The sequence below is a fragment of the Arvicanthis niloticus genome, chromosome 13 (assembly GCF_011762505.2).
Source record: "Arvicanthis niloticus isolate mArvNil1 chromosome 13, mArvNil1.pat.X, whole genome shotgun sequence".
NCBI lineage: Eukaryota > Metazoa > Chordata > Mammalia > Rodentia > Muridae > Arvicanthis > Arvicanthis niloticus.
This window is the reverse complement of record NC_047670.1, coordinates 17489152-17560680: the sequence shown is the minus strand read 5'-3', so window position 1 is coordinate 17560680 and position 71529 is coordinate 17489152. Positions and strand designations below refer to the sequence as shown.

The 71529-nt window shown below is 47.5% G+C and overlaps 3 long non-coding RNA genes across 4 annotated transcripts; 1 reads left to right on the top strand and 2 right to left on the bottom strand.

Annotated features, from left to right (window-relative positions):
* Nucleotides 1-15591: 15591 nt before the first annotated feature.
* LOC143434060 (uncharacterized) lies at nucleotides 15592-26308 on the bottom strand. Its single transcript, XR_013103242.1, has 3 exons — nucleotides 26042-26308; nucleotides 22379-22711; nucleotides 15592-17103 (listed from the first exon to the last, which is right to left on the bottom strand). It is a non-coding gene; the product is annotated as an uncharacterized LOC143434060 (long non-coding RNA).
* Nucleotides 26309-39886: 13578 nt separating this feature from the next.
* Nucleotides 39887-53709, bottom strand: LOC143434059 (uncharacterized). 2 transcript variants are annotated; one of them, XR_013103240.1, is made up of 4 exons: nucleotides 53630-53709; nucleotides 53390-53510; nucleotides 46640-46690; nucleotides 39887-45985 (listed from the first exon to the last, which is right to left on the bottom strand). It is a non-coding gene; the product is annotated as an uncharacterized LOC143434059 (long non-coding RNA). The 2 variants fall into 2 exon arrangements; XR_013103241.1 differs by lacking the exon at nucleotides 46640-46690.
* Nucleotides 53710-56922: 3213 nt separating this feature from the next.
* On the top strand, nucleotides 56923-65938 carry LOC143434058 (uncharacterized). Its single transcript, XR_013103239.1, has 3 exons — nucleotides 56923-59279; nucleotides 63056-64338; nucleotides 65261-65938. It is a non-coding gene; the product is annotated as an uncharacterized LOC143434058 (long non-coding RNA).
* Nucleotides 65939-71529: the final 5591 nt, after the last annotated feature.

Here is a 71529-nt window from a genome sequence, read left to right as displayed (position 1 = left end):
AGGCCTTTCATTTTAAATTTTATTTATTTATTTTTATGTGTATGGGTATTTTGCCTGCATATATGTCTGAACCATGTGTGTGTATCTGATGCCTGCAGAAGTCAGAAGAGTGCATCAGATCCACTGGAACTGGAGTGTAAGCTGCCATGGGGCTGCTGGGAATTGAACCTGAGGCCTATGGAAGAGCAGCAGGTGTTTCTAACTAGAGCCATCTCTCTAGCCCCAGGACAAACCTTCCTTGGGCACCAGCTTTGGGCCAGTAGATAAAACCTTCAATAGCCAGCTCCTGAGAGCTTAAGTAGACAAGATGCAGCTCCTCCCCGTACTGGTCAGCTATGGTGCCCCTCACAAGTCCTCAGCCTGGGCCATCGACAGAAAAGAAACACTGTTCGGCAGGTCTGTGGGCAGTAGTCTGTAGGGTCGTTTGCTCCTGAGGGCTGTGTGTGAGGATCTGGTCAATGCCCTTCTCCAGTTCCTGGTGCTTTAGGCTTTGTCGTTCCTTGGCTTATGGAAGCATCACCTGACCTCAGCTCCACTTCACAAGGTGTCTTCCTGCCGGAATGTTTCTTTCCTTTCCTTCCTTCTTTCCTTTCTTTCTTGGGTGTGTTTGTTTTTGTTTTCTGAGATAAAGTTTCTCTGTGTAGCCTTGGCTCTCCTGGAACTCACATTGTAGACAAGGCTGGACTTGAACTTGGAGATCCAATTACTTCTGCCTCCTGAGTTCTGGGATTAAACTGAACACCTACACCTCTCAGTTTTTCTTTTTTAGAAGGACTCGGCCATTGCATCAAAGCACCTGCTGGGGCCTCAGCCTAATCTGATCATTTACAGGACTGTTTCCCTGAGAGGATGTCTTCTGGAGTTAGAGGGTTAGAATTCCAGCATGCCATTTTAGGGGTGAACATAGTACCTTCTCTGGGAAAGCCTAAGCTAATGTGGAGGAGCGCATTGTCCCCAGGACGCTTCAGTTTCTGACCAGGTCTTTGGTGACCGAATCTAACTGGTGAAACCCGGTCACATGTCCGCTCCTCGCTGTCTTACTAGCTAGGAATTTAGTGCTGACTCCCACCTGGGGGAGGCATGGAAAGACTGTGGGCTTTCCCCCAGTGCAGGAAGAACATTCCACCAACCCATCCAAACAAGGCAACAGAAATCCACCGCAAGGACTTGCAGGTTTCTTCCCAAGGAGTCCCTGAGCAGGGGTGGGATGGGGGTGGGGGGACAGCCGCTTCATCTTGTCTCCTCGTGCTGCCCACGCTAGAGAACCAGCACCTCACCTTTAAGAAACACTTCCTATATGCCAGACGATGTTCTGCCTTTATTACCCATTGGCTATTTGTGTGTAGTGCGCATGTGGGGCTGCTTCTCCTCCTCGTCATCCGTTTCAAGGCTCAAACTCAAGTAGTTGCTCTTGGCGGCAATTGCCTGTACTCTCTGAGCCATGTCACTGGACCAGGTTCTAATCTTCTGCGTTGCCTTTTTTTTTTTTTTTAAATCCTTACAACAGCTCTTGAGATGGGATGTCTCTCACGTCCCTTCCACAGATGAGAAGACTGAGGAACAGGGAGGACCAAGAACTTAACCTAGCAGGTAGGAGAGACACAAACTGAACTTACTCATGATGTTTATGGGCAGACGAAATGAGAGATAGAGGCAGAGCCTTCCTAGCCACTGTCCGTGGAGAGCAGTGACCAGTGTAAGCTGCTGCCCACCTGGCAGCTCTGGAGAGCTGCCCCTGACTGGCATGTCCACTGTGCATCCCTGAGCCAAGGCACCGCAGCAGCTTTGCCTGTTAGAGGCATTCTGTCTAAGTGCTTGAGAACCCTGAAAGGAACCCTGAAAGGGGGGAGAAGGCACTGGAGGGGAGGGCGGTGGAGGCCATCCTGGAGCCTCTGTCTGCGTAGGTGGCTGAGGAGAGACTACGTCAGAGGGTTGGCTCCTGAACTTCTGACCCTGCTGGGTGTTCACAGATGGCTCCCTGCAAAGGCAGGGAGGGCCTCACGCTGGTCCCTTGCCAGGGTGCTGCTCCACACAGGGCCAGGCTGTTCCCAAGCTCTTCCCTGGAGACCTGGGAGGGGCCATGTGGCTGAGACAGCAGACCTTTCTGGCTGAGCTGCTTTGGGAGCGTGGTTCAGGCCCCTGAGGCAGAGACCTGGGGACTCTGGTCTGTAGAGTTGGGTTTTAAGCCTCACTACGCAAAGAACAGAGAAGCTGTCATGACTCTGTTTACACGAGGGACAGCTGTCATTCCAGGGCATACTTAACTCGCACTAGCACTTGACTTTCCAAAGGAAGCAGGGCGCATGTTAGCATCTTGAGGGGTGGTGTTTGTAAGTTGTAGTAGCACATGCCACTCCTGTGTGTGGATCCCCCACTGAGCTCCTGCTCCCAGACTCTAGGCTTTAAATCAAGGAGGGGACAGAAAAGCAAATAAAGGGCCAGGCGTGATAGCAAGTCCGCTAGTTCTGTTTGGGTTTTCCAGCATGAGATTACATGAGCCCAGAAGTTTGGGCCTTGCCTGGGCAACATAGCTTTCCTTCAACCTGATTCAAATCAGGTGAGAGTAGAATGCCTTTCTATGCACTAGCAGTACATTCCAGGAAAAACACACAGAAATAAGAAAGAGAAGAAAAAGGGAGTTATCCACTGGACATCTTTATTATAAACTGTGAAATATGAAGTTAATAAAAAGTTGCAGAAATGTTTCCAAAAATCAGTAATGGTCCAGAGCTTTAAAACTGGATTAATTTCATAATAACAGGAGAATATTAATGTGTGTTGTAGGCTTTTATTCCTAAGTGTCTCCCCATGAATAAACAGAAAAGAGGGACATTTATAGAATTTAAAAACAAAATGAGGGACCTGCCTGAATTTCCAGGCACTCTATTAAATTTGAATTCTTGATAAGTACCAACCCCCTTTTAAACATATGTCTCAAATATTGCTTGGGATATGTACTGATACTAAAATGTTATTTATCTGATGCTCAAATTTACCCAGGTACCCTGTATTTCTGTTTGCTCCAACAGGCCACCTTAGGTCTGTTCTTGACTCCATCTGAAGCAGGGTGCGCAAAGAAGTGAGAAATGGAGCAGCCTCTGGGTAGTCCCTAGGGACTCCAGGCCCCTGAGGCTGGCCCCTGGGCTGCCACTTTGGGGCCCTGAGAGCTGTCCTACTTCCTCTCAAAGCAGCATCTCAGTGGAGGAAGTAGGCTGGCTCCACAGCTGCAGCAGGGGGGCTGTAAAACACCTTCAAACAAGCCAGAAGAGAGGACTAGGTGAGCCCAGAAATGGCACAGTTGACAGTCCCCACAGGAGAGGCCCGGCTACATGTCTAAGTATACCAGGCCTGATCACAGGTGCCTGGCTCCCTGGGACATGGTGGGCCAGCCTTGCCACCTGGGAGGTTAGTGACACTAAGCTACATCTCCAGTGGCCCAGTAACTCCAAAGCCTGCTCTGACCTTCCCTTCAAGCCCAGCTGTTCAGCCCATCCCCCTACTAAATTCCCCCACATTCTCCAGAGCTGAGGTCATGGAAAACTCCCCCCTGCCTCCCCCCTCTCACGGGGGGGGGGTGAGTGGGGGGGGGAGAGTGATGCCAGGCTGAAGTACTAATGTAGGGAGATTAGCTGGGCAACTGCGAAGGGTTATGGGTTACGGGTGCAGGAAGAGAGTCATCTAGGCTCCCTAGAAGCTAGGAAGAGAGTCTCCCCAAAACAGGAACGAGGCTTCTCTGAGGACTCCTCTACTCCAGCGCTGTGGGGCAGACACCCTGGGCCTTCCTGCTCCTGCTGCACTGTGGGAGTTGCTCCAGGTCCTTTCTGATGAGCAACAGCCAGGGGAGAGTGAGAGCCAGGGCCAGACCTGCCTGGGAGGCTTCCCTGGGGCCCTGAGAGGCAAAAAAGGAAGGATGGCTTGGTAGGGATGCTTTTAGACCCATTTTAAAGATGACAAAACCAAGACACAGAAGTAGGGGGCTTTCTGAGATTAACAAGTGGTGAGAAATCTCGCTCAGGTCACCCCAACACTAGAAGCTTGCTTGGCCTGTGCCATTACTCTTTGCTCCTCAGGAAAACCCTGGCTTCCCTCAGAAGGAAACACCTCCTGTCAGCTCTGTCAGGTTATATAGTCATGCCACCCCACTCCCACTTCCACGGGTTGGTCTGTAGCTGTGAAATTTCTACTAGAAAATAATGCTGAAGGGAACCGGCCATACTTGTGTGTGCTTGTCAGTAACTCTGTCCCCTGGGCCCTCAACCCTCCTCCCACAGAGCTTGGTATACCGTGTGAGCTAGTCTCCAGGGCTTTGTGTGTTGATGACTGCCCCTCCTCTCTGCCCTTGGGGAGTCTCATTTGAGAAATCCTGGCACCCTGATGATCAATCCGTAGTCTCAGTTATGTAATCGGCTGGGTTTGATAACATGAGGAGATATTTGCCTTGTGCCCTCTTCAGTCCTTCATAGAAGGGTCAAGCTTCACCCATCTTTCTTGCATTGGGATTGTCTCAGTCTCTGACACCCCTGTCACCTCTGCTGGCTATGCCTTCTCTAAATTATCCCCCACAGTCAATGGCAAGAAATTTCCAGTAGTTCTGTGTGATGGAGAAAGAATGAGACAAAGAGCTGGGGGAGGCTCACCCAGAGAGAGGTGAGGGGGTAGGGAGCAGGCTGGGGGAGGAGGCTCACTGAGAAGATGCCTCCATCAGAATGCCAGTCCAATGTGGGAAGGCCCAGCCTACGGGGGCAGTGCCACTCCAGGGCCCATGTCCTGAGTGTCATAAGAAAGCAAGCAGAGCGAGTGATGGAGCAACCCTGTGAGCAGGGTTCCTCCCCAGGCTCTGCTTTAGTTCCTGTTCAAGCTCCTGGCCCGACTTCCCTTCATGACGACATGCTGTCAGGTGAAATGAGCCCAATGCTTTGGGTCATGGCATTTTATGACAGCCATGGGGAGCAAACTGAGAGAGTTATAACACAGAGTGGCGGGAACGACAAACACCTAGTTCTGGAGGTCAGGAGTAGAAGCTCAGGACCCCGGAGGTCAGGTTAGTGGAGACCTCTCCAGGGCGTGCTCTCCAGTAGCCTTCCGATGCTGCAGGAAGCTGATTTGCCATTTTTTTTTTTCAGTTTTGTCTTTTCTTTGAGTCAGGGTCTAGGTCTCATTCTGTAGCCCAGGTTTGGCTTCTATTACATTCTTCCTGCTTCTACCATGACACACTTGCTACTGTTCGTATAGCAGTCAGAGGGCAACTTGAGGGTCCTCTCTTTCCACTGCATGGTTTTGTGGGTGGGGGGCGGGGACTCAAGGCATCAGGCTTGAGAGAAAGCACCTTTACCTGATGAGCCACCTCCTTATGGGACTTGATTTAATTTACGTCATTAGTGTGTGTGTGTGCATGTATGTGTGGTGGATGGTGTGTGTGTGATATGTGTATAGTGTATGTGTCATGTGTTGTGGTGTATATAGTGTGTTTGGTGTATGGGATGTGTGTGGTGTGTGGGTGTGGTGTGTGTGTTATGGTGTGTGTGTGGTGTATAGTGTGTATGTGTGTGTGTGGTGTGTGTAGTGTTTTGGTGTATGGAATGTGTGTGTGTAATATATCTATGTGTGTGGTGTGTGTATGGTGTGTGTTGCTGAGTGTGGTGTGTAATGTGTGTGTCATGCATATAATGTGTTTAAGGTGTGTGTATATGGTGTGTGTATTGTATATGTTAGTATGTGTGTATATGTGTGGTATATGTATTATGTCTGTGTGTGTGGTATGTGTATGGTCTCTGTATGTGTGTGGTATATGGTGTGTGTGTGTGTGTGTGTAGGGGATGTATGTGTATGGTGTATGTGTCATGTGTGTGTGGTATATGTAGTGTGTTTGGTGTATGGTCTGTGTGTGTGGTGTGGTGTTTGTAATATATCTTTGTGTGTAGTGTGTTTGGTGTGTATGTAATATGTCTCTCCGTGTGTCGTGTGTATGGTGTGCTGTGTGTGGGTACAGGCACATAAGGCCCACTGCACACATGTGGAGGTCTGCGGAGGGCTTTCAGGAGTCGGTTCTCTCCTTTCACAGTGCGTGTGGTATCTAACTCAGGCCATCAGGTTATTAGGTAAACAGCTTTCTTCACTGAGCCATCACACTGGGCCAGCTGTGGCTCCATCCTGGAAAAGTTCTCTGTGGTGGGAAGGAGGTCTCAATAGCAATCAGTGGTCACCACTCCATCTGACCCATCCCAGCTGAGCACAGCAGTTTCTTGCCTTATAATCAAAGCACGGAAGTGCTGAGGCAGAAGGATTTCTCCAACCAATCAGCCTCAAGTCTCAGGTCCCCAAAACACAATGGACAGCTCCTCAGGCACAGTACTTGAAGTTAACCTCTGGTCTACACACACACACACACACACACACACACACACACACACACACACACGCACGCACTCCAGCACACATATTAACATGCACACACACAAATGTACAATCTCAGACTGTCTCCAGACTCATGGGAATGTGACTGCTTTGTAACCTGCTTCCAGGTGATCCTGGCGCATGGCTGAGGAGCGTGACTGGCCTTGAGCTCACCTAGGCCTGGCACTGAATGCATCTGTAAGTACTATATGCACTCTACAGTGGTACATGCACTCTACAGTGGTTAAGAGCACTCTCTGCTCTGTCAGAGGATCTGAATTAAGTTTCCAGCTCCCATCCCAGGTAGCTTCACAACTTCCTGTAACTCTAGCTCCAGAGGATTCCACACCCTCTTCCAGCCTCAGAGGACACATACACATGCGTGCACACTTGCACACACACACACACACACACACACACACACATACATACATACATGCACACATATACATACATACATACATACATACATACACATGCATACATACATACACACATACACAACACACATACATGTACATTTGGATACACATACACACAACACATACACATATATACATGAACACATAGCACATACATGGACACACAGACGTACACCTTATACTTATACACATATACACAAAGCGATAGAGACAGAGATAGAGATACAGAGAGAATTAGTTGGTTTTTTTTTAAGACTCCTTTCATATAGCTCTGAGTTGGTTGGCTTACAACCACCTGTAACTTCAACTCTAGATAATTAGATGCCCTCTTTTGTCCTCAGGGAACACACACACACACACACACACACACACACACACACACGCACACTAATGATGATAATTTGTTTTTTAAGGAGTCAGTGAGCTAGCTGAGTCCAGTAATCATTGCTCTTTGCTTCCTGGCTGTGGACACACCTGCTACCATCTGGTCTTGTCACCATGCCTTCTCTGCCATGCTGGGTTGTGTCCCCCAAAGCTTGAACCAGGACAAACCCTTTCTTCTTTAAGTTGCTTTTTCCAGGTGTTTGCTGCAGAAACCAGACAAGTGACTCATGCCTCTTCCAAGGCTCCTGGAGGGCTGAACTCAAAGGGACGAGCTCTGGGAAATGACCAGTCCAGGGCTGAGGCAGGGGGCTACTCCAGCCATGCTAGAATCACACGATGATCTGACCTCTGCCTGTCTAGACCAAGATTCCCCAGCGTGCAGGTTCTCAGTGTGAGCACAGGGGAACTCTGCCTCACACTCAGCTCTGATGCAGGGTGTTACATGATACTCAGGGTGACGTCAGTGCAGTAACGGCAGGTTCTGGACACGCAGTAGACAGATGCTATGCATGGGAGACAGGGCTGCAGCGTGGCACCATGAGTCACTCCAGTGTCTACAAGAGCCTTAGATCCTCACAAGATTCTAGGTTCATCAAGGTGCAAGGACAGAGATGAGACTCTCCGTCCAGGGGCTTCTGCCGCTCCACAGGGTATCTGGGTCCTCCACCTCTCCATTGTACCCTAAATCTAAGGTTCCCCACTGCCTGCAGGCACCATTCCCTCACTTGTCCACTCACCCAAACCTCAGTACTCAGGGGTGACACCTAGAACCCTTCAGTTGTTGTGGTAAGATGCATATGAGGGGCTGGAGGGATGGCTCAATGGTTAGTAGAACTTGAACGTATCACTTAGCAGAGGACCCTGGTTCAGTTCCCAGCACTCACATCAGATGGCTCACAGTGCCTGTAACTCCAGCCTCAAGGGGCCCAAAGCTCCCTTCTTACCTTCATGGGCATCTGCACATGCATGCACATAGATACACACATAAATAAAACTAAATAAATCTTTTTTAAAAACATAAGAAAGATACATATAGCATTAAATCTACAACCATAGCCATTCTTACAGTTAGCAATAGGGTGACATTTAGTTCATTTACAATGTTATATGACCATCACCACTGTCTAGTTCCAGAATATTCTTCAACAATCTCCAAAGGAGATGTTGTGTCTGCAAAATAGCTATTCCCCACAGTCCCTTCCTCCAAGCCTTGTCAATCACTAATTTATGTCTCTATGGATTTGCCTATTCTGGCATTCTTATTTATCAAGCAACACATGGCTTCTCTCACTTTTTTTTTAAAAAGATTTATTTATTTTATGTATATGAGTACACTGTGTATAAGAGTACACGGTTGCTATTTTCAGACACACCAGAAGAGGGCATCGGGTCCCATTACAGATGGTTGTGAGCCATCATGTGGTTGCTGGGATTTGAACTCAGGACCTCTGGAAGAGCAGAGGCACTGAGCCATCTCTCCAGCCCATGGCTTCTCTCACTTAACAGCATCTCTTTCATGGCATCTATCTGCACTTTACCCTGTATGACCGAGTACTGTTTCACTAGATATACCATATTATGTCTGCCCATCCAGAAACTTGGAGTGTTTATCCTTGGGCTATTATGAATAATGTTTCTAGGATATTTTAAAAAGCATGACAGTAGCCAGGCGGTGGTGGCACACGCCTTTAATCCCAGCACTTGGGAGGCAGAGGCAGGCGGATTTCTGAGTTCAAGGCCAGCCTGGTTACATGGACTTATTTATGCATTAGCAAATGTTTATTGTTTCTTTACCTTTTATTTTATATGTGTGTGATATATGTGTGCAAGTGTGGGCGAGGGCCTGTCACGGTGCATGTAAGGAGGTCAGAAGTCAGAGACAGCTCTCGGGAGCTGGTTCTCTCCTTCTGCTGTGAGTTCCTGGGATTGGACTCAAATTATCTGGCTTGTGCATTAAGCACTTTTATACACTATGTTTTGTGTGCAGTTTTTGCTTGAACGCCCAGTGCCATTCCTCCCGTTTTGCACTTAGCGGGGGCTTACTGGGTGTCATGTGCTAACTGTACATTTAATGTATTGAGAAATTGCCACACTGTTTTCTAAAGCAGCTGAAGCATTTAATCCCAGGAGCAAAGTATACGGTCCCAGTTGCCCACACCCTCACTGACATCTGCTGCTTCTTGGTGTTGTTTGTCGTCCTTGGGATCAGAGCCAGGGCCCTGTACCTGCTAAGCAATCCATGCTTCTAAGCTTCACTGCACCATAAAAAATATTATATTCACCTGTATTAGTTAACGTAGTCGGAACAAAACAATGTCACTTTGTGTGCTGGCCATCATGCCAGTCGCTGGTAGGTTGCAGAGAACACAGCAAGGGTCCTGCTTTCATAGAAGCTCTGTTCCAGTAGGGATGACATAGGAGAGTGGAGGTAGGACACTAGACATGGGACATGGGACACTGGGTGCCACTGGCCTGGAGCCGGGTATGTGCAGCCAGCTGTTCTCCACAGGGGAACATGACGATCCAAGGCTATTTGGGCATGGCTTCCGTGTGTGTGTGTGTGTGTGTGTGTGTGTGTATGTTCCAGTGATGAATACAGAAACACTTGATCAGTGGCTTCTACACTAGTGCTTCTTCCTTTCCTATCAACTGTTAACCGTGTATAAATCCCTAGGGAGCAGTGGGTCCCCTCTCACTTCTTTTGCAGGATGTTGGCGGACCAGACTCATGAAGGTCTCGTGCAGGATACCACAACTATGAGTTCGAGAGTGCAATAGCCATGCCATGTCTTGAGATCCATGTTCCACACCCCACTCACCTCCTTTGCCCCTCGTTCTTTCTCCTGAGATGGTGCTCAAGCCTTGGAGAGGATGACACAGACCCATTTATGGCTGGACATCAGTAGTTATTTACTCTCAGTTCTTTGTCAAGTTATGAGTCTTCGTGGTCACCGCTGACCACTGTGAAATCTCTCTGACCAAAGCAGCCAGCAGCTCTAGTCTATGTGCGTATATAGAGTGATATAGAAGGCAGTCTGACAGACACATGTCCAGTTAAGTTAGGATAACAGTATTTTCCCCACTAGAACTATGATCTCTCCAGCCACAGAAGTTTGACTGAGTTTACATCAATCCAGTCAGGTTGGGCGCCCCTCTCTGACACCACTGTTGCACCAGCAAGCCATCTCACCTCACTTCTTTTGGTTGCATTTTAATGACATCCACTGGGGGACTGGCCACTAGATTGTGGTCCAAATCAAATCTTGCTTCTTCCTTCCACGGTACCAGAATTTTGAGTATGAGCCTAAAAATCTGCCCCTCTCGCTTCCCACTTCCCTTCTTTTCAGGCGGGCAACTGCACACCAGAGCCTAGGAACTACCAGAACCAGAAGGTAAACAGCTTGTCACCACTGGATGGCAGAGCTGGTAGGATCTTGTTACCTGTTTGTGCTGGCTGAGTATCCCTTGGCCTGGTCCCAGTTTCTCAGGGCAAACAGACTTGTGGAGCAGGCACCCCTGTGTGCCAGGGACAAGGTGGGGTGGACAGTACCCCGCCCCTGCCTTGCTCTACTCTATGGTCCACGTGATGAGACATCTGGCCTAGTGGCTTTTACCCTAGTGGGCAATGGACTGCGTTCTCATGCTTGTTGCTGCCCGGTGAATGCTGTCTGGACAGAACCCTGGGCTGGGAAACTGGCCTAAACAGATTCAAGTTCTATCAAAAGGTTTTCAGACAGCCTGGGTACTGACAAACGGTGTTAGGCAATATGTTTGCAGGTCTCTGGATTTGTTGTCACAGCTGTGGTTAAAACTAGTAGGTCTTACAGGGCAGTAGTGGTGTATGCCTTTAATCCCAGCATTCAGGAAGCAGAAGGCAGGAAGCAGAGGCAGGATGATCTAAGAGTTCGAGGCCAGCCTGGTCTACAGAGTAAGTTCCAGGACAGTCAGGGTAACACAGAGAAAACCCAGTCTCTGAAACCTAAAACCTAAAACCAACCAACCAAAACTAGTAAGTTTCTGTTGGAGGCATAAGCTCTGAGAAATACAGGTATCTTTCCAGCAATAATGACTCCCTTCCTGGGTTCATTTGAAGTCCCCCACAAATACTCCACTTGGTTCACAAGGCGGCTCATAACACCCCGTGACATTAGTTCCAACCCAGTCCTCAGGATTCAAAGACTGTAGACAGATGACTTTCCCTCATGCTCTCTGCCAGCCCTCACAGGACTGAGTCTATGGGAGGAGAAAAGAATCAGACAGAGAAAAGTGAACATCACAAGTGTTCATCTTTATAGAGATAGTCATCAAAGCAATCCGTCTTGGGCCAGCAATGTGGCTCAGTGGTTAGGACACTTGCCACAAAGCTTGATGACCTGGGTTCAATCCCCTTGGCTCACAGGATAGAAGGAGAGACCTAACTTCCACATGCGCTCTGAGGCCTGCGCATGTGTGGATTGTGTGTACATAGAAGCACACAAAATAAATATCTTTTTGGGTTGAAAGGATGGCTTAGCAGGTAAGAGTGGTTTCTGCTCTGCCAGAGAGCTTGGTTCCATCCACATTGGGCCTCTCATAACCACCCATAACACCCTTTTCTGGTCTCCGCAGGCACTGGCACATATTTGGCATAGACTTATATAGACATAGACACTCACATAAATAAAAATAAAGGCCTAATGTCAGGGCTCACACCTTTAATCCCAGCACTCAGATGCAGAGGCAAGTGGATCTCTGTGAGTTCAAGACCAGTCTGATCTAGATAGTGACTTCTAGGGCTACACAGTGAAACACTGTCTCAAAAAAATTAATAAAATAAAGACATAGATATAAAATTGTTTTAAAAAAACCAGCTGGGCATGGTGGCTCACACTTTTAATCCCAGTACTCAGTAGATAGTATGTTATCCTGGTCTACAGAGAGGGTTCCAGGACAGCCAGGGCCACACAAGGAAACCCTGTCTCAAAAACCCCAAACTAAACCAAAACACAAAAAACCAACATCAACAGATCCATTTACCCACAAGCCCCCAAACACGTTACAGCTTAGGAAAGAGCCGTGGTTAGTTTCCCCAACAGAGAATAACAAGGAACAAATTAATAAGTTGTGTTTCTGTGTACGTTTCTAGGCCTAAAGGGTCCATTTAAGTGAACTCTTCTACCCAGATTACTCTGAACAAATAATCTCAGCTGGTAGGAACCATGGTGAACGTGACATATAACGTCTATACAGGCTACAGTGATCCTAATGCACGTAATCAAACGTAATCAAGCAGTGGAGACCCAGAGGCTGCTGTCTGTGGAGCAGGCACAGTGCTAAATACTTTGCTTGGATTGTTTCACTTAAACTTCATAACCTTAGGCGAGTTCATCTTTAGAACTACTCAACAGGGAAGTAACACTCCTACAGGTGGAGACACTGAGCCTGAGGGGTTGGAGGAGCTGGAGGGTGTTCATGACTTCCATTTTTGGCTCTCTGATTGCTCCTCTCAACTGCCCTAGAGAAGGTACTGTCACAATCTGATGTGTGATGGGGGAGGTGTGGGAGATTAAGTAAAGCCAGCATCTGATGGCCATTTGGTAGGGAAGACTAGATGTGTTTCTGTAAAGGCAGGGTCCCATGTAGATCAGACTGTGTGTGGATTTACTGAGGTCACTAAGTGTCAATTTCCAACTCTTGATCCTCCTGTGTCCACCTCCCAAATGCCGGGGTTTATGTGTGCACCACTGAACCCCGTGAGAAGATAGGACTTAAACCCAGAGAGATGTGGCTTCAGAAGCACCCTTCAGCCTTCAGCTATGCTTAGGGATATTGTCCCAGTGAAGCCCAGCTCAGACAGACTCACATGCATATATATGTATGTGTATATGTATATACATACATATTTTTTCATGGTGTCACTGTTGATACGGAGGCAAATGATAACACCACCTATACATCCATCATAGGCAGTCACACAGGCTGGGATGCATGCTTTCTAGTAGGTACAAGCAGATATTAAAACCAACAAGCTGGATTTAATATTTGCTGGTATGGAAAAACATACATGAAATAGTAAGACAGAGTACAGTACTCTTTTTTTTTTGTTTTGTTTTTTTTGTTTTTTTGTTTTTTCGAGACAGGGTTTCTCTGTATAGCCCTGGCTGTCCTGGAACTCACTCTGTAGACCAGGCTGACCTCGAACTCAGAAATCCACCTGCCTCTGCCTCCCAAGTGCTGGGATTTAAGGCGTGCGCCACCACCGCCCGGCTAACAGTACTCTTTAGAAGTACAAATCCACCATTTGCCCAGTGTGGGCATGACCTTGTGTCTAATCCCCAGCACCATAAAGAAAACAAGCAAAACCATGAGTGTGCATTGTGCCCATGGTACACTTGGGTTAGGTGATCTGTTTTTGTTTTGTTTCTTTTGAGATAGAGTTCCTCTGTGTAGTCTTTGCTGTCCTGGAACTCTCTCTAGAGATCAGGCTAGCCTCACATTCATAGAGATCTGTAGGCTTAGATTTTTCAAAATCTAATTGAATAAGAGTTCTTAAATGCTTCAACCTCCCTTATAGCCCACTGACCAAAGGCAGGGGAGAAAGATGGTTAACAGGACAAGGGGGTGTGGACCTGTTTAGAAGTAGTTCTCTGGGGGCGATTCCAAACACGAATCGGCAGTGGCAGCCCAGTCCAATCGGCAAACACCAAACATGAATCAGTACCAGCAGCTTGTTCCAGGAGAAACAGCGAGGCTCCGCCAAATTGGCACAAGTTCGAGGAAGTGGCAAGAAACAGCCAGAATACCACGAGAAGCTTTTTGATGTGTTTCTGTCTATGAAGTCACCAGAGGTGAAGGCCAGTGAAGACCAATGAAGCATTGCTAGGCAGACCAATGCAAGAGCCTCCTTCACTGTCTCTTGGGTTCTACTTACACTCTTTCCAAACATCATGTGTCCCCTCAAATGTCTGCCTCACCAAAACATGCTCTTATAAGAGTTTCCAGAAAAATATCACATGACACAACTCCTGCCTCTGCCTCCTGAGTGCTTGGGATTAAAGGCACTTGTTACCACCACTAGGTGTGGACTGGGTAAATTGAGGAAAATTTAATAAAAGACATATTTATAAATTTTGTGTTGAATAGAGGAAACACACAAGTCCAGTGTGGTACCCATGAGGCTCCACTGCCAGAGCCCAGGGACAGGGAGAGCTGCACAGAGGAACATCCTCAAAGGTGTTGAAACTCTCAGTAGAGAGCTGCACTTGGACAGCCAGCAAAGGGATGGAAGACTCACCTGCCTCCTTCTCTTTCCCTCCTTCCCTTCCACCCTGCCTTGACCTCTCCATTTGCAAACTCAGCCTAGAGGCTAAGGAGCCAAGATGATGCAAGTCAGTCTCTTGGGGCACAGGATGGCTGGGGTGAGTGTGGTCCTAGAAGCAAGTAGAAGATGTCCAGCCCGTTTACTCTTAAATACGTGCTTGTAAGGCTTGGCGAAGGCCCTGAGCAGCTCGGTGTGCTGTGGAGAGAGCAGTGTGAGAGAGAGAGTCTGGTGCTCTGCTTGTTTTCTCTGTTGTGTGAATCACAACAGAAAAGAAGCACAGCTTGGGATGATGCCATGCCAGGCTGGTTTCTTTCTTGCTTCTGAATCACAACACCATGGGGGAGCTGTGGGTAGACATGTTCCCTGTAGGGGATGGTTCTGATGCTAAGGTCCTGCTCCCCAATTGGTTCTTGATCGTTCAGATCGTAACGATACCAGCAACCAATGACTGAGGACAGGGCGGGACATTTGCAGGGTGGGGGCTGGGCAGGAAGAATCTAGAGAACTGGGAAAGCCGAAGAAGAGAATAGCAGTAGGAGACAAAGTCCTGCAGTCATGTGAGTTATCAGATGGAGTGGCCAATGGCCACTCTATCCGATTATGTCTGGGGTGACAGGGGAGGTTTAGGAGTGCCCAGCCATTGAGTTTGGAAAGGCATTTTAAGAATAACTGGCCTGCGTATATTTGTTTCATCCAAGGGAATCTGGGTGGGGGCTGGTAGCCCAGTCTGCCTGAAACATAAAGGAGGGTAGCAAAAACTACATGCTACAGATGGTGTGCAACGTGAAAGGTGAGACTCTACTATTAATTTAGAAATTCTCATATGGTATACACACACAATGATATAGTTTGATAGGGGGAGAACTGGTTTCTTGGTGGAGCAGAGCAAGTCACGTGGCTCCAGTGTGCAACACTTGAACAAAGGAACACAGGGAGAGCCTCAGCTCAGAGACTGGGAACTTCTGCTGTGTAAAGAGACAGACCAGCTGCTCTGAGGCAGTGGGAAATAAACAATAAAAGCTGCCTGCTTCCTACATGCAGGCAATCAAAGGATGAACTTAAAATTTGATTTGTTTTTAAGGATACAAGGGAATACAGATTTTGCCCAAGCCTTGTGGGGATTTCCCCCTGTGATTCAGAACTGATACCAAGAGCTTGAGAGGCAGAGAGCCAGCTGATAGACACAGAAAATATTAAGGTCCACAGAAGAGAGAAATTAGGGAGGGTGAATGAACATGTGCCTTAAAGGTATGTAAAAGTGTTGACAGGATAATTTCTTTGAACATGGTCTACTCATGTCATGGAATTTCTGAGATTTTTTTTTTTTTTTTTGGCCTGGTACAACATAAATAGAGCCTAAAAATGGGCTTATACAGTAAGCAGAAAGGAATTTAATTAAAGTTAATTAACAGAGAAATAAAAAATATTAAGGCATGTGATTTTAAACAATTAGATCTAAGGCCAGGGGTAGGTTGCCTAGTCTATCTCAGACAGTAGAAATTTAGGCCTTGAGAAGTATATAAAGAGAGCCTGGAAATAGGCTCATACTGTAAGTATACAGAGATAGTAAGCTCCACAGAAGGAAGAAGTTAGAGAGATTGAATGAAAAATGCTTTAGAGAAGATTTGAAAAGGTCTTGCCAGGACAATTTCTCGGGATCTTTGAACATGGTTTACCCATAGGATTTCTGGGATTTCTTTGTTTGGTATGACAAATAGACCCTGGAAATATGCTTATACAGTAAGTAGACATAGATAAAAATATTTGAGTGTGGTGGTTATATTAAAATTCCTCTGGGAGAAATGTCAAATTAAGTGTTTGATGATTTTTGGTTACTGGGCCAAGGACTTGTTAGTTTGGAAGAGAGGCTCTGTGTTTGTGTTGACAGGAAAAGAAAAGAGGCTTTGTACTCCATCCAGAGTGATATGGATCAGATATGACAGGGGGAGACCCCCTGAAGAACTAGAAAAATTCAAGAGATTCAAACAGGACAGGTAAAGATTCATCATGCCGGGCTGGAGAGATGGTTCAGTAGGTAAGAACACTGACTGTTCTTCCAGAGATCCTGAGTTCAATTCCCAGCAACCACATGGTGGCCCACAACCACCTGTAATGGGATCCGATGCCCTCTTCTGGTGTGTCTGAAGAGAGCAATGGTAGTGTACTCATATAAATAAAATAAATAAATAAGTCTTTAAAAAATTTATCATGTCATCCTTCATATGGCATGAATGAAAACTTATTACAATTGGTTATTAATAAAATTAACTCATAAAAAGACAGCTTGTTTGAGACAGCTCAAACAAGGAGCAGAATTTCATCCTTAACTGATCTGTGTACCCTGCACAATCCATATGAAAATCTTAATGCTACTAAGATTTTGGTTGTGAGAGTCATGTATTACAGAATGTACAGCTCTGACAGGGCTTGTCTGCTGGGAGGCTGAACCGACCTGCTGTTCCAGCCCCTGGCTTCCGGATGCTATCAAGATGCTGTCCACAGACTTGCTTCCAGAACAGCTTTAGCAATGCTGCTGATTCCATGTCATCTCTTTTCATCCAACCTTTCAGACGGATCTGGTCAGAACTTCCATCAGGCTCTGAACCTTCCAAATATACAGAGACAGCCTTCGTGAGGCTAACCAGTTCTTCTAATTTTCCTACCCCTCTTCACCCCTTTAGAAAATTTCTCATCGCCCATATTCAGCAGGAAGAAGCTATGGAGACTCATCAACCCAATTCCCTACGTTTGGGTGTCTGGTAATGGTTATTTTACAAATTATAGGTAGGTCGTCATTTTAAAGGATAATTTGGAAATGGTCATAATTTTGAACAAGGAGGAAATAGGTGGACTGGTTATTACATTTTATCCTTAAAGAAAACATTGTGTAGCTATAATCTTTTTTTCCTTCTAAATATTTATTTATTATTTTTTTAATAATTAGATATTTTCTTTATTTACATTTCAAATGTTATCTCCTTTCCCGCCCCCCCCCCCCAGAATCCCCCTAGCCCAGCCTCCCTCTCCCTGCTTCTATGAGGTTATTTCCCCACCCATCCATTCCTGCCTCCCCACCCTGGCATTCCCCTACATTGGGGCATCAAGCCTTCACAGGACCAAGGGCCTCTCCTCCCACTGATGCCTGACAAGGCCACCCTCTGCTACATATGCAGCTAGAGCCATGAGTCCCTCCATGTGTACTCCATCGAATGGCTGAGAAGCACTTAAAGAAGTGTTCAACATCCTTAGTCATCAGGGAAATACAAATCAAAACAACCCTGAGATTCCACCTCACACCAGTCAGAATGGCTAAGATAAAAAACTCAGGTGACAGCAGATGCTGGTGAGGATGTAGAGAAAGAGGAACACTCCTCCATTGTTGGTGGGATTGCAAGCTGGTACAACCACTCTGGAAATCAGTATGGTGGTTTCTCAGAAAATTGGACATAGTATTACTTGAAGACACAGCTATACTTCTCCTGAGCATGTACTCAAAAGATGCCCCAACATATAACAAGGACACATGCTCCACTTATTTATAATAGCCAGAAGCTGGAAAGAACCCAGATGTCCTTCAACAGAAGAATGTGGTACACAATGGAGTACTACTCAGCTATAAAAATAATGACCTCACAAAATTCTTAGGCAAATGGATGGAACTAGAAAATATCATCCTGAGTGATATAAAGCTAGCCAGAAGAACACACATGGTATGCACTCACTGATAAGTGGCTATTAACCCAAAAGCCCGGAGTACCCAAGATACAATTCACAGATCACTTGAAGCTCAAGAAGAAGAAAGACCAAAGTGTAGATGCTTTGCCCTTCTTAGAAGGGGGAACAAAATACTCATGGGAGGAAATACAGAAACAAAGTGTGGAGCAAAAACTGAAGGAAAGGCCATCCAGAGACTGCCCCACCAGGGGATCCATCCCATATACAGTCACCAAACCCAGACACTATTGTAGATGCCAAGAAGTGCATGCTGACAGGAGCCCGATATAGCTGTCTCCTGAGAGGCTCTACCAGAGCCTGACAAATACAGGGAGGATACTTGCAGCCAACCATTGGACTGAGCATGGGGTCGCCAATGAAGGAATTAGAGAAAAGATTGAAGGAGCTGAAGGGGTTTGCAACCCCATAGGAAGAACTATAATAAAATCAACCAGACCCTCAGAGCTCCCAGGGACTAAACCACCAACCAAAGTGTAATAATAATCTGAATTGAAAAAAGTCTTTATAATTGATACAAATTGAAGTTATAATTTCTTACATTGGTATAGAAGTTATACTGATACAGATTTAATGTTTTCATTGGTGTGAATTTCTTATATTGATACAAATTTTGAGATTAATATTGTTACTGTTAGATAGGCATTGTGCCTATCATCATTTAAGAATATGAGGTTTAGACCCAGTCCTTCTGATAGCTGCTATTACAAACTGTTTAAGATGATTAAGTAACACAAGGCCCAGATAGTAAACTCATGGTTATATTATATTCTGATTTAATTATAATAAAGTATCTTCAATTTACTCAAATAAAAATGGCTAAGAGTAGGTAAGGCTTAACAGTTCAAGATACTTTACCTAGTCTTCAAAAGCATCAGAAATCCACAGAATGTGACATTTAATGTTATTTAATCATGTGACAATGAGATGTGTCTGTTCCAGACAGTTTCCCCACTTTTCTTCAAAGAAGCACTGAGTATCTTCACCTCCAAGCGAGGTTACTGTGGCAAGGTAGCCAAGGGGCAGAAATTGCCTATTTCATCTGCAGAGAAAATACTTTCTGGGAAAAGGACACAGTGTGCAGAATAGTCAACTGATAGGTCTGCCAAGACAGAGTAAATAGTCCTTCATAATCCTGCTTTGCAAAGATCTGTCAGATGATCCTGGGCCAAAAAGCTAAAGGCAGACATTCTAACACTATAAGAAATTAGGGGCTGTCTATGTAGTCAGCTGTCTCTACAATTGTTTGAGTTTGAGAAGCTGTGTTTGGTGCTTCCTATATACCCAGGTAATGTTGAAGTTGTTCTCAGATTTCTGAAGGGGTTGAAGACTCGTTATAGTCTCATAATCAAATTCAAGTTGTTTAACATTGAGAAAGAAGTTATGAAAGATATAGTTTTCACATGGCATTACAGGCTAAAATCTAAACATAATCCAGAGATAAAATCATAATTCTTTAAGTTAGAAATGATGGTAGAGTACTTTATCTAATTGACAAATATGATAGACTAGATGTTATTCATACTTTGTAATTTACATGATTTTTATGGTTTTGTTCAATTTCTATCTGGGAGAAGAGGGTTTATTATCATTACTATTTTATTAAACAAAAAAGGTGACATGTAGGGGGTGGTGCTGATGCTAAGGTCCTGTTCCCCAATTGGTTCTTGAGCTGTCAGTATAAATGCCAGGGCCAATTGCTGGGTGGAAGTAAAGGCAGTGCTTCCGGGTCCCCACAGCAGGAGGAGAGGAGATGCAAAAAGAGGAAAGGTGTTTTCATCATGCTTTGCATGGAGAAAAGGCAACCAGCCATGTGAGATCTCGGGCAGAGTGGCCTTAAGCTGCTTCTCCAGGCTGGAGATTAGGGTGTTGAGTTGGGACTAAAGGTAACTGAGCAGCTGAAGCTGAGGGCAGATTGAGAGGTACTGAGCTAAGAGTATTGGGAAGGGCAAGCTAGTCACAGGAGATTGGAAGTGTCCAACAATTGAGCCAAGAAGGCAGGTTGAAAATATACTAATGAGTGTGTGTCTTTCATCCATGGTTCTGAGGGAACCTGGGTGGGGCTGGTAGCACGGTCCACTCAGAGCTTAAAGTGGGGTAGCAAAAACTAAGAGCTACAGCTCCCCAAAGTGGGCCACACCAAGATACCTCCAGTTTGTATGCTCACTCTGTGGAGCAGTGTTGACATTCTACAGATGGCTGGGGTTTGACCCATTATTTTATTTGTGTTAGTCCTCTCTCTATCACTAAAACAAAACACCTGAGACAACTTCTAAAGAGTGTTGTGGTTTGAATAGGAATGGTCCCCATAGACTCATGTGTTTGAATGATTGACCCATAGAGAGTGACACTCTTAGGAAAGGTATGGCCTTGTTGGAGGAAGTATGTCACTATGGGGTGGGCTTTGATGTCTTAGAAGCTCAAACTAGTTCACTTCCTACGTTCTGTGGATCAAGATGTAGAACTCTCAGCTACTTCTCCAGCACCATGTCTGCCTGCATGCCACCATGCTTCCTTCTGTGACCATAATGGACTAAATCTCTAAACTGTAAGCCAGCCCCAGTTAAATTCTTTCCTTTGTAAGTGTTGTTGTGGTCACTCCCTACAGATCTGTAGCAAATGTACAGCTTGGTCTTCATGTGGGTTACTGAACAAGAGGAGTGGGGGTCTCTGTTGCCTATCATTGGATCTTCTTCCCCCTACCTAGACTGTCTGTCTGGGCCTCAGTGGGAGAAGATGTGCCTAGCCCTGCAGGGACTAGATGTCCCAGGGCAGGGTGGTACCCAAGGAAGCTTCCCCTTCTCTGATGAAGGGGAGGAGGAAATAGGGGGAGGGATTTGAAAGGATGGGGCTGGGAGGAGAAGAGGGAGGGGGCTGTGATTGTGATGTAAAGTGAATTAGGTATATGGATGGATGGATAGACAGACAGACAGACAGACAGACAGACAGACATGTGAGAACATAGCATAGCTGTGGTCATGGTTTCTCTTCACAGCAATAGAAACCCTAACTAAGACAAAGAGAAAAGGGTTATTTCGGATTCATGGTTTTGGCCTCTGGGTACCACATGGTGATGATGGTAAGTGTATGGTACAAAAACTTGCTCACTTTATGGTCTGGAAGCCAACATGAAAGAAAAGTCTTACAAGACTGGGACAGTGCAGTGGCTCAAGGTGCCTGGCATCAAGCTTCTCAGAATCCCCATGGTGGAAGGGGAGAGCCAACTCCTGGGTCCTCTGATGCCCACATATGAATCGTGGCATTCGAGCAGTCCCCTGTACATGCACAAGAATTCTAAAAATGTAAATTAAAAAAGTGCTGTGTAACCAAGCACACGGGACTGAAACTGAACCAGTGCCTAGGGCATGACTACCACACTAATGTGTCTAATACCTGGCCATGCACTAGGAGACATAGCCTCAGGGGGCATGGCATGCACTGCCTTTCTGTGTGAGCAGCATGGCAAGGCCTACAAGATGTACTTACTGCTATGCATCCACCTTTACAAGCACAGTGAGGTCAAGCCTCGCCTTTGTACCTCATGCCTCTGTGCTGTCAATGAGACCGTGGGCCTGTACCATCTCACCCCCATCCACACGGACCACCCCCCTGTCCTGCTGCCTCTGTAGCTACAAAGCCAAGCAGAAAGCCCAGGTAGTCAGGCATGGTGCAGGCAACCTCTGACCAAGCCAACCCCATCCAGGGTGTGAGCAAAGACCTGACCACTCCCTCAGTGCACCTGCCTGATGTGCTCTCTCGTTTCTGTCACTCATCATGGCAGACCTGAGGACCGAGTACATACCCACCTCCAATGGGAAAAATGCATGTGCAAAAATGGGGCCTCGGAGCTTAGGGGAGGACTGGTTTTGGGATGTCTGTATGACAAGGCTCCTCCCACCCCCACTCTAGGGTTCTGGCCATAGTTATTGGAAATGAACACTTATATAAGAGACAGACATGGACCCAAGCAACAGCAAGAAGAGAAAAGGAATCTCACAATTCCGTTAAGGGGAATGCCCTACAGTGACCCAAGGACCTTCCATCAGGCCTCATTTTCTATGAACAGCAGCCTGAGACCCAGTCTCTAACACATGGGAGACATTCACAACCTATCGTGTCTCTGAGGCTGCGTGAGCCTATGAAATTACCTCCATCAATCAAGTGTTATGCTGCAGAGGTTCTGTGTGACATCTGAGACAGATGGTAGCAGGTAAAATGGCTTCTGTCTGCCTCTCTGCATGTGTACCTTCGGAGCTCAAGCCAGTGAGGAAGAAGGCTGGGTGTCCAAAGTGTCTGTGCAGAGGAGATCACATGGAGAAGCTACACAGTAATTAGAGAGACGCCAGGAGTCTCTGTGGTGTCGGTCCCCACAAGGCTGTACCTGATCATGCTCTGGGGCAGGGGGTGGGGAGCTGCAGTCCCAGGGTAAACTCCCAGCTGCTATCAAACTCTCCAGCAGACCCCTATGTAGGTTTTGCAACCTGTGAGAAACAATAAATAATATTCTATTTTTCAGTATTTAAATATAGCATCATACCATGATTAATTTCCAGCAGGTATCCTGAAGTTTTATGGCTACTGCCATCTTATTTATTTCTATATTGTTTTTAGATTTTACTTTTTTTGGCCTAAAACTTGCTGTTTCCACTGTTCACCTTGACCTCAAATGGTCTTCCAGGTATATGTAGCCTTCCCAGCACTGACACTGTGGTGCTGTAGGCCGCCTTGCCCAGTCACGCTGTCATTTTAGCAAGCAGAGTAAGGCAGTGATCCCCTCTGGGGTCTTGCTCAACCTGGAAATCCCCCACGCTCGCCTGTCGGCAGCCTGACCTCAGTCATGTCAGTGTCCTCTCTGACTATGTCCTATGAGAAGAACCCAGTCCTCCCTCGGCCTTTCTGCCCCTAACCACACATTCTCCTGTGTTCTGGGAGACCTGGACATAGAGGTCCTGCTCACCCCAGTTAGTCTGTGGCTCTAAGGACATGAGGGACCCACACAGACCTCTACCCACCTCTTCAGGCACTGGCACCTCCTGCCACCCCTGCCAAGAGTTTGAATGGAACCCGCCATCTTGAAGGTCTTTCCCCTTTGCACAATAGTCTGTCTAGGGGTAGGCACTGACTAGGCAGGCTACCCAGAGTCCTCTTCTGGAGATAGCTTCCCTATGAAGCACAGATAGTGGAGTTTGTTTTTCATGGAGTTTTAAAGTAGACTTTGGAGCTGTCGGAAGCCAGGTTTCCTGTTACAAGTGGGAGGTGAGAGCAAACCCACTCACAAAATAGAGTAAGGAAAGACTGAGACCGGAGGCGCCCCATCTCCTGGCTGCTGAGGCATGCCTGCATCTGCCTTTCTGTGACTTGTTGTGGACAACTGGGTTCTTTTGTCACTTCCATTGAAAGAGGCTTGAGTAGTGCAAACCTTGTTTGGGTGTCTCTGGTTTGAAGTGTTCCCCAACATCCATCCATCCGGAAAACAGGACATCACCAAGCCATTCATGTGTATCCTAGACAATGTCTCTCAGACTTTAGCCCACAGCTTGGGCATCTGCCACTCACCCCTGGACTATCCTGCTCCTATGCATAAGGGTACAGTCCATGTGGCTCGTCATCCTTCTCTCTGGCCAGAAGACTGTGTACAGGCTTAGTCCCTATGCTCTGGAAACCAGACCCCCCCCTTCTTGAATGTTGGCTTGGGCAACAGCACCTGCCCCTTGCTTGGGTCTCTGTACCCTCAGGAAGCCAGACGTGAGAGTAATTTAACAGAGAGTAAGCAGAAAATAGTTTCAGAATGTTTCAGTTTCTTTCTAACTCTGGCTGTTGGCTTGGTTGCTTGGCCTCTATTAAATTACTATGACTGACCACAGCTGAGTAACTGAATTAGGAGAACAAAGACCTTCTGGAAAGAGAAACAATGAGAGGAAATCCAACCCAATGGATATTTGCCGGGGAGCCCACTAACGCACAGAAACACAGAATGAAGAGGAACTGACTGGCACCCCTGGGGACAGTGGCTGGCAATGACCTTCAGGGCAGCTTCCTGCCAACCTATGGCCCACCTCCAAGCCCTTCAGCCTTCCAGGAAGGGCTTGGAATAGTCTTCTAGGCATGGGGTATCCTGGGAAGGATACTGGGAAAGGGCAAGCAAAAATAAAGGACAAATGTCAAGGCTAGACTGGCAGTTCCAGGAGAAAGGCCGGACAAACTGCACCAAACTCAGATGGGCGAGGGCTTCAGGCCAGTTGCAGGTGTGGATCGAATTTGAAGGAATAAGCTGACATTGAACTTCTGAATCAAAAGGCAGAGAGGGGATGGGGACTACCATGCCTGGAAACATGGGCCGGTTCCTTTCTTGCCACATACCATAACCCTTGAGCCAGGAAGGTCAGAAGACAAACTTACTAGCCAGGCAAAGTTGCACGTGCCTGTAATCCAAACACTGAAAAGGCAGAGTCAGGAGGATCGATGCACAGTTGAAGGCATCTTGGTCTATACGGAGTTCTAGGCCAGCCAGGGCCACTACATAAGATCTGGTCTCAAAACAGGAAAGTGAACAAACCCTGTTAGCCAATGCCCAAGTGTGTGTGTGTGTGTGTGTGTGTGTGTGTGTGTGTGTGTGTGTAAGGGATGGGGGCTAAGTGGCTTTCTAAGTGCCATGCCTGTCCATTTTTAGAAAAATGTGTTCATTTTTTAATCCACAAGAGAGGCACATGGCTCCAGACTGAATGGATATCAAATGCACATTGCAAAGTACATCTCTGTCCTGTCCCTGTCCCCAAGCTCCATACCAGTCCTCCTATATGCCCCAATGCCCCCTATGTCACCTGCCTATGCTCAGGTAATCTCAAAGGATTTGTACTGATTCCGTGTTGATCACACACACAAATGAGTTGATGCTTTTCAGAATGTAGTCCCTTGGTTCCTCTCAGAAATACCCTAGTTACTGCTGAGGTCCAGGCTGCAGCATGGCAAGATGAGAAGGGGTGGGGGCAGGCAGAACAGAAGCAGGTCCTGTCCAAGGAGGGATGAGTCCCATATGGTTAAGAGAGTCCATCCAGCTAAAATGACTCAGGCAAGTCAGTGTGTCCCCAGCGCAATGTGGTCTCTGACTGGGTGCGGAGCTCAAGAGGAACTCCTGTGTTGGACACTTTGCCATGCTTAGCCATTGCTAAGACGGTGGCTGTGACAATCACTGAGCTAGCTCTAGACATCCCTAGAGTCCATGTTGGTATGCAGATGTGTACTTGGGTCAGTGGGCATTCTGGCTAGGGTTTGAAACTTACAGGCCATTTACACGCGCGCATATGTGTGTGTGTGTGTTTCCCACCACTGCCTGATTGTAAGCAAGTCACTGGGCATCGTGGGCCTCAGTTTCCTTTCATCTGTGAGATGTCAAGATTGGCCTTTATCATCTTAAGGTCTCGATCTTTGCCTCAGGAAGGTAAGCTGGGTAAATGTCTTCTTAGCTGTGGCCTTAGGGGAAGGAAAGTGTGTCAGCAGGAGCCTGGAGCCACCTCTGCTTCCTGCAGTGACAGCAATGGGCTCTAGCTCTGCCTCTCTCAGCATCTCCCTTCTTCACAATTCCTCTCAATACTCCTTTTTCCTTGCTCACAGTGGCTGCCAAGGACAGGGCTGCTACCCTGAGGCCCTTGCTTGGCCCAGGCAAGGTCCTCAGAGGGGAGGGAAGGACTGCTCTGAAGGAGGCCCAGTTGGGAGAGGCATGGTTTGTAGATCAGATCAGCCCGGCTCCTGAGGGACAGATGGCAGTTCTGGGGGATGGGACAAAATCTACTTCAGCAAATCACCACCCATACCTGTCACCCTGGAGCTTGGCTCCAAGCTGCTGTTGTCAAGAGGGGAGAGGGTTGCTATGTAAACAAACCCTCCTCAGCTGGCAGCTTCTGGGCAAACCACAGACCTCAATTCCTCTTTGACAGAGTTTGTGCTCCTCCAGGCTGTGAGGGAGAGACTTCCTGGCAGGCTGGAGACTCTGAGAAGTCTCCAGATGCCTCTCTGAGAAGGGGCACCTCAGCCAGCGGCATGACACGGAGAGAGAAGTGTGGACTGGAGAGCAGGGAGAGGCCCTGCCGAAAGAGAGGCACTGTGTACAAACCAGAAGTTCAGCAGGAGTTACCTGGCTTGCCCAAGGTCCGTCCCTGGTATTGCACAAACCAGAAACAAGCCAGCAAACCCAAGAACGCAATGGCTGTCCATGACCATTCGAGTGGGCAGCAAGCCACGGGGCAGTGAGCTCAAACCACGCCTAAGCAGCTCCCTTTGTCTCCCCAGCCTGATTTCACAGTTTCAGGGGCTCAGGTCAAAAATGCTGGTACATACAGTCAGCCAAGGAGGAGCTATGGTGTTGGCAAGGGCTGAGCTTCTCCAGAGAAGAGTGACTAGGAGTCTGCAGCTTCTGAGTTCCCCACACAACAACCCCGACTTCCCCAGTCCCAAGCTGTCTCCTAATGATCTCCTAATGATCATGTATGCAATGGGAGGGAGTCTCAGTCAACTTCTGTCTTTATGGAAAAATATTCTGGGACCAAGTCTTCAACACAGGGACATTCAAGACCCCTGCAACACCCTACAGCAGGGGGCACTCTTGAGTGAGCCTCTGACTGGGCCACACCTCACTTCCTATCCCAATGAAATGAAAGAGAACTCCTAGCCCCCCCCACCCCATTTTTTTTTTTTAACAAGGCTTTAGTACTTTAGTCTATTTCTTAGTATTTCATTAACTTTACACTTTATTATGTATGTGTGCATATGCATATGCTTGGCACTTGTGTCATGGTGCACCTATGAAGGACAGCAGCTATGGTAATTCGTTCTGTCTTTCCACTATGTGGCTTCTGGGGGATTGAACTTAGGTTGTCAAACTTGGTGGCAAACACCTTTATGCACTGAGCCATCCCACAGGCCCTTAGTTCTCTTGTAAGGGGAGGGGCCAGCTGTCCTGTCTGTTTTCTTGTAGGAAGACCACCCTCCCCAAAAGAGACTGGCAAGCCAGCTTTGCCCAGCTGGGGAGGAGAACAGCGTTGATTTGAGGAGGAGCTGTTGGGGCTCCCAAGGATCTCACCCCTGTTATCTACTGAGATCCAGGGCAGTCTCAGCTCGAGGGGCTAGGGGAAGATTTAAGAGCAGCAGGCTTAGGCCTTTGAAAACTGACCCCAGCTTCCTTGTTTCCTCACTGTGGATGGAGTCTTTCCCATCCTTTCCAGAGATGAGATCTCCCTGGAACATCATGGCGGTCTGAATAACAAGCCACAGAGATTCTGGTGTCCAGATCTCTGGAACATGGTAAAAGGAACATGGCAGTTGTAATTCAGGACCTGGACACAGATTTTCTTCGATTTCCTGGTGTAGCCAACATAGCCAGAAGGCTTTTATGAAGGAAGGAGTTTCAAGAGGAACAAAACTCAGACATTGTCAGCTTTGACAGGGATGGATGGTGAGGCAAGGAATTCGAGCTGCTCGTAGTGGCAAAAAAAAAAAAAAAAAAAAAAAAAAAAAAAAAAAAAAATCAAAAGGAATGAGCAGGTCCCCTGGGTTTCTGGAAGGAATGCAGCTCCTGGTGATATTGGGATTCTGACCTGCAGAGCCGCCAGAGAGTAAACTTGCATTGTTTAAAGTCAGGAGTTTGTGGTAATTTGTCACAGCAGCAGCAGGAAGCAAACAGAAACTCGAATAATAATATTCTGTCTCCCGTGTTTGGTGGCTCTTGATTATCGGAGTCCATAGAGAAGCAGCTGTGAGTCTGAGCTCTGAGCATGCTCTGAGACCCAGGGTGGCTGGGCTAACATTTCCCTCTATGCTTTGCACCTTTTGGGTTCTCACTAGCAAATGGAAACAATGACGATATGTCGAGAGTCATTATTCAATGATGCAATGTGCTGATAACATTCGGAGAAATGTCTGGCATACTAAAAATTCTATGGAAGTGATGGTTTTCTTCCCACCTTTTTGTTTGTTTTTTGTTTCTTTTTTTTTTTTCTGGAGGGGGTTATTTTATGTGTATGTATGCTTCGTCTGTATGCATGTCTGTGAGCCGTGTGCATGCAGTGCCTGCAGAGGCCGGAAGAGGGGGTCAGATCCTCTGGAACTGGAGTTACAGACACTTGTGAGGCTACATGTGGGTGCCAAGAACCCTGAAATTGTTTTCTTCTTTCTTCTCCCTCCTCCTCTTCTTCGTTTCCTCCTCTTCCTCCTCTTCCTCCTCCCCTCCTCCTCCTCTTTCTCCTCCTTCTTTCCCTTCCCTTCCTCCTTCCCTCCCTTCCTCTCTCCCTCTCTCCCTTTCTTTCTCTCTCTTCCTCCTTCCCTCCCTCCTCCTCTTCCTCCTCCTCCTCCTCCTCCTCCTCCTCCTCCTCCTCCTTCTTCTTCTTCCTCTCTCTCTCTCTCTCTCTCTCTCTCTCTCTCTCTCTCTCTCTCTCTCTGTTTCTTTTCCGTCTTCTTGTGACAGGGCTTCTCTGTGTAGCCCTGGCTGTCCTGGAACTGGCTCTGTAGGCCATGCTGAAGTCAGAGATCTGCCTGCCTCTGCCTTCCACTTGCTGGGGTTAAAGGCAGGTGCAGCCATGGCCCTAATAGTCCTAGTTCTGCCCCGCTGCACTGTGCCCCGTTTTTTAGTGTGGTCCAATGCCTAGAGGATCGGAGAAGTACAGATGCAACCTCAAGCCAACCTACACTCTTGATTCTTTTATAGTAGTGTCTCAGCCTGTTCATGCAGCTACAGTCAGTTCTTATTAGATCCCCCCAGCTCAAAGGAGAACCCCAAAGGTAGCAGTATTCTCAGTCCAAGAGGAGTCACGCCTGCTTTACATGCCTGGGGCAGTCCTACTTACCTTTGCTTGGCTGGGGTTTGTGATGGGCATTAAAAGTCAGTAAAAGCCTGACAGTGGATTTTTGGGGAGATCTGTCATTTCCCCATAAAAAGAAGGTGTTTTGTAGTGGTGCAGTCAGGATGACTGATAACTCACTAGGTGTGTCTGACAGTAGGACTCTTCATCCAGGAAGTAAAGCATCACAAAATGGCTGAGAAGCTGGAGAAGGAAAGGGAAGGCTCATACCCCAGCACTCAGAACAGCCATGGCATTCCGAGCCAGGAGGCTGCAGACCTGGCCTGAATGGAGATCGCAGCTCTCTGTAGATCGCGCCCAGGGATTCCCAGCAAACTCCAAAAGTGTTGCGGCCCAAGCAAAATGTTGAGGCCCGGGCTGGAGCCTCCCTTTGGGCAGCCTAAAAATGTTGGGAACCGCACTAGCCCATGTTCAGGTGGCCAAAAATATTGGGGCCTAGGCTGCCCCACTCTACGCTTGGGAGCCACTGTATTCCGGCCCAAGCTGCCACTCCGGTCTGCAGGTCAGGGTTCAGCAAGAGAGAGAGTGAGGAGGGACTCGAAGAATGGAGACCAGACAGAGTGTGATTCAATCCCGTTTATTCTTCAGTCTCTCTTCCTAGTCCAAGTCCCAAGTCTTGAGTTCCTAGTTCCTAGTTCCTAGTTGTACTCCTGTTGTTCTCTTCTGAGTGTCTAATGTCTACTCCTACTCCTAGTGTCTGAATCTCTGTTACTCCAAATTGTTCTCTCTAGAGCCAAGTGTCTTCTACCTAATGTCAAGTAATCTGTTGCTTTCTCTGTCTGCCTCTAGCCTTTTATATGTCTCACTTCTAAACCACGACTTCAGGTCACGCCTTTAATCATGCCCTTAGGTCTTGTCTCTAGATCTGATCTCTAAATCACACCTTTAAGTCACACACCTTTAATCTCACACACCTTTAATCTCACACACCCAAGGAAAGTCCTGGGTATCCAAAGCAAGATGTTATCAGAGCGTGCTCAGCTGTTGTAGGCTATTGTAAACAAGTCTCATGTCAGGGTATATGGCTCAAGATGGCTGCAAAGCTGATAGCCGCTTTCTGCTAAAAGTCGGCCCCCAACACAAAAGCACTACTAAATCTCGAGTTTACTCTTCTCTTTGTTCTTGCCCATCTCTCAGGACTCTTGTTGGTGGGATCTGGCAAGAGATTCTGGGATTTGTAGTTGTCATAGTTTCAGCCTCCAAGGGTAATGAGAAGGGTGGTGCTGAGTTAGCAACTGCTGTTACGGAAAGGACCCTCCTTTGCTACCTTGGCATCAAACAAATATCAGGACCAGAAGCATGGAATGAACGTGGTCTGTCCAGTCACGGATGGCAAAGTGATGAGTTCATTTACTCACTCATCTGTTCATCTGTTCACTTGTTCAATGCACGTCTAGATACATCAACCCCTGCATCCTACTGGCTAGCCTGCCGCTGAGTAATGGGAACAGAAGTGTGGTGGTTTGAATAGGAATGGCCCCCATGGACTCAAGAGTTTTAATGCTTGCTCATGGGGAGTGGCACTATTAGGAGGTGTGGCCTTGCTGGAGTGGGCGTGGCCTTAGAGGGGGTGTATCACCTTGGGGGTGGGCTCTAAAGTTACCTATGCTTAGGTTATGCCCAGTCAACCAGTCTCCTTGCTGCCTGTGGAACAAGATGTAGAACTCTCAGCTCTTTCTCCAGCACCATGTCTACTTGCAGGCTTTCATGGTTGCAGCCATGATGGTAATGGACTAAACCTCTGAAACGGTAGGCCAGCCCCAGTTAAATATTTTCATTTATAAGAGTTGGCTTGATCATAGGGTCTCTTCAGAGCACTAAAACCTCAACTAAGAAACAGCAATTGTAATGTTTTGTTTTGCTTTGTTTTGTTGATACAGGGTTTCTTTATGTAGTCTGACTAGCCTGTAATTTACTATGTAGCCCAGGCTGTCCTTGAACTTACAGAGATTCACCTGCCTCTGCCTCCCCAATGCTGGGATTAAAGGTGTGATCACCACATGTAGGAGACAACTTTAATTCTTAAAAGTTTCACTATCATCATCATTATTATTACAATTATTATTATTAGAGAGAGAGTATGTTAGCACTAAAGGTCAGAGAACAACTTTGTGGGTCCAGTTTGTGAGTCCTGGGGATTAACCTTTGGTTGTCAGGCTTGTGTGGTAAGTGCTTTTACTTGCCAAGGCATCTTGCTAACAGACATTGTAAATTTTAAATATCTTTTAAATACTTTTTTTTTTTTTGCTAGATACTGTTCTTCACATCTTGTATGACGTATTATAACTATTTTATCCTTATCCACACCAAAAACTTTTACACAAACACACACACACACTTAATACTCACATTCACAATACCCTCTATACGCTCACATAAACACTCACAAATATGCACATAAACACATATATACAGATATGTACATTAACACACATACGCTCTCACATACTAACACATTTACAAACATGGATCCACACACCCACACACACATACACACATACACACACACTGACACAGCCACAGTTATCCCTCACAGGCACACATGTATATTCCCATATGTTCTTACTCCCACACACTCACACTTACACACCCTAAAGTATACTCACAAACGCATTCTCATACTCACATAACCACACAGAGGCACATACTCATATGTGTATACTAACATATATGTATATATTCCCTCACACTAACATACACACAAATCGACACACATACCAATGGATACACACAAACACATATACACAATTACATACTCACATATACTCACATACATAAGCCAGTATATGCCCACACATTCATAGACATTCATACTCACATATACACACTCAAGTACATACATGTACAGTGGCATGCTCACATACACTCCTGTGTATACACACTCACACTCTCATACACATGCAAACTCTCACACACACACATACTCAATCATATACATAACCAAAAACTTACATACACATTCATTTGCTGTGTCACACAACTACATACTCATACATGTGTAAATGTGTATTTTGTATGTGTGCAAAGTACACATTTACACACCTACACAATACACCCAAACACATTCACACATTGTCACATAAACACACTCACACATTCAGTCACTCACATAGTCTTACACATGTATATCCATACACAATCGCTCCCACACATGCACAGTGTCACACACATACAACCCCAAACACTCATACTTACACTCACACAAATACATACACAACTCTAGTAAGATTATTAGGAACTTTGAATGTTCTGTGTGTTTAGTACATTCTGAGGACTGTTTATGACTGAGACAGAGTTTCTCTGTTGTCTTGAATGCACCATGTGGCTCAATCTTGCTTTAAACTCTCCGTGTAACAGAGATGCTGGTCTTGAATTCATGATCCTCCTGCCTCAGTGTCATGACTGCTGGATTTAAAGGTGTGTGCTACTACACCTACCTCTGGATTCTTAAATTTTTTTTGAAGTGTGTTATTATTATATTGCTTAGGGTGGCCTTGAACTCTTGAGCTCAAGCAATCCTCCCTGCTCAACTAAGTAGCTATGACAACAAGCATGTTCCATTATGGCCTGGTTAGTTTTTATTATCAACTTGACACAACATAGAGCTGCCTGGAAAGGGGAGCCTTAGTAGAGAAATAGCTCAGATCAGATTGGACAGTGGCTACGTCTGTGAAAGATTGTCTTGATTGATGATTGATGTGGGAGGCCAGCCCACTGTGGGTGACACCATCCCTAGGTAGGTGTGCCTGGTTATATGAGAAAGCTAGTTTAGGTGTGTGGGAGGGGAGGGAAAGATTGGAGGGAGGGCAGGCTCTAGAGGCTTCAGGTTCCTGCCCTGACTGCCCTCAGTGATGGTCTGTGACTTGGAGGCGGGAGCTAAAGTAAACCCTTTGCTATCCCAGGTCACTTTTGGTCATGGTGGATATCACAGCAACAGAAAGAGAACCAGGACACGCCACACACTTTGAACACTTTCCCGACCTAAGTTTAAGCATTATTTTATTGGAGTTTGAAATAAAAAACAACAGGGCAGGCAGGCTGTAAATTATCCAGCTGCCAGGAAAAAAAAAAAGGGTGGAGGATGGGGGTGGGGGTGGGGAGCTGGGAAGGGTGTGAGTGTGGGAAGGGTGGGGGTGTGGGATGTGGGGGATGGGAGGTTGTCAGCCATGAGAAAGTCCAGGGTGTTGGGATGTTTTTAGGATTTTGGCTGGTATTCAAGGAGGAGCTGGATATGGGAAAAGGAAGAGTTATGCTTCTGAGTTAAAACTCCAAGAAGCAGCCAGGCTTAGCAGTGAGCATCTGAGATGACTTTGCCAGTGGTCTTGGGGTCCCCAGCATTGAACTCTTGACATGTTATTTTTTCTTTCAATCTTCCAAATGTTTTTCTTATTAAAAATTTTAATATTATTTCTGATGTACAAAACAGTGGGTGTCATGATGGCATCTCCACACACATGTATTGTTATGCCTGCTCATATCCAGCCACTAGTTCCTTCTCCCTGTGTATTTGAACTCTTCCAACAGGCCAGAGTAGGTCCTGTAATCATTTGCTTGATGGATGTTGGCAGACCATGCAAAATTCACTACTGTGTACCAGGAACGAGGATGGCAGCTGCCCGTGAGGACAGAGGCCTAGTTACTGCATAACCAATCCTTTCTTTAACTTCTCCATATGTTTCTAAAGATATAGAGGCATTTCTACACAGAGGGGAGTTTGGCAAATTCCGATTTATGTTTCAAAACTCAACTCCTCTACAAGTTTCCCCTTAATTTTTCTCTGTTCTAGTTTTGTTTTTGATGGTGGACTAAAACATTCTGACCAGAAGCAGTTTAGGCTTCCAATCCCAGATCATTCATTGTCCGTTCGTACAGGAAGTCAAGGCAGGAACTTACAGGCAAGCCTGCTTGCTATAACACATATCACTTCCCACCAAGGAGCTCATTCACAGCCAGGAAATACAGAAGAAACCTTCGTGGGTGCTGCTTGCTAGCTAGCCCAGAGATAGGCTCATTCGCAGCTAGCTTTCTTAGACAGTTCATGACTCCCTGTCTAGGGAATGGTACTGCTCACAGCGGGCAAGGGCCTTTCACATCAATCTACAATCAGGACGTGCCCCCAGAGACATGCCCACAGGCTGATCTGGTCTAGGTGATCCCTCAGTTGAGGGTCTCTTCTCACGTGACTCTAGGCTGTGAAAAGTTGACCTTAAAGCTAACCAAGACATCATTTCAGGTCTGCCTTTACGGTTTCTCTATCCCTGTGTTTATACCAAATGCTCAATATGAAATCGTCCCCAGGAGATATTTGATAATTGACTATTCCCCCCCAAACCACCGCAGGACTCTTTTTTTCCCTCCTGTCAGATGATTTGTCCTAAAACCCTTTTTCAGTGTTATTCCTCTGCTCCCAGGCCTCTGACAGATCTGGATTCCTGTTTTCTCTCCCCATCATATGTGAATTCAGCCTCGGCCAGCTTCCAACTGGGCCCTCTCCACATAGCTGGCCTCACAGTGCTTCAAGCTCTGTCATCCACGGTGACTCAGCCTGCATGGCTATTGCTAGACATTGTTACTCTAAGCCCTAGAAGGATCTCCCGAGAAGTAGGTTTCTGTTCCTATGGTTTGCACATGACCTCTCTGCAGTCGCCCTCTGTCTGCCGAGCAGGTCACACAGCTTTTCCTCTTTCAAGAACAGCATAATAAATTGTCACCGGCCTCCAGGACGGTGACAACAATGTACCTCAGTGCCAATGGGCTTTTAGCTTCCAAGTTTCTTTGCTTCAACTGAAAAGTCTTCACTTCTTGGTACCAGTATTTTTGGTTGTTGGAGGAGGATTTTCAGTCTCTGTTCTCTATCCACTGACTGTTGGTGATCCTGTTTGCATTTCACATCTAATGTCCTCCCTCTTGGCCTGCCTGTCTTTCCCCAATTTATTCAACCTCTTCCAGGGGAGGGCTCATGCTGGCCTCCTGGTCTTTGCATCAACTGCTCAGTGAACATCTCCATCCAGTTGGCTCCAAGTGAACACTCTAACTGACCCTTGCCATGTCCCATCCAATTGATCTTGTGGCAAGGATGACACCATGTACTCCAGGCTATCCAAGTGGAAACCTGAGAGTCACCTTTGACACTACCCTGCTCTTATTTCCCGAGACCACCTATTAAAATGCTACTGTCTCTTCTCTCAAGCCCAGGCTCTGAAATTTTTAACCTAAGTGCCCTGTACCTGGGGACCACCTCCACTTGGACACATCTCAATCATGCAATTCATTGCAGTAAATCTCTTTCATTTTCAGCTGCTGGGAAGTGGGTCTTTACCCTACGATTTGCTATATGACCTCTCTGAAAGTTCCCTACGTCCCCCATGCTTCTTAAAACTGGCTTAAAAGATCAACATCCTGAGTCCAGCTGCTGGGTTCACTCTTGACTCAACCTGTTCCTTTTCTCTTTAGCTAGATGCTGATTCTTGCTGGCTTATCTTTGTCTGGCAGGCTGAACACAAAACAAACAGGGACTTGGTTTCCAAACCTGGACGCAGGCCCTACCTAGTTCCTGGTGCAATCTCAAGCAAGTACTTGTCTCCTTGCTTGCAAATGGACATAGACTATATGCAATGTTAGTGCATGCAAAGGTCGGCACTGAAGCCAAATGGGAAAGTGGACTCTTCACTTGATGGTCTTGGGATAACTGGAGACCCACTTATATAAGTAATATGCTACACCTCACTCCCAGCACCGAATGAGTTGTAGGTGGGTATAAAACTACCAAAGCATTAGGAGAATTATGTTAAAATTGAGAAACCCTTTCCCAGCATGATATCATGAAACCTATGAAATCATGATATCATGATTCTTACAAGGAGTTGATGGATAAATATGATTGTGTGAAAAATTAGGCTCTAAATAATAGCACTGGGGGAAGCAGGTCAGAGGTAGAGAGAGCACTTGCTTAGCATTTGTAAGGCCCTGGGCTTAGTCCAGGACTGGTAAAAACCAGAACCACTAACAACAAAACCTTTCTAAATAATGAGGAAAAAAAAAAAAACACATGTGTGTGTTCACACACACACACACACACACACACACACAGAGAGAGAGAGAGAGAGAGAGAGAGAGAGAGAGAGAGAGAGAGAGAGAATTAGGAATGGGATAGTATGGATTGAGGTCTATCAACTGAAAAAAAATTGTGATATAAATGACAATTAATGTTGCATTTTTTTCCAGACAAGGTTTCTCTGTGTAGCCTCTGGAAATCATGGAATTCACTCTGTAGACCAGGCTGGCCTTGAACTCACAGAGATCCAACTGCCTCTGCCTCTGCCTCCCAAGTCCTGGGATTAAAAGTATGAGTTATCACTGACCAGCCAATGTTATAATCTTTAATGATATGTGAAGGGCTTTCGGTATTCAATAAGAAAAAAAAATACTATCATAAAGAAAACTGCTAAGCTTGCTTTGCATAGGCAAGGAGAGAACATGTAAATGTGAATATGGGCAGATGTCACTCAGTAGCAGACAGAACATTCACTTAGCTTTAAGGAGCCCTGGGCTTATCAATAGCACCACAGACAGACATTAGTGAACAGACACAGAGGTGACCAATCTCACGAATAGTCAAAGGATACAGAGGGAAAGAACATGGCAGTGGGAAGTATCTTACGCATGCTTGCCTATCAAGCTGGCTTGAACCCCAGCCCCAAGACATCAAAAACAAGATCAAAGCAACAAAAACAAACACCAATAAATGAAATATCACAATGCTAAAGAGTTTAGAAAGTTGTTGACACCCAGTATTGGAAAAAAAATATGCTTCATAGGACACAGTTATTGACACAAATTGTAATAGCCTTTGGGAGGAAACACTAGGCAGGATCTACTATAGCAAAAACAAAACGAAACAAAACGAAATGAAACAAAAGAGCATTCCCTTTAGCCATGACCAGAAACAGATCTTTTCTTCTACTTCTCTTTCTTTTTCTTTTTGAGTCAAGGTTTCTCTGTGTAGCCCTGGATGTCATGGAACTCACTCTGTAGACCAGTCTGGCTTTGAACTCAGAGATCTGCCTGCCTCTGTGTCCCAAGTGCTGGGACTAAAACCAACACCCAGCTTAGAAATAGATCTGTATGTATTTGAACAATGTTCAAATACCTTCAGAGAGCCCCCTTCAAGGGGTGTGAAGTCTAGCCTTGCTCTGGAATTCTGTCTGTGCTACTCCTATTTGTAACCACCACCTGTCCTTGTGTGGGGCTTTCCCCTTCCTGACAGCAATGCCCCATCTTCTCCATTTGGCCCCCACTTCTTCCCTTCATCAGCTAGTTGGACTGATAACCCAGTTTGGTATCTGCCAGCTCTGACCCCCAATCACCTTTACCCTCAGCCTACAGCTATGAAACCCACTGTTCTCTGAGCTTGTGTTAGCTCTGGGGCCATCTTGCTGCCTGTCTGACAGGGAAAGGGGCTTGTTCTGACTGTACTTTCTCACAGCTCCACTTCATTAACACCTGCTGTTCACAAAGCGGAGGCCCCAGGCCATTTCTCTAGCAGATCTACACACACACACACACACACACACACACACACACACACACACACACACACAAACACACAGAAACACACAGAAACACACAGAAACACACATCAAACAGATTCTCACCTCTAAAGCTTCCTGAGTATTTTCCAACACTTTCTTTCAATTTTTCCTTATTATCTTATTAGGTGTGTGGGTGTTTGTCTGCATGTATGTAATTATACTGTGGGCATGGAAGAACACCATGGTGTTCGTGGAGGTCAGAAGAGGACATCAGATCACCTGGAACTAGAGTCACAGACAGTTGTGAGCCACCATGTGGGTGCTGGGACCTGAACCTCTGTCCTCTGGGAGAGCAGCCAGTGCTCTTAACCACTGAGCCATTTCTCCAGTCCCTTTCCACGTTCTTCTATTGCTTAAGCCCTTCTCTGACCTGGGATGCAATTTTTTCCAAATGAAGTCATATCTGTGGTTCCAGTTTCTTCTTCATAGTACTTGCTATGTAGCTTAGGCTAGCCTTGAACTCCTGATGATCGGCCTGCCTCTCCCTTTCAGGTACTGGAATTATGGGTGTGCACTCCCATGCCAGGCAAGATTGCAGTGTCTTACTATGTGAATGTTTGAAGATTACTGGTGTTCCTTTAGCTACGTAAATAAATCCCACCTAAGTGGACTCACAGTGTATTCTAGCTACATTTGCAATTGTCCTCTCCCTTGTTTATATGTTACATACAGGAACAGAAATGCAATTTGAATTTGTTTGGGGGCGGGGAGTGTGGACCAGTGGTCGAAGGCTTGCCTGGCCTGCCCTACGTTTGATTCCCAGCACCAGAAAAAAAAAAACAATCTGTCTAGAGAAAAGTTTTGTGTGAAGGACTGAGTACCAGAGCTGGCCCAGGCTGGCTCTGATGCCAGTGTTGATCCATTGGGATCAAGTGTCAGAGGAGCATCTATGGTGACCATAGAGGTGACCAGGGTGGTAGGGAAGATGAGGACAGATTCCCAGAAGGAGGGAGGGTGTGGGTGTGGTTTCTGGGCAGATTCCTGTCCACTACTCTCGCACCTGCCTAGGACTCTGACCAGACCTGTTCCTCCCGCCCGAGTCTCACCCATGACTCAGCCTGTTCCTTAATCAGACAGTGCTCCACTTTCAAGCCGTCTCCCTCGTCTCTCCAGCTGTGCAGCGCGCCTGTCGTTCTGCCTGCACAGGCCCCACTACCACTCTACTCCTTCTAGTGAGTGGTACCTGTTCTCTGTGCGGACAACTTCTCAGGAGCTGCCAATCAGTTTTCTTCCTCAGAATCCTTCTCTTGAGGAAAGACATGCCTGAGACCCCAGAGGTGTAACCTTGACAGCAGCCATCTAGAGATCTCCGGGTTCCTCCTCAGCCACTCCGTCTGTTTCATGAGCTTTCTTTAGGGTTGTTTCCTGAGTCTCCAACCAAAAGTGATATTTGCTGCTTTCTACCATTCTGATTTTCTTCCCTGGATGATTGTCAGTTTATCTTCATTCGTTCAGCCTTCATTCATCACGATTCAAGGCTCTGAGGTCACTTCCTAGCACCTCATGAGACCAAGTGTGGTGGTGCACTCCTGCAATCCCAGCTCTTGGAAGGTAGACCCAGGAGAATCAGCAGCTTAAGGTCACCCCTAACTGCATAGCAAATCCCGGCCCCCAAAATGTCTTTATTTTATTGTATGCGTCTGAGTGCTCGGTCTGCTTGTATGTGTGTGCACTACATTCAGGAAGTGCCCGGGGAAGCCCAGAAGAGGGCGCTGGATGTCCTTGAACTTTAGTTATGAGTGGTTGAGCCATCCTATAGGTTCTGGGTACCAAACCCAGGTCCTCTGTGAGGGCAGCAAGTGCTCGTAACCATTGAGCCATCTTTCTAGCCTCTTACTGGTTTTGAGACAAGGTCTCATGTAGCAGATGCTGGGCTGGGATTTGCTATGCAGTTAAGGGTGACCTTCAGCTTCTGGTCCTCCTGTGTCTACCCTCCAAGAGGTGGAATTGCAGGTGTGCACTGACATACTTGGTCTCATGAGGTGCTAGGGAGTGACCTCAGGGCCTTGTGCATGCTCGGCAGGCACACTGTCAACAGTCCAATTTCCTTTGTTTGGGTGTGTGTGGTTGTTTTTTTTTTTTTGTTTTTTTGTTTTTTTGTTTTGTTTTGTTTTTTTTTGTTTTTTTTTTTTTTTTTTTTTTTTTTTTGTTTTTTTCCCTAGAGTAAGAACTGTGTTTTGTAATTTGGAACCCAAACCTTATAAGTCACCCCGCCTTCCAACAGAGCCTGGCCAGGAGTTTGTCTAGCCAGGGCTGCCCTTACTTCCAGCTGAGGTCAAGGCCTCTTTCTAGCACTGGGTCACAGAGATGCCGTGCCTGAGTTCTACAGTGCTCACTCTGGCCCTGCAGGTGTGTGTTTTCCCTCAGCTCCACGTGCAGTGGAGGATAGGCACTCGGCCATAGCACCTGAGGAGAGCTGCTTCTAGGCTAAGTTGTCCTCTGACAGGCAGGAAGACTTCTGTTTACTGTGACGCTCCGACAGAGAGGATTGACCAACAGAAATGCGCAGCCTCACAGGACTTCTGGAGGCTGAGCATTGGAGACTGAGGTGGCTGACAGCTCGGTTGGTTCCTCTCAGAGGCCATGATCTAACTCAGTTGCATGCTTCTCACGAAGGGCCGGGCAGTTCCATGCACTTAGGCTATCAAACAGAGCTCATTTTCACTAGTGTGCTGTGTGTGGTCTGTCTGTCTGTCTGTCCATTTGTCCTCTTTTTTCACAAGGACACAGTCATAGCAGATTAGTCCCTGCCCTGATGACCTCATTTTAACTTGGTCATCTGCAGAGACTCTGTTTCCAAATAAGGCCACAGTCACAGGACTTGGGATTTGGGGTTTTGCTTACTCTGTAGGCATAGTTTAACCTACCACGCCAGTGTGCTTCACGCCATCTTCTCCTGCAGTCCTGTAGTATGCTGCATGTGCCCCCCGAAATCCACAGCTCAGCACCGCTGTGCTTGGGCCTAGGAACATTTCCCATCTGTCCCCTTAGCTGCTTTCTTCTCTCTGGGCTGAAACCATGTGCTGAAATCAAACCATGCTCCAACCCCACCTGGGCCTGGTGTGCAGACCAAATGCCACCCCCTCTCCCCACCGAAAAGTTTTCCCACTCCCACGTGACCGCAGCCTTCCAACTCCTTGTCACATCTGGCTCAGTTCCCTCTTTTAGGATTTGCTCTTGTCTGCCTGCCATGTATTTGTCTAAGGATCTTCACCATCCACTTAGTGTTAGCTAATGTTTAGTGCAGATGTCCTGCATATCAGACACTCTGCTGGCCCTGCGAACAGAACACAGCCCGCAGACTTGTCCATATGGATCATCAGAATGTGTGCAGCAGCAGCGGCAGTGGAACCCAGCATGGCCCAGCGACATAACATATGTAAAGGAAAGGGGAATTCTGAACCTGAGGTCATTTACCTTTTGCATCTCGGGGTGAAGGCTCCTCTTACTTCCTGGGTGGTAGCACAGCCTGCCTCATAATGTTAGAAGGATGACTAGCCCTGGCTTCGCACTTGGTTCTACCACTCGTGGATATTGACATAGTGGGGCCAGCCTCATCTACCTCATCTGCCAAACGGAGTACTAACAGTACCAAAGATATGGGGCTACTCAGTATATGCAGGGAACAACGCGGAGAAAACGCCTTGACTGGTACCTAGTACTAGGTCTTTGGTAAACACGAAATCAGTTCCAATGCCGGTGACACATACCCAGGATCTCAGTACTGGGGAGGTGGGGAGGTGAAGGAAGGATGATTAGGAGTTCAAGGCCAGCCTGGGCTACATAGAAAATACAAGGCCAACCCTTTCTCAAACAAAGCAACAAACAAAACTAAAAAGGAATGCAAACAAAACAAAGGAATCTCTGTGTTTCGGAAGGGAGGAGTGAGGAGGGAGGAGGAACACCTGAGCGAGCGGAGCAGCTTGTGTAAAGGTGACCTCAGTAGGCAGGTGGGTGAGTTGGGAGGAGACACACACAGGAGAAGAGAGCACAAAGGAGCCTGGGAAGGTGTGGAGCCTGGGCTTCTTCACTGCAAGTGTAACTTTCTCCTACCCCCGAGCTTGTCACTGCTTATTAAAACAAATGCAGCTTTTGGGTCCAATTCCCTCCAGGGTCAGACTCACTCTTAAGCTGGGAAAGTGTGAGCCAGCAGTGATGCTCAACAAGGTCAGGCCAGTGAGATGCAGGGCAGAGGTATTACTTGAGGCCCCAGAGCCTGCAGGGGAAGTGGGTGAGGCTCAGCAGAGTGGTGGGGCTCTGGCTGTCTACGAATCCTGCCGCTTTCAAGCCCCTGTCCTTCTCGGTCTTCAGGAACCAGCGGCTGTGCTGAGGCCAGCTGTGCCCTCAGACCCTCTTCTGAAGTTCAGATGCCAGCTGCTGGTTCAGCCGAAGAGGTGAGAATGTCTGGAGCCCCAGGACCTGCGGAGCATGAGCAGAGGCCTGGAGGGTTGCCACTGAGAGCCGGGAATGGCTCCAATGCTGGAGCAATGTGGCTTGGCACTTCCTCTTTCTCAAGCCTCTGAGTCAAAAGTCCCGGAGGCCTGTGGCAATCCTGAGTCATGTGCCCACAACCCGCTCACCTGTGCTCTCACCTGAAAGAACCCAAGCTGGTTTCTAACCACACCCCTTCCTGCAGGACAGAACCTGTGCCAAGGTCACAGGGCAAGCGGGAGGTCAGAGGGCACTTCCAACTTCCACTTGTTCATCCCCACTTAAGAAGACCTGGGGATAATGCCGCCTGTGTCCCAGGTGGCTTGCTGGCATTTGCTTGGGATGGCCTTGGAATATACAGACTCCAATTTAACCCTAATCTTTTGAAAAAGAAAGACATCCCCTCACCACCACCACAAGGTCCAATTGATTTTATCAGGACGCGTGATAATTTTACACAATATGGTACTAGTCATAATATGCCAGTCCTGGTAGTACAGGCTTGTAAACTCCGACCCCAGAGAGGTTGAGAGGGAGGGCCACAGGTTTGCCTCTGCTCCTCTGAGCTTAAGAGCAGGCTAGACAATCTGCTGCAAACGGGGGATGGGGCTGGTGAGATGTTAAAGCTGGCAGACACCCCATGGTGGAAGAAGAGAACTGTTGCCGAGTGTGTCTTAGGTCTAACCTCTACATATGCATCCCCACACCAATAATGAAGAAACAGAAAAATTACCTTCAACGTAATTTCTCAATGACAAAATGCTGGCTAAAAAGCTTGAGGCTCTAGCTTTAATCAGTGCCCAATGCTACTGACAGGTCCGTTCTCCTTTGCTGGAGTTTCCCCTAAGTGCTCTGCTACCATCCACTCTGCCCCTGGCCTGGCCTAGCTGGTACCCGGATAGATTTGGCATTCCCTGGGCGTTTTCTGTCAGCCTTGTATGGTCTGAACCCTAATCCAGAAATAAGGTAGGAAGCAAACCGTAGATTCTTCTCTTTTTGGCCATTCATAGCTCTGTGACCTTTGGTCAAATCACGTAGCTTCCAGGGCCTTTGGTCCTTTCCACTGTTGATCACTCAATGCTGTTTCTTACCCATCTGCTCAGTGTGGGCGTGGGGGTCTGCTGAGAGAGTGTGTGGTCCTCTGGACCTCTGAAGAGCTCTTCAAGCAGAAGCTTGGCCTTACGGATGGCTAAAGATGGGTGTGAGAGCGTAGTAAAGCCATGAAACCAGGCCGCTCCTGGTGGAAAGCAAAAGCTAATCCAAACTGTCAAAGCTATCGCTCCCTGTCCGAGAGGAGAGCCGAGGGGCATGAGAGTCTTGCCAGTTTCAAAGACAGCAGGTAGCTGCCAGGAGGGAGCCTGCTAGCTGGAACTGTGTGGGGATGAGCGTGGGGCTTTGATCTGTTGCAAGCTTGTTTAGGTTAATAGGGAACTAGATGCCTTTTCTGGAGGTGGGGAGCTGTGGGGAGCCATAGGGGGCAGATAAGAAGGTAATGGCCTTTCCTGAGGAACAGAGCCCACTTTACAAGGTTTCTAGGAATGCTGACCTTCAGTGTCAGTTCCTCCCTCTGTTTGCCTGGTCAGAGTCCACCCTGAGCTGAGGCAGACTGCCATTTTGGGGGTTGGTACCTAATATTCCAGCCTTTTGTTGAGGATAAGGGACATTGAAAATCTCTAGCTTCTTCGTGCTGGGCAAGATGATGTCGGGTTTTCAGGAAGGCTGGACTGTCGGTCAGGGTTAGTGTGTGTGTACACGTGTGTGTGTGTGTGTGTGTACATGTGTGTGTGCACACGTGTGTGTGTATACGTATGTGTACACGTGTGTGTCTGTGTGTACACGTGCGTGCATGTGTGTACATGTGTGTATGTGTGTGTACACGTGTGTGTACACATGTATGTGTGTATGTGTGTGTGTATACGTGTGTGTGTGTGTGTGTGTTTAGGTCTACGGTGGTTTAGGTATATGACGGTAGGAAATCTGGGGAAATTCTGTCAGAAGTTTCTCTTTTACTGATTGGTGGGTAATTTTACAAATTGTATCCTGAAGGAACCTGAAGAAACAGGGAAGAATCATTACTGTGAGAAGTATAAATATTAGTGGACACAGGATGGGGAGGAGTCAGGGACCCAAGGAGGACAAAACAAAGAGAGGCCTGCCTTGAAGTTGGCCCCTGGAGGCTACAGTTTATAAGCTAGTTTGTTTAAGTTTTTAATCCTCTTCTACTTGGCTGGATTCATTCACACAGTACCAACACTCTTCAGTGAGGAAGAGGCAAAGGCCTCCCTTTCCAGCAGTCAGCAAGTCTGGGGCTCTTTGGTTTTGTAGGGCCACAGCGGCTGGGGGAGGTGAGCTGGTTTGGCAGTAGTTGCCGGGCCGAAGTTGATTCCTGGATAGTGTCTGGAAGCTGGGTGGAAATGTGCTGAGATAGATACAGACTATGGCCCAATCTGCCTGTGGTCACGCCTGTAGGAGCTGCTGAGGCTGCCAGACTAACCCCAGCCATGACTGGGAGAACCTCGGCCCATCAGTTCCTGTGTGTGACTTGGAGGAGAGTGTAGAACCAGCCTTTGGTGTCTAGAATTGGGGAAATGACAGAATGGAGAAGCAAGGACCACGAGTGGATTTGTCTCCACACTAGTAGAGCCTGATTGACACCAGAAGAAAGTTCCTTCCGGGGTGAATGAGGTTCCAGGAATTAAGATGTTAGTTTGTGCTGATGAAGGGCAGGGCTGGAAGGAGCTGTCGAAGATGCAGTCACCTGGTGTCTACAGAGAGTAGAGAGGCACTGGAGGTAAAGGGTAAGGGTGTGGGGGTTACAGAGCATGGAGTTTAGGGGTATGTGGGTAAGAGGACTAGCCCCCACAAGGGATGGTAGCAGGAGCACAAAGAAAGCATGGGGATGAGTCATGAGACCCATCATTTCTGCTTAAGTGTGGAAAGACACAGGGATTCACTTAGAACAGCCTTCCAGAAGGCTGGGTTGGCAGAAGTCTCGGGCAGCTTAGCCTGCAAGACGGATTCAGATTTTCTAATAACTCAGCTACACCATTTATAAAGGTGGCCGGTGCTCTCTCAAGGATTCTAAAAATTGCCACCAGCCCTCCAGGAGATGGACTAGCCCATAGACTACAGGTGTAGATATGCCCTATAACCTCTTGGGCCCATTTTTCATCCCAGGGGTCGGGAGTTGAAATGGTGACCATACCTGGCTAGGTAGGACCCATGGTGGAGTTGTTGAAGCTGTATGCCCTGTCCTGGTTCAGAGTAACGGTACCTAGTGCTCCAATGTGGGCGCCCATCCCGGGAGAGATCATCCATGTAGTCTAGGTTTGATTGGTCTTGGGGGAGACCAAAGTATCTGGGATAGTTGTGGGGATTGAAGCTGGCTTTTCATTACCACAGCTGTGGAACCATGCTGGGGATCAAAATTCAGACTGATTATATCACAGAGGCAACAGGAGGCTGGACAGAAGGAGACAGGTCATTTACTTGATTGAGTAGCAAATATGTGGCATTTGCAAGCTTGTTGTGTTGCCTGGGAGGACAGACAGAGCCCCAAGAGGAGTGGGAGGAAAGAGCCCATCCTCAGGGACAGATGAAGGCAGGACAGCTTAGGTTTTAGAGGTCAGTGAGACAGGAGTACTTACCAGATCCAGGTCTGGAGGCCATCTGAGCTGTGACAGATGGATCCAAGGCAGGTTTTTGGAGCTTAGCCGCCATTGTTGTATCAATGATGATCAACTCCAAACCCGTCCAGTGTGGGTTGAGGTTGAGGGCCTGTGGTGAGCGGGTTTTCAAACAAACTCAACCTTCCGTAAAACGGCTTGGTGATAGCGTGGAAGGCCGAGGGAGAGCACCATCAGCATGTTCCCAGAAAAGGCGTCTTAAGAGAGAGAAAGAGGGTAAACAGTCATATAGTGGGGAGGCTTCTAGAGTTGGTAATTGTCCCTGAAGAAAAGGATGGTTGTACATCTATCCAAAGGGCTGAGGGAGGAAGGGCCTTGGGTGTGGCCTGGAAGTGAACATGGTGAGAGGGATGAGCTGTCCACTGGCCCTTCCTACCTCCCCTGAGGACTTGGGGGTGGTAGGGAATGTGGAGGTGCCACTGTATCCCTAAGGCCCATGGGACTGACTGACTTTAGAGATGAATGCCAGCCCATTTCCTAAATGTATGGATCTAGGAAGTCCAAAATGTCATCCCTGAGGCGGGCACAGACCACTGCTGGCTGCAGTCTTAGCTGTATCAGGGAGAGAGCATCTGCCATCCCTGAGAAAGTGTCCACCGTACAAAGATCTTCACGCCTCTTGTGAGGAGGCAGATGTGTGAAATCTTTCTGCCAGCCCTCCCCTGGAAGATCACTCCAAACGGATGTGGGGAGGTTTGAGTACAGATGGAGCATCCCTGGGTGATGGCCGTAGGACGGTGGAAGAAGACAGGTAGATTAGAGGAAGTGGTAGAGCTGGCAGGGCCCCAGTGTGAGAGGACTTGTGAATAGCTGTTAGGTAGGGCTTTGTTCAACCTTCAGAGAGACAGTACCTGTCACATAGAAGGAGCCGTCCCGAGGGCCCATGATAGCTCTCCCACAGCCTGGAGGGAAGAGGCAGAAGTTAGGCTTAGAAGAGCCAAGAGAATGGAGAAAGCATGGTACGCTTGTTGGCTGGCCTCTTTATTGGCTGTATCTGGTAGAGGCCTGGTGACCTCGAAGGTGAATAACTGCCACATGCTTGAGAAAATAAGAAGCTTCTAGCAGCTTTAGGATCAGAGGCCCATTGGTGACTGGTGCCCCTTTGGTGGTGAGAAAGACCCTCTTCTCTCCTGCCAAATGGAAGCATGGCGTGCAGAGTGTGAAGCATACGGAGAATCTGGGTATATGTTGATGATTTTCGTCTCTGGTTAAGGTGGCAGCGCTGCCTTCTGAGAAGTAGTGCTAACAGGTGGTAGAGGAACAGACTCTACCACATGGTCAGAGGAGGCTATGGCGTAGCCAGCTTGGCAGGAGCCAGTGGAGATGAGAGATGAGCAACTGAAACAAAGAAATAAAAAAGAAGACATGACCGCTCCTCGGTGTAGTGGAGAAGAAAAGCTTACTGTGGATTAAACGGAGAGCACAGGCAAAGGCAGAGACATCTGGGAGAGTCCCAAGTGAGCATGACCCAGAGCTGGGCCTTGTGAGGAGAACGCGGAGGGGAGAGGGGAGAGGCAGGAGACCAGGAGGGTAAAGGATAGACCAGAAGGCTGGGTAACCAAAATGGCTGGAGTATATACAAAAGGACAGCTGGAGGACAGGCAGCCCAGTCCCTGGGTTGGAGAAGATTAGGGGAGGGGACAGGGTGTGCCAGCCACACCCTTTAACAGGTGGGGACTGAGGGATGCTGGGAGAACCTAGAAGCCAAGTCTACTTTGATATGTTAATGGCCACCTCTGTCAGCCATTTGTCCTGGGTTTGAGACCTAATATCCCAGCCTCTTTGTCGATAATAAATGTTAAGGGTGATGTAATCTTTTCTATGACTACTTCCTTCTGGTATTGGGGTGTCATTGCTGGGGACCCAAGAAAGCTGGAATGCTGGTCAAGGCCAGGAAGAGCAGGCTATCTCACTCACTGTCAGGTTCAGGCTCTGCAGGGGCATCTGGAGCTAGGGAAATGCAGGCTGCGTTGGAGCAGCCTGTGAGACTGAACCACGGAGCTATCTGCTCTGGACTCCAGCAGGATGCAGAGGTTCATGCCTGTTGGAGATTCCAGCAAAAGCACCTAGGGTTGGTGAGTTTTAGGCAGTTTGCAGTCGTTAGTTGATTGGATAGCTGCTGGAACAGATATAGATTAGGGACAGAAAATAAAGTTAAGGAATTTAGAATTTTTTTTTTTTAAATCTCAGGTGTACATTTGAATCTTCCAGGCCCACAGTCCCAGTAGTTGGGGGGAGGGGAGTCTCAAGACTAGGGCATGCAGGAAGAGATTCCACCCCCAAGAATAGGCAATGACAGGGAAACCCGATGTTGATTGACAGGAGTGCTTATCTGGAATCTGTTTGACCTGCAAGAGGTGGATCCAAGTCGATTTCCTGAAGCTTACAAGAGTGTCTTTTTACGTTTACAAAAAGAGATAAAAGTTTTAGATACGGTAGCACTACCACTGCTTGTAATCTGTACTGAAATCCATATCATAAGAAGGCAGTACTCAGGCCTTTGAGGCCTAGTGAAAGCTGGAGTTCCCAGAAATGATTCCGTGTTAAAAGTATCTGTGAGTTTATCTCCTCAAAGTCTGGGCAAGGTAAACTGTTTTTCTCAGAGACCTAGTGGCTCTAGGAAAGTGAGGCCTGAGGCCTGGTTTTTAAGTATGGAGAGAAGGCAGTTGTCCCCTTGTGGGAGGAGCTGGTATGCTTGCTGCTCTTAAAGCAACAGTCAGTCAACATCATCGGAGATTTGAGAAGGATACATTGTAGCAGGTCTGGGAGATTTTCCTGTGGAGAAGGAACCTGGGGATTGATTTTTCTTTGACCAGGCAGAGGAGGGCAATCAAAAGTGCCCACAGGTTGTATAGAGCCCCGGAGGCATGTAGGGCATGGGGCAGCTTTGCCCAATAGTTAGTGTTACCACTATTCAGGTGGAGTCACTGTGCCCCTTTGTCTTCTTTTTTTTTTTTCTTTCTTTCTTTCTTTCTTTCTTTCTTTCTTTCTTCTTCTTCTTCTTTTTTTTTTTTTACTTTAGGGTTGCTACTAGGAGCATTTCTGCCTATCAAGGGAAGCTTTCTCATTAAATATTTTGAGTGCCATATTCAGCACATCTCTGAGGAGATTGAGGACCATCTATTAAGTATACCTGAATTTAGACTTAAATCTTGAAACTATATTAACTTGTATGGCTTAATTATCTGGAACAGTTTAAGTTAGTAGCTTTTTAAAGACCTGTTAAGTTTGAGCTTTTAAAATTTGAGTTGAAGATTTAACAGAAGATCCATTAGCATCAAAATGAAACTTTAAATCATGAATGCAGTCTATAGAAACATTGGAACTTTCCTGATCTTTCTTTTCGTTTCTTTTTGAGACAGGGTTTCCCTGTATACCCCTGGCCGTCCTGGAACTTACTCTGTAGAACAGGCTAGCCTCAAACTCAAGAGTTCTGCTTACCTCTGTCTCTCAAGTGCTGGGATTAAAGGTCTGTGTCACCTCTACCTGGCTTCTGATCTTTTTTTGGAGCATACCATTATAGACTATTACAGTTTCTTGTATGACGAAGTTTCTCTAAATAGCGAGATCTTAACAAAGTTAGCAAGGGCAAAGACGCTAGACAAATATTACTGTGAAACTGAGTAGACTTTAGGAATTTGTAAATAAGTTGTCTGATATTCCTTATTTATAAAACATATATTGTTACTTAACAAAGTTTTCTAGAAGCCTGGTGTTGAACAGTTAGCAAAGACATAAGTAGTTAGGTGTAAATCTCTAAATTGGCGTTTGTTACTCTAAGTAGACCTTAATCTGGGTTTTTTTAATCTTTAAGGTTAATCTGAGTATAACCTTACAATTTTATCATCATATAAAAGTCCATACCAATCCAAAATATTTTTAAGACTTGTTGTTATTTCCTCAATCTAAAAAGGAGAAGCAGAGGGCTCAGTGGGACAGAAAAGTTATGTCGTTGTTGCCTTAGTTGGTCTCTATTATGTGGTTATTATGGATGATGGTTAAAAGTGACAAGGCATGCAGCTGTTAACCTTAGTAAGGCTGTCAGCCATGTGGCTACTATTCAAAGCATTTATGTTTTTATAGAATTGAATCTAAGTTACATATACAGTATATTATAAACAATATTTGAATCATATATATAATCTGTTGTACAAATTAAGATTACAAGGCTGGAGAGATGGCTCAGTAGTTAAGAGCACTGACTGCTTTTTCAGAGGTCCTGAGTTCAAATCTCAGCAACCACATTGTGGCTCACAACCATCTGTAATGGGATCTGATGCTCTCTTCTGGTGTGTCTGAAGAGAGCCACAGTGTATTCACATAAAATAAATAAATAAAGTCTTTAAAAAACAAATTAAGATTACCTATGTATAGATATTTTAAATTATAAGCCTTTTGTATATATGTTAAGCCAAATTTTTTGTTAAAGATTTTATAGATTTTCAATACTATACTATTTTACTATACCCAATGAACTTATAAACCCTGACAGAGTTTACAGCATAGTCTTAAGAGATTTTCTGAAAGTGAAGTGCAAAGAAATTATAGAAGTAAAAAAATAATATAAGAGAGGGAAAGTTAGGCAGAGTGAACTCTGATGTAAGAGATTCTGCATCATCTGAAGAGTAGAGCTTAGACGTAAGAGATTCCAGGATCATTTGTTTGTGCAGTTGGTCGTTGATGTATGAGAGAGTTTGAAAATCAAATGTACAAATCTTTGACCATTGGTCTGTATTGAGACAAGCTGTTTATAGTACTAAAACCTGAGTCTGGAGAGGAGAAATTATGTAAGCTTCAATAAGGAGCAGAGAGAGAGAGAGAGAGAGAGAGAGAGAGAGAGAGAGAGAGAGAGAGACTGACTCTGACTGAAGTGGCCCATATGAGCTCTGGCCTAGTGAAGCTGCAGGAAGAGCTCTGCCTGAGAGAGGAGAGGCCTAGGCAGGCTTAAGGAAGAGACAGATCAGGCAGCTCTTATGGAGGAGAGGAAACTTTAGGGGGGAGCTGAGAGCAGAAGTTTCAGGACTTCAGGTGAGAGCTAAGATCTCTTAGCTTAGTAGGCAAGATGGCTGTAAGAGATACTTTGTAGGACTGCAGGTGGGAGATAAGAGATAGCTTAGTAGGACTACAGGAGGGAGATAAGAGATAGCTTAGCAGAACTGTAGGAGAGAGGAGCTAAGAGATAACTTGGTAGGACTGCAGGAAAGAGGAGCTAACTTAGTAGGACTACAGGAAGGACTGCAGTTCCTAGAGGGAGGCGGGAGAAGGCTAGCTGAGGTAAGTGCCATTCCATTGGAATATCCCAAAGCAGAATGGGAAACTTGTCAAAGAGAAAAACATTCCAAATCACAGAGGGAAAGTGTCCCTTCCCACTTTTCCTGGGGACCTGGGACCATATGACCTGGGGACCGAGTAGGGACAGAGATGCTTCCTGGCACAATGGTGTGGCTTTTATAGTAATAATAGACAATCAGGCAGCCCAGGGTGATACTTATCCATAGACAAAGATGAGAAAGCAGGGAAAATAGAAGATGGTGTCTTTAGTAGAAATACCCAGTTGGGGAAGCAGGCCAGAGCAAAGAGGTGCAAGACGAGTGGCCAGGCCAGTGCCTTGAGAGGGTGTAGCAGGCTCTAGGAGCCATAAAGACTCTGATGGCATAGCCAAGGAGAGGAAGGTTAGAGCATAGAGAGGAGAAGTAGCTGAGAAGGTGGGCTCTAGAAATTGGGACCAAATTTGATAGATGACAGGAACTAGCAGGAGCTAATGGTCCGTACCTAGGAGAGCAGGATCAGCAGCTTGGTTTGGAGAGGCCTGAGTTTCTTGGTAAGGAACTCATCTATGCCAATCCTGGGTTTCAGACCAGATGAATGCAAAAAAGAAATCAAAAGAAGAACATGGCAGCTCCTAGGTATGTTCCTAGGTGGAAGAGAAAGTTTATTGTGGATAAAAGGGAGAGCACAGGCAGAGGCAGAGATATCTGGGAGACTCCAGAGTGAGCATGACCCAGAGCCAGGCCTTGCGAGGAGAAGGGGGAGGGGAGAGGGGAAAGCCAGGAGACCAGGAGGGTAAAGAGTAGACCAAAAGGCTGGGTAACCAAAATGGCTGGATTATATAGTTAAAGGGCAGCTGGAGGACAGGCAGCCCAGTCCCTGGGTTGGAGAATATTAGGATAGAGGACATCCATACCCTTTAACAAGTAGGAACCAATGGAGGCTGGGATAAACTGGAGACCATATCTGCTCTGATATATTAAATAGGCACCTCAGTTATCCATGTGTGCCAAGTTTGACCTAACAATGAGCTTTCATTTGTGAACAAAGCACAGTCAGGATGAGGGAGACAGAGAGGAAATAGAAAGTTATGGATTTTTGTAGGAATGAGTTTTAGGTGATTCTAGCCATGGATGAGAATGGTGGCCTGGGAAGGAGTGTAGAAGGGTTGGGAGGAGGGCAGGGAGATTCAGACTTTCTAGGAAGGTGATGTGAAAACATTTAAGAAACTCAGGGAACAAATTAGAGAGGCTCTTGTGTGATAGAAGATCCTTGAGACAGTATGGTGAAGGGACACACACACACACACACACACACACACAGAGAGAGAGAGAGAGAGAGAGAGAGAGAGAGAGAGAGAGAGAGAGAGAGAGAGAGAGAGAGAAAACAAAGGTGAGCTTAGGTGCCTCATGTACCAATAAACAGTATGTTGATGTAACAGCAAGAGTGAGAGGCTGCACAGTAGAAGGTCATCTACATATTGGATTAACTGACTGGGAGACCCGTTGAGAAAGGAGGTCAGTGTCTAGAGCCTAGTGGAAGAAATGGGACTCAGAACCCTTTGAGGGGAAGTAGTCCAAGTGAGCTGAGACATTGTCCCTGTATCAGGGTTCTCCCAGGTGAAAGCAAAGAGCTCATGAGTATCTGGTAAAAGGGAATGGTGAAGACTGGGTTCTTAATGTCTAGAATGGGAAAAGAGCTGAGGGAGGGGATCTGAGAGAGAGTGTAAGGTTAGGCTCCACTGGCTATATTGGAAGGACAACTGCAATAATCCTAAGGTCCTGGACCAAGTGGTAGGAGTATCAGGCTTTAGAACACGCACGATGGGGTGTTATAGGGTGAGCGAGTGGGCTTGAAATACCCTTATTACAAAGGCATTGTTTCACAGGTTTTAAGCCTTGTCTACATTTTAAAGAGATATGGTTTTGAGAGCAACAGGGTTAAGAGGTAGGGTCAGAGTAGGATCTTAATGCAGGGTGAATGGAAGCCACCAAGGAAGTAGGGCACCCCATATTTTTGGGTCAAGAGAGCCTGGAAGAGGATAGGAATGAACATTAGTGTCAGTTGGCCAGCAAAGAGGCACTTTAGAGGTTGGAAGGGGAGGAAAAGTACAGAAGGAGTTGGTTGAAAAGAAAAGGAAAATTTAGTCATGACAACCCTGCCCAGTAATGGGTTGGGCAGCAGGGAAGGAAGGAAGGAATGGTCGAGTGCCCTCATGGTCCAGATGTCATCAACATCTCTTACAGAGGTCTGAGAAAGGTTGGTTTTACTGGAGTGAGCAAGTAGTATGAACTGTATAGCCTCCGTATCGATTAAAAGTGGCAGAAACTTACCAGATTGTTGTACAGTTAACCTGGGCTCTTCTGTGGTCGTCTCAATGGTTTTGCTGAGGCCTGGGGTCTCAGGGAAGCATCTGTCTTTGACTGCTAGGCCCAGAAGCTCCAAGAGATTTCCCTGTGGAGGAGGAACATGGGGGACTGACCTATTTTGGCAAGGAAAAGAAGGGTAGTCAACCCTACCATGTTCTGCCTGTCCACAGTTTGGGCAGGGTCCTGGCAATTTTCAGCACTGACCTAGTAATTCCAGTGGCCCAGGGAACCGTTACAGCCCCCATAGGATAGGAGCCATCAGGGAGGCTGACATTATCTGAATGGGTATGGCAGCTGCCCAGGCTTTCCTTTTCTATGGGGCTTAGAGTAGAGAAAAGATTAACACACAGGTCATGCCTGGTGAGGCTATAATCCTGGGTGAGGCAGCTGAGTTCTTAGCTGATGTTAGAAAGATCTTTGGAGAAAGAACTAAGGCATTTTCTACCTGGGAGAAATCAGCCCAGGAGTAAGCCTGAGGGTTGACCACTTCCCTGAAGGGATGAGGGCCTGCTGTTCAGGAGCTGCTGGAGGCAGAGGAGAGTAGTTGGGGTAAGGAGGGGGAGCCAGCTGGGAGGGTGCCAGTGGGTGGGCTTTGGGTGACACCTTCAGAGGGTAGGGCTGAGGAGGTGCCCGGATGGCATCCTCTAAATCAATGTTGAAAGGGGAGGCAGCCCAGGGCTCCAGGTCCAGGTTAGTCTTGGGAGGAGGTGTGGCTTTTGCCAGGAGAATCTGGTGAGTGTGGCAAAAGGAACAGATGGAAGGGCACGGATGCAGGGGGATATCTCAGACTATTCGCCTATGCACTGGCAGAATTTAAGATTGTGAAAATTAGGAAGTTGAATGTATCATGTGGGCTGAAACATGTCAGAGAGATGTCCAGATGGTGTGATGAGGCAATCAAGGGCACATAGGGAGGCTGGCACAACTTCCATTGAGAATCCAGTGAACAAGGGAGACAGAGTAGGCAGCTCTGAGAGGAAGCTCACCAGAGTAGTCAAGGAAAGAAGGTAGAGCAAGTGGGAGAGAGAAACAGCCGGAGAAGCAGACTCTAAAATTTGGGCTTGAATATGGTGAGTGGCAGGATCCAGGACAGGCAGATGATCTGCACCCGGGAGGATCACATCAGCCTTTTGGTTTGATTACAAGGGGTATTGCCCCTTTTGGGAAGGTGGGACCAATGTCTCTCCAGGTCAGATGTAAGAGAGGGCACGGTGAAACACCGAGCCAGGCCACTCCTGGTGGAAAGCAAAAGCGAATCCAAACTGTCAAAGCTATCGCTCCCTGTCCGAGAGGAGAGCCGAGGGGCATGAGAGTCTTGCCAGTTTCAAAGATAGCAGGTAGCTGGAACTGTGTGGGGATGAGCGTGGGGCTTTGATCTGTTGCAAGCTTGTTTAGGTTAATAGGGAACTAGATGCCTTTTCTGGAGGTGGGGAGCTGTGGGGAGCCGTAGGGGGCAGATAAGAAGGTAATGGCCTTTCCTGAGGAACAGAGCCCACTTTACAAGGTTTCTAGGAATGCTGACCTTCAGTATCAGTTCTTCCCTCTATTTGTCTGGTCAGAGTCCACCCTGAGCTGAGCCCAGACTGCCATTTAGGACACTGTCAGGGTCACCATCATATTGGGCATTGAGACCTAACAACGGGAAGAGCTTTTCACGTTAGAATGGGGATAAGTCCAAAAGATATCACCCAAGGGATCCTGAAAGGGCTGACGTTGTGTGTCAGATTGGGAGAACAGGAATTTCAAAATCAGACTTGAATTCTCTTCATGGCTCTGCTTCTTAGTAACGGAAACTTGGTAAGTTCCCCGAGGCCGTGGGGCAGAAGTCGGCACACGTGGGGCCTAATAAGTGTTTTCTCTTTTCTCTTACAGTGGAAGGCTACAGGGATGGGTCACAGTTTTGCAGGCGAATTAGAGTTGCTAGGTCATAAAATTAGAATTTTAATGTATTTTGTTGCCTGGTTCCCACTCCAATTCAACTTAATTGCAGAATCTCTGGGGTGGGGCTCAAGCTCGGGGGGGGGGGGGGGGGGGGTTGTTTTCAGAGTTGCTGGAGTTGTCCCTGAGAGCAGCCAGTGAAGGATGGGAAACAGGCATCTGTCGCAGTAGCCTTGCTGGCAGGTCCATACTGGCCCCTCACACACTGGGTCTCATTCTCTCCTCGTTTCCCTGGCTGGGAAATACACAACTGAGATTGGCAAGCATGTATGTGCTACCTATCGGATGGGACCAAAGCACAGCTCTCTTAGGAACAGATCTGCGGCCTCTCATCTTCCTCTTGTTGCATTAGTGAGGAAAGGTAGTTCTCCCCTACCTACCCTAACCCCGTCCTCTCAGTCACTGCAAATTCATTGAGGAAGGCCTATTGTGTCAGGAACAGAGGTCAGGCCCCAGGAACCACCCTCTTGAAGGTCCTGTCACCCAACCCATGAGCCAATGGAGACTAAGGAGGGCAAGGCCTCTGGTGTCAAGCAGAGATTGCTCCCTGCTCTGCTTCCCCTGCATGGCTCCATGTAACTCACCTCCTGGCTCCTCAGGTGTTTCATCAACAACATGAAGCTGACCACACTCTCTTCACTGTGACAATAAATAGGTGATAGAAGTGAAGGGCCTGCACATAGTAGGTGCTCAGTCATTTGTCAGAAAGGAGATCAGTGGCCAGGGGATGTTGTGAGCCAGGCAGGAGGAAAGCTTCCTCTGTTTTCCTCTGTCTCATTTCTTTTCACCCCATCCCATCATCCACTTGTAGCTGTGAGTTTGGGCTAGACCACTTTGTGCTTCAGCAGGCTGAGCTTCGAGCCACCCACCCAGGGTCTCTTTGGATCCTAGAAGGAAACACACACACACACACACACACACACACACACACACACACACCAGTTAATTTTAAAATGCCTTGGCTGGTTCAAAGGCTGAGCAGTTCTACCCCCCTGCCTGCTCCTCCAGGCCCAATCGGGGGAGTGGCCAGTGGCCACCCACCCGAATTCTTACATGGATGGTTGGCTCTCTCTTCTGAAGCTGTAAATCTGATCTGTCTCCCACCACATCATGACGATACTCTATCTCTTCCTCTATCAGTTCCTAGCCCGCATCAATCTAAAGGTCCCGTCCTATCTCTCTTTGCCCAACCATTGGCCACTGGCATCTTTATTGATTGATCAAAAACCATTTGGGGACAAGAACCTTTAGCATTTGGACAATGAAGTTTCCCAATTAAATTAAAACATTAGGAACAATCCCTAACATCCACCATCCCACCCCACCATCCCACCCCATCCCACCTCACTATCCCACCCCACTACCCCACCATCCCACCCCATCACTCCACCATCCCACCCCATCACCCCACTATCCCACCCCATTCATCCCCCATGTACCTGCCATCTTGTTTTGTTTCCTTCATCATGCATTTTTTTCCCACATAGACTTCTAGGTTAGTTATTTTGAATAACTCCCCCCCCACACACACCCAAGACTAGTCTTATTATGTAGATCAGCAGGCTGGCCTGCTGGCTTCAAACTCATAAAGTTTATCTCTTTTATGAGTTTATGTTACTTGTCTCTGCCTCTGAATGCTGGGATTAACAACACACACTACCATACTGGGCCTATTTTGAAGAACTTTTAGGATCTTGCTCTTAATTTTAAAAGCACATGATCATCAAAACTTATTACTTGAATCTTGAGATGTGCGTGTGTGTGATTAATTCTCCCACAGCTCAGCACCCAAGGTTGTGCACAATAGTGTACAGACTTAACTCTGTTTCATACCACGGAGTGTTTGTGTATACGTAAGTGTGAACTGGGGATGTCCTTCAGTTGGTTCTATTACCCAGTAGGGCATCTGATAACTGCAGTGTCCAGGTCACTGTTATTCAGTGAAGAGGCCAGAGGTGTAGGGCCTGGAGCTCTTATGCTCCTTCCAAGGCCTCTGCTCCTGTGTCTGTAGTGAGAGACGCAGATGCATCAGGCACTGGCTTTCATCTAAGCTGTGTGAACATGGTGTTTTCTAACCCAGGCACTGAAGGCAGGCACCCCTGCCCAGCAGGACTTAGGAACTGTTGTTATTTGGTGTGGTACCAAGAAGGCCTCTCTCAGCATCCTCAGCCTAGCCACCTAACCCAATCCTTTCTGATTTCCTATTCACCACAGCCAGCAGGCTGGTGTCTGTGGTAACCCCCATGCCCAGGTCTAGGTGTCTGAAGAAGAGGGTGGTGTCAGCCAGAATTTACTCACAGGGCTATCTCACCTATAGCTTCTGGCTGCAATAACCATGCAGACCAGGTAGGAGCAGGTGCCTCCTTAGAGCTTCAGATCCAAGGGCTCAGCTAATGAGAGTTCTGTGAAAGAAGTCCCTGGGGCTGACAGAAGCTCACTCCTTTCAAGGTTCAGCTGCTAACCCTTCTGGAAAAACACCCCCCTTATTTACTCCCTTGTTAAGTTGGAGGGTTACAAGCCCAAATATAGTCATCATGGGAAATGACACGACCTCCAGGCCTGGAGTCAGTTATCAGAGGGGGGCTCCTTGACAATTCCACTCCTGCTGATAAAGCTGAACTGTTTGTCTCCAGGAGGTCCTCGGGCCTGACCGCTGCCCAGGCTGGCTCACAGAGAAGAGGCTTCCTTCATACTCTCAACTCTTTTAACCTCTCAGCAAGTAAGCTGTAAGTTCAGTCACAAAGGTCGCCCTTCTCCTTAAGAGCAAAGTGATGCTTACAGTTTGCTACCTGCTGGAGTCTCAGAGCAAAGGCTACATGTGCAGAAAGCAGAGCTTTGAGAGCAAGGAGGCGGCCTGTAAAGTGAGCCAAAGGCCAGCTCAGGTGCCTCTGAGAGACCTGGGAGGTCCTTGACTCTTGATTCAGGCGCTAGCCTGGGCCTCAAATCTGGCTGGAACAAACTCTGCTCTGAAGGTGAGAGGCAGGGGAGGGGCTGCCACTGTAGACCTGTATGTCAGGCTGCCTCTAGCCTCCCCCAGGCCTCAGCCATTTCTCAGGGTGTGAGCCACACCCTGTCTGGACTGTCCTCTTCAGAGCTCCAGTACTGTAAACAAGGAGACCTGTATGTAGCCTCTCCTCCATGATGCGGAGTTTAAGTAGCCTCTTGTCATCAAGCCCATAGAATCTGCTGTAGAAATTAGGGTCCCCTTTACAGATGAGGTCATCCACTGCCCAGTGCTGCCTTCCCCAACTGTCAGGAGCACTCAAGAAATCTGAGATCCTCTCTTTCCCTTCTGTGGGTTAATGGTACTTTTGTCTGTCCAGTCCAACTGGGGCAAGTCTATGCACCTGGGAAGCCTCCTCACAGGCCAGCTTTCCTCTTCCTGTGCCCCAGGAGAGGGGCCAGGTTGAGCAGAAAAGCCTGCCTTGGTTGAAGCCCAAGTGAGGCCACTTCTTATGCTCAGCATCACAGCCCTGACCCTCCCTCTGCCTCTCAGAACACAAGGCAATTTCCCTGAAGAGTTCAGCCTCGCCCCTTTTTACTCAAGGCCACTTCTGTAGCGCCTCAGCAGGAGACATTTGATGAGGCCGCCCTAAAGGGAGTGAGTTCTGGGCCTCCTCCTGCCCAATCAAGAAAGAGGCGTTCTCACTTAGCTCTGGTCCCTGTACTAAGAGGAGATAAGGACTAGTCTTGCTTACTGTGTGACCTCCTCTGGATGACACAACTTCTCTGAACTTCAGCTTGCACAGCTTAAGTTGAAGAGCTTCAGCCTAGCTCATGTGACTGTGAGAAGGTTCAAGGAAGCATTGTGTGGAAAGTGGCACCCACATGCTCTCCAGGACAATGGCAGCTCCCGTCACCACCGACTTCATTCCTCCTGTCTGCCTCTTGAAATTTCCACTCCTGGCTCATTTGGGTGAGTGGGCCCTCCCTTTTCGAAGGGCCTGGCTACTGCTAGACCAGTCAGCTCCAGCTCACCCCCTCTCAGAGTCCTGTGACCCAAGTTCTCCAGTAACATTCCTGTTCCCCGGAGTCAGAGAGCTGCCAGGTTGGCGTTCGGGGTGGGGCTGGACAGGCTGAGGAGGGAGGGGCGCTGCAGCTGTGGATCTGTCAGCCTGTCAGGACATGGGTGAGGCCAGGGCACAGGCCTGCCCAGGCCAAGGACAGGAAACAGGTGGCTTTGCTGAGGCCCAGACAGGGTGGAGTGTTGGGAGGCCTATGTCTAGGTGTTGGAAGGCCAGCAGGGTGGAAGCAGGGGAGGGGAGGTGCTCTTTTGAGGCCCATGCTGGGTGGGGGTTGGGGCTCAATGCTGAATGCTGAGTTTGGGTATGCCATCTAGAGCAAGGTGATCAAAGGATCCCACACCATCTGCCTCTGTTACAGAAGAGGGCAAGGTATTGTGACCTGCCCACGCCAGAACCCAGAGCTTTGAATAAAAAGAGAAAGGACTTCAGCTCAGTCTTCTGCAGTGGCCTTAGGCCGTGGGTGGCCCTGAATTTAGGCTTTTAGGGAATGCTGTTTCTCTTCCATCTAATAGATGTACCAGACCCAAGGATGTGCAGAGCGAATCTGGCCACAAACAGAAGAGGTAGGACTCGTCACCAGAAATCCCAGATACCCTTCTGTCACATGCTCAACTGCAGAATACAGTTCAGGCTCAGGATACTTTAAAAGTTGGGCAGGCACCAGACCCAGTGTGGAATTATTCTCCAGTGCAACAAGAAGGGGGTGTATTTTGTGTTGTTAGCTCACAATTCAACATTTTACTACTTCAGTGTCGTCATTTTTCTTCACAATCTTATTACTTTGCTTCATGAATTTAAGATCAGTGTTCTGAGAAGGGCCACGGGCTTCCCAAGACAACCAAAGGGCTACACAGGAAAGCCGTGAAGCCTTGGCCCGCCGTGGTTCTGTTGTTTGGAGCTTGGCCATCAGATGTCGACACTGTAGGCATGAGGAATGGTGCAGAAGTCGGTAAACAAATTCCACGTGTGTTGTGTATCGTGCAGAGCTGGCTTCCAGCTGCGGGGCTGCAGCCAGCTGAAAGGGGTGCTGAGAGGTGCAGTCCCCACTTGGCAGGAATGTCCTGGCAAGATGAGATGGCTACAGGAGGGGAAAGAGAGCCTCAGCCACCAGCAGCTACTGACACTGGACTTTTCACTTGCCCACTGTCCTTGACCCTAAAACTGCATTTTTTTTCTGTTTATCTCACCTACTTCAGGGCTTCATCTCTTACTCTCTTGTCAGCCTCAAGCCTGAGCCCCCCACTTTGTCCTTTCTCCCCTTTGCGAGTCTTTCTTCCTGTAAGTCTAGGTATGCCCACCCAGTGTAGCCCACCATGCCTCTTGCCTCCTAATTCTCTCTGGCATGACGATATCATTCCTGTCAGTATGGGGGGCATTAGTATTTCTCCCTTCATCAGAGGTCATCTCTGGACCTCAACTCCCTCAACACTCTTGTCTCCTTCATATGTCTGCAGGAGCGTTTTCTAGAAAAGGCGGCCATTTTTGTTGCCTCAGGTTCTTCCCCTCATCCCCACTTTGTCCCATTCCTACTAGATCCTCTTGTTCTACAGAGAGGATCAAGAGGCTGCTTGATGCTCCAGCGGCTCTTTCTCCAATCTTACTTTACTTGACGGTCACATTCTTCTTCTGGGGACACTGAACTCTCTTTATCTGTCACTTTTTTTCCAGTGTCATATCTCACTTCTAGGTGCTGTCCAGCCTCAACACCAGCCCTTGGACAGCTTCCCTAAATGGCAAGTATGAAAGATAACTCCCAATTCTGTTTATCTGGCCTACCCTCTCTTTGGAAGCCCAGCCCTTTGCATCCAGTCACTAGCTAGCTTGGGAAATATGTTAAGCGTAATATGCTCAAATGAGATTCTGACCCGCCTTACCTCTTCTGGGCATTCCCGTCTTCCCAATGACTTGGACCAGAGTCTCCAGAGGCATCCTTCCTCTGTTTGCCCCTCACAGACCTCTTATCATTCGTATCTTCCCCCTCACCTGGTCATTTTCATGCCTGCATGGCCAGCAGTCTGCCTACACCACAATCCTTGCCTACCCACATTCTTGAGATAGTCTATAACAGGTCTTTCTTATTCCTGACCCTCCTTCTTAACTTACCCGACAGAGAACTCCTTCGGAAGTGGAAATGGGATTGCTCACTCTGCTTTCCTCCCTCTAGTAGCTCAGCTTCTCTATCAGAGCAAAGGAAAATTCTTCCCAATGATTTGCAAAGCCTGAATCATCCACTCCTTGTCACTTGGTTGACCCCTTCCTTTCCTTACACATGATGGGCTCATCTTTCCACTGTCTTGGGGCCTCTGTGATCCTGGTTCCTTCTGTTTGGAAGCTCGTAGCTTAGGTGATTATATGGGTCTCTCCTTCATCTCTATAGGACTCTCTGAAACACCTCTGACTGCTCCCTCCCAGCCTCTGCAGACACGGCCCTTTCCCTCGGCTTCTTTTCATCACGTGTCAGACTTGGGCATTGCGATTTCTTTTGTGATGGTCTTTCCCCTTCTGTAGTGTGCAGGCTCTTCAGGGGCAGGACTGCTGTTTTTCCCTTTCGGTTTCTAACATAAGCAGGCACCATATTACAACTTTGTCAACTATAGATCTACATAGGACAGTGGTCCTATAAGATTATAATGGAGCTTAAAAAAATTCTTTGCCAGTAGTAAAACTGTGATATAGCACAGTACATTCCCAAGGGACGGGTGTTGATGTTCATATAACTAACCCCCACCTGCCCATCATACAAACGTATGGTGTGTACAGTAATGTACACTGCATCATGTCCATAACCAGTCTAAGTATCAGACCTCATGACACCGGAGCTTGATGCTGCATGGACACAGGAGAGGCACTCAAGGAGACTCTCGCACAGAGCACTTGTTAAAAATGAGTGACATGAAGAGGGGGCTTCCAAGTGGAGGTGTCATCCGAACTTGCTCTTACAGACACAAAGGGGGCTTTGGAAGCACTGACGTCCCCAGAATTTGCAGGAGTACACTGTGGGTGTCACTGGAGGCTTCAGGGGATGCTTTGGAAGGATAAAAAGAACTACACTTGGTTAGTCTCTTGAGATGTATAACTCTAAAGATGTTTCTGAAGTGGAAACTTAAGGGTTCTTTGGAAAGTCAGTTGTGTTGGATGGTGTTTCGCTGGGGCAAACACGTGAAGGAACATTTCGCTGAAGCAGACACAGGTGAAAGGATGCTCTGTTAAAGCAAGCTTGTGAAAGAAAGAACACGTGATGAAGGATTCTTTGCTAATGAGACACATGTATAGGTTCGCCTTACACTTCATAGTTGAGCTACATTTGTCTGGACTCCAAAGAGAGAAATGCACCAAAAATCTTCCGGTGGTGTGCTGTGGCTACTTGCTGCTTCTGTGGACTTGGGTAGATTGGCAGAGTGATGTTAGCTGAGACAGGTGCACATGCAGAGGCAAGACCTGTGGAGGACATGTGATGTTTGGAGGGTATAAAAAGAACTCGATGGACAGTGGAGGCTGAGCTAGGCTTGCTTATAGAGCTAGCTGTGCAACGCTTGTGAGTCTCCCATCTTCGATCATCTTCGAATCACTGAGAGAGGCACAGCTAAAAACTTTTCCTGGCATTTCTGTTGGCCCTGGTCCCTCCTGCTGACTCAGGCTGAAGCTGAGGCCTGGCTGTCTCTGCTAGGTCGTCCACTTCTGCTGGCGTTTGCCATCCCGACTCTACCGAAGTGGACTTCTGGTGTACCCACGAAGCGTTTGTGAGTGGATCGAGCTGCTGCTGCTGACCTGTGAACTGAACTGCCTATTTCCAGACGACACAGATGGGAGTTGCTCCAAAGAACCTTTCGAAACAGGTCTACTTTTCCTGTATCCTTTCTTTTCCACTACCTCTGGTGGGTGGTGGGCTAGAAGGGAGGTTAAAGCATTTAAGAACCATCATTAAAAGAAGGCTTTGAAAAAAAATTAAAGCTACATGTTTCTGTGTTAATTCACGAGATCTAAGTATCAGCTCAAGGTCGCACAGCCGCACAAGGCCTCGATGGGCTCTCCCGGGTTTATGACTGGAATTCCCTGTTCTCTATGATTTATGTTCTCTATGGTCCCTGGTTTACCTGGAGCTCCCCTTGGATCTTCACTTCTCCAGAGCCACCACTTGTTCTCAAGACAGCCCAGGGAGGCGAGGCTCTTCAGGTCCCAGCAGCTGGCATCTCTGTTCCTACCCAGACCACAGGTCTGCCCACCTCACCAAGGGTGTGAGTATGTGTGTAGTGCAGTCACCCAGCATATGCAGACCAGACTCCCACAGAGCCCCAGGGAGATCTTTTTAAATCAAATCTAGGATGTGACAAAGTGATGTCAGGGTTCTTCTCTGGTCTCATTTCCTAGTTCCCATAACCACCCTACCGAGGAGGATCTGCCCTCAGGCAGCTCAGAGCCTCTGCTGGCACCCTCTGAAAAGTAGAATGAGCTGAACACGGCAGCTACAGTGCTCTCTGGCCCACTTCTTCTTCCTCTCTCACGTCTGCATAAACAGATCTTAGGGTTGTCAGAAAAGAAAAATGTGGCGGTAGTTACCCAGTCAGTGGACACTTTTAGAGTGACCACTGTTGAGGAGGGGGGGTCAGTCAATGACTTTACGCTTTTGTTTGGGGGTATTTAACAAATCTTGTCTATTGGCTAACATTTTGGGACAAACATGATTTCCTACACTTCAATTTCTGAGGGGTCCAACTGAAGAGAAAAATAAATGAAACCAGGAAGAAACAGGCCTCCTGAAGTTCGGTCAGCGTTCTGCGTCTTCGAATGGGTCCTCTAAGCCCACTTCCTGGCTGAGCCCCTGTAGGAGTGAATGGAGACCGGTTACTTCTTAGGCACACTGGACTGAGAGGCGGTGGGCTGAGACTGGAGCTCAGGGACTGGAGGTCAGGGTGCTGCCTCTCCATGCAGTGCATATACACACAGTGCTCGGTAAGGAGACTGGGCCCCGGGGGTGCCTCAGTCAGAAAGTTACAGGTCCAGTGTAGCAATTTTCTGCAGACCACGTTAGCTCCTGGGCATGTTTTCGGGCAGGAGCTGTGGGCTTTGCACAAGCTAATGGGTTTCTGGAGGACTGCAGGCCTAGAAGGAGAAAACACACGACCTCCCTTTTTCCAACAAGACTCCAAACAGCAGGGAGCCCAACTCCCACACCTCCAGGTTACAGCTGCAGATATATTTGGCCCCCAAATGCACTTTAAAGTGTGCACATTTTTTGCTCACATTGAAGAAGCAGGAGAATTTACATAATCATTAGTAGTTCTGGCATCTCTGAATGCTGTGAAGATGGGTGTACAGGCTTACTGTCCCTGAGCCCACACTGCTGCCCAGGAAGGAGAGGGTGTTTCCATTCCCCCGCTGTCTCCTGTGGCCTCCTTGGTATCACCTGTCTGGCTTCTGTAAGCTTTTGGCCTTTGGACAGGTGCTACAGAAGTTCTTAACATTTTGAAGGCTGTAGATAGAACTCATGGGGGTCCAGGCTGAGTTTGGCTCAGTGAGTAAGATACTTGCTTTGTAAGCATGAAGACCAGTGTTGCATCTCCAGAGTACCCATAAAGCTAGACATGGTCCCTGTGTCTGTAATCCCAGAATTCCTAAGGCAGGATGAGAAGCAGGGACAGGAGAGTCCCAAGAAGTTCAGAGGCCAGCCAATCTACTGTGCTTAGCAGTGCAGCACCTAGGGGAGGACTGAGATGGGAGATGGTCCTTTGATCTCCACACATGCGCTGTAACATCCGTGTGTCTGCAGAAACGTATAGTGGCTCAATCTCAACTAGTTTAATAAAAAAAAAAAAAAAAAACAACACTTATTTTACCTTTGTAGGTGTTTTGTCTGTGTATTCTATGCCTGCAGGTGTCTGAGGAAATCAGAAAATGTCAGACCTCTTGGAACTGGAGTTACAGACGACCAGGAGCCATCATTTGGGTGCTGGGAACCAAATCCAGGTCCTCTACAGGAGCGACAAGTGCTCTTAATGGCAGAACCATCTCTTCAGCTCACACAAAGATTTAAAAAAAAAAAAAAGAATTCAGGGAGTCCAAGAACTGGGACGAGCACAGTCTCTTCATTGTCTCCACTGTCTTCGGAAACAGAACAACCCTTGTTGTGAGAGGAAAACCCTTTAGTCTCAGGGAAGGGTGGCATCTATGACCCACACCAGGAGACATCAGACCCTTCTCTCTAACATTCCAGCTCCGCACACCTCTCCAGATGCTGCGACCACAGGTACTCTTCTATCAGCTGTATTAAAGGATACCATAGGCTGTGTTTACAACATGCTAATAACCATGCATGGGAAGAGAGAAAAGGCCAGCAAGATGGCTGAATGCATAAGGGTGCTTGCCACCAAATCTAAAGACCCAAGTTCAATCCCCAGAACCCACAGGCAAGGAGAGCATGGACTCTTACATGTTGTCCTCTGACTTCTACCTGCCCGATTAATGAATGAATGAATGAGTGAATGAATGAATGAATGAAAAAAATAAATAGCTCTCTGTATCATAAGTTCCTTTCATAATCCTTGGTAGTTTCTCTTAGGCTTTTATTAAATTGTTTTATTACCATATTTAATTATACATAGTAGTGGGCTTGGTTGTAACATTTTCATACATGTATATAATATATTTCAATCACATTTTCCCCCACTACTCTCTCTTGTTTATGCCCTTAAAAAAAAAAAACAAAACTGAAAACCTAAACAATAAGTATATACTTATTCTGAGACAAGGCCTCCGTTAACCCAGGCTAGCCTCAGAGTTGGCACAGTTGGGACCGAATGCCATTGAATGTCTGTTCCTCTTGCCTCCTTGGCACACTATGCTTACTGCTTACTTTGTGCTTTGGCCATGCTAGGCAAGCACTCTGCCAAGTGAGCGGTGTCCCCCGGCCCCTGGTACACCTCCCCGTTGTCCCATATCTGAGAAAAAAAAAGAAAAAGAAAAAAAAAAACAACTCAGATACTTCTTGGATACCAGAGAGGTCCAAAACACAAAAGAAACACAAATCACATCTTCCCCTGGGATGAGAACATAGTTCTAGAAGCTTTTGGATAATTGAGGCAGGAGTTGAACTACACTTCCCTGTGGAGTCCCTCACTGGTGGCTTCAGAGTGGACTCTAAGTCCATGTCTGAGTGAGTGAGGTCTCCCAGAGCACAGAGGACTTCTGCATTCAGCCTGAGCCAAGGCCATAGTTACTCTCTTCTCCCCAAGGTAACCCCAGTATGAACTGGGAGGAAGGAAGCTGGGCTAAGGGCTCCTCCCCCGCACCCCCAAGGAAGGAAGCTGGGCTCAGGCTCCCCACCAGGCGCCTCCCATCTTTCTCAGATGGGGTTTGCTGAGCCTGACTCATTATCAACTCTCCTGCCTGGCCTGGTGCACGCCCACGACCTGCCCTCCTTCTGAATTCTCTGCTGCTTCCTCCCGGGCTCTTCCCAGGCGCCTAGCAGCCCACGCTAGCATCTCCTGTGTCCTCACCGTGCCGCCTCCCCCCATCCCTCTTCTTTCTCTGCCAAATCCGGAAATGTGTGGTCTCCCTGCATTTCCTCCTGAATCCGTGCAGCGCCCACTCAGCCTCCCCCTCGTCTTCCAATTCCCGTGGAGTTTACTGAGATCCTTCCTCAGTTGTGGAAGGTCAAGACCAGCCCTTCCTCGCAGGGCAGGTGGCCTAGGCTTCCCACCCCCTGCTCCACCCCGCTGCCCTGCAGCTGACTCTTCCTGGAGATGGACATGCTGCCTCTCTGGTTTCCATGACACTGCACTTTCCCACGTCTCTCCTCTGGGCTCTGACAGCTCGTCTCCTCCCTGGCATCTCCTTCTCCAAGCTTCTCTCGTGGGTGTGCCTGAGGGCTGCCCTTGAAGTTGTCTTCCTTTCCGTGCATGCCTCCCGGCTCCGCTGCCTGCCCTCCACCTCCACTACAGCTGCTCTGCTGCCCACGTCCCAACCCCGCGTTGCCAGCGTTGCCAACACCTTCCTTCCACCCGTCCTTGCCAAAAATAGTGTCCCAAACCACAAGATTTAAGACTGATGATGGTTCTGCAGGTGTTGAACCTGGTGGGGTGTCCCAGGGGAGGCTTCAAAATGCTCTTGGGCCCAAGCTAGTTCAGTATAGATAGCCATGTGAAAGGTTATTCAGCACAAGGTTGAGGGCAGCTCTGTCCCACTCAAGTTCACCCCCGCTGTGACTCCAGGCAAGTTCATTTATTTGTCCCTCCGTTCCTTCGTTGGTAAACGTTTCCTGAGTTCTGACTCTGACGTACAAATGGGAAAACAGTGCTCCCAGAGAGCTGGGACCACTTACACTGCCCATACTGATGTTAAGATGGGACTGTGCCAAGCCATGTGACGGAGAGAAACGATGCTGTGAGACCCTACCACAAGCCACTGTTTTCAGAGAAGCCAGGGACAGCATCCTTGAGGACTTGGCATTTAAACTTGGATCCTGTCACAAGGTGTGACGGGTTGAATTGGGCACCTAAAGATGTCAGTATCCTGATGGGTAGAATCTGTCTTGAAATGAGAAAGGATCTTGGATTATTTGAGGACAGTGTGGGGTTGGGAAGGAGGTGTCTTAGGTTTTTTTTCTATTGCTGTGAAGAGTCACCATGACCAAGGCAACTTTTACAAAGAAAAGCATTTGATTGGTGGTTTAAGAAGCCCTCAAGGTGGCATGGTGTGTGTGTGTGTGTGTGTGTGTGTGTGTGTGTGTGTGTGTGTGTGTGTGTTATATGTAGTATGTGTGTGGTATGTGATGTGTGTGTGTGGTATGTGGTGTGTGTGGTAATGTGTGTGTGGTATGTGTGATATGTGTATGGTGTGTGTGGTATGTGATGTGTGTGTGTGGTATGTGGTGTGTGTGGTAATGTGTGTGTGATATGTGTATGGTGTGTGTGGTATGTTGTGTGTGTGTGGTATGTGTGTGTGATATGTGTGTGGTGTGTGGTATGTGTGTGTGATATGTGTATGGTGTGTGCGGTATGTGTGTGGTATGTGGAATGTGTGTGTGTGGTCTGTGTGTGTGGTCTGTGTGTGGTCTGTGTGTGGTATGTGGTATGTGTGTGATATGTGTATGGTGTGTGTGTGTGGTATGTTGTGGTTTGTATTTGTGTGTGGTATGTGTGTGGTATGTGGAATGTGTGTGTGTGGTCTCTGTGTGTGGTCTGTGTGTGGTATGTGTGTGATATGTGTGTGGTGTGTGTGTGTGTGTGGTATGTTGTGGTTTGTATTTGTGTGTGGTATGTGTGGTGTGTGTGTGTGTGGTATCTGTGTGGTATATGGTGTGTGTGTGTTTGTGTGTGTAGGGATGGCGAGAGATAGGACCCAGATTCAACTTTTATTCCATCAGACTTCAAGCAGGTCTGGGGATATAGCTCAGTAGTAGGGTGTGCCTGCCTGGCATGCACAAGACCCTGGGTTCAATTCCTAGCATGGAAAAACGGGTCTCAGACACCTACTCACTTATAGTAGCAATCCCTCTATGCCGCAGATTCTTCAGTGTGAAACAGTGGCTTCGTGGGCTGTTGAGAGGAAGTGAACAGCACGTCCCTTTTATTAAGTGTGCCTGCCATCCAGGCTGTGCAGAGCTCTGGAGATTCTGTAAGGTTCCTTGGGTTGCTGAGGAGGGAGCCATAGGGCAGGAGGTGGGTTCCACCCTGACCAGAACAGCTGTGCCAGAACAGCTGCTACTCTGGATCTGGGTTTTGCTCAAGATATGTTTAAATAAAAGGTTGCTTAGCGGTGATGAAGTTTGAAGGCGTTGCTCTCGTCTGCTTCAGCTTCTTCCAGCCTGGGTGTGGTGCACACACCTGTCATCGATAGCGTTAGGAAGACCACGCAGGAAGCCTGGGCTACATAGTGAACTCCAGGGCAGCCGATACTACACAGCAACACTCTTACTGAGAGAGAGAGAGAGAGAGAGAGAGAGAGAGAGAGAGAGAGAGAGAGAGAGAGAGAGAGACAGAGAGAGAGAGACAGAGAGAGAGAGAGAGAAAGAACACAACAATAATAACAAGAAACCCTGGCCCTTCCCTCCTTTGAGCTGTAGGTCAGCACGGAGCATGTGTTCCTTCCTGAACCGCCCCCCCCCCCCCCAAGTAATTTGTGGCATTCCTGACTGCATCTTGCTTGTTCTGTGTCAATCTCCTATGGGATACCAAGGTCCGCAGGGACAAGGATTTCCACCTCTGCTTTCTGTAGTGTCCCTTGCCTGCCACAGGTCGCACGATCACAACAGTCACTTGGAAACAATCCCTGCCTTGGGCTCTCCTCCTTCATATCCATGCATGCTTCTCTCGTTTAACTAGAATACCCAAAATACCCCCCAAAGAGTGGTTCTGTATCTGTGTGTGTGAGTGTGTGTGTGTGTGTGTCTCTGTATGTGTCTATGTGTGAGTGTGTATCTCTGTATGTATGTGTATGTCTCTGTCTGTGTCTGTGAGTGTGTGTGTCTCTGTATGTGTGTCTCTAAATGTGTCTGTGGGTGTGAGTGGGTGTGTCTGTGAGTGGGTGTGTGTCTCTGATGTGTCTCTGTGTGTATGTGTCTGTGTGTGTTTCTGTGAGTGTGTACATGTGTGTGTGTATGAGTGTCTGTGTGGATAGGGTCTGAGCAGTGGTGATCACCTGCGTGCACTGGCTCTAAACCACTTGGTTTTCCATTCCCTTGTCTTCCCCCCCCACCCCCCCAGTCCTTGGACTGGAATGGATTCTGTCCCTCCTTCAGACACACCTCCTCCTCACTTCTCGTTAGTTCCAGAGTAGCACATCCACCTTTGTGGAGTTCAGCTCTCCCTATTTCAGTCTGCTCTCTAGCCAGGGCCTGCGTGTCCTCCTGAACCTCATGGTGTCCACCCTGTCAGGGCCTCCACAAGGCTCCTATAGTAGGTACTATCAAGTGTGGCCCGCTGGGGCCTGTGAATATGAGTGCTCCCTGCCCTTTCCTGGGTCTGCACCAACACCCCAGCAGGGGGCTTCCATCCAGCTATAACTGATTGATCCAGGCCAGACACACACACACACACACACACACACACACACACACACACACTCACACTCCAACCAGCCTTGGCTAACCCCTCCAACACCTGTGCACATCTCTGCCCTGTGCCTCTCACACCGTGTATCATGCCTCTCTACCCAGTGGATCATACCTGTGCATCTTCCACATGTCTATCAACAGCATGAGGCTAAAGACAAGGACTGGCTCCTGTCACCTCAGCTCTATGGCCACCATTCTCACTGTCACCTCCTTAGAGGAGGTTGCTGCATACCTTAGGGGGAATCCTTTGAAGATGAGTTTAGATGCTCCCTCTCTTGGGGGGTTCCCCAGTGCCCCGGATGAAGCCCTCAGCACCTGCTCTTGCTTTCTCCCGAGACTCTCCTTGTTCACACTCACAGTGGATGAACAGACTGGCTTTTCATTCCAGATGTTCTGAACCTTCTTCCTGAGGCTCCCTCTCCCCTTCCCCCCCCCCCCGCCAGCCCCGGTCCCCTGGCTAAGTCCTATGTGTTGAAGCTCTTAGCTGAGATGCACCAGCTGAGGTGGGTGTCTCTGATTGAGAGGCCCTCCTCGGCAGCCATCAGTACCCATGAGCTGTGTGCTTTGCCTCAGATGTCCCCCTCACACCTTCATTTGTTTGCTCACTATTTGACGGCAGAGCACATACCACCAGGGAGATGAGCACAATGGCTCGCACATAGTAGGTGTTTAACAAACACTTAGGAATTGCACGGTGCTCCAGAAGCGGCAGAGCCTCAAGACTCTCCATGTCCCCAGGTCCTGTCTGTTCTTCCCATGACAGAAACCTTGTCTTCACGTGTCTGAGGATTGCTGATCGCTTATCATGTGACCATCACTCCATTAAGTGATGCCTTATCTCTTTATCACTTGCAACACATTCTGTGCTCAGTTCAAGTTGCCCCATGGTATTCCTAGACAAGCTCAGACATGCTCCACTTGGTCCATAAACATGATTCCCTCACCCTTGCTTGTTCTACATACACACACATACCACACTCACACATGCACATGACATACCTATGTTCAGCTTTAGAAAATAGCCAAAACCGAAAGACTCCAAGAGGCTTTGATCCTGAGAGATTTTTTTTCCCTCTGTTGTGTTTTTCCAA